Source organism: Cydia splendana, chromosome 6 (genome assembly GCF_910591565.1).
Source record: "Cydia splendana chromosome 6, ilCydSple1.2, whole genome shotgun sequence".
Taxonomy (NCBI): Eukaryota; Metazoa; Arthropoda; class Insecta; order Lepidoptera; family Tortricidae; genus Cydia; species Cydia splendana.
The window spans coordinates 21,810,766-21,882,854 of NC_085965.1; the positions used below are offsets into that span (position 1 = coordinate 21,810,766).

Genomic DNA, 72,089 nt, shown 5'->3' on the forward strand with positions numbered 1-72,089 from the left:
CGGGTCTCTATTGTTTCCCAAAAAGTTTAAGTCATAATGTATTGTTTGGCCGCATTTTCGTTAGTCATAATTTGTTTGGTTGAAATGGAGTCAATTTTCAGGATTGCCGTAAAACAAACCTAACAGAACCTATCTATAGGATAACCTTACGAAAATCCTAAAAAGTTAATGGTTTCAGTTTTATGACTAATGATAATATGACAAACAATACATTATGACTTAAAACTTTATGGGAAACAAAGGGACCCATTCACAGTCTATACATTCGTTCGACGGCGCGCACCAAAGGCGGTTTTATCGCAGTTTTATCACTTGCGATGTCATGCATCACTTTCACACTTACACCGAAAAAAATAATTTTCTACAATACTACCAGAACGTATAGTAATTAAAAATATAGTTATACCTACTAAAATCCGGTAGTAATAACAAAAAATGTTGTATCGTGTAAAACTTGTTTTTTAAACATCACTGTTTAATTCTAGTTAAATGCAATTTAGTACTGCTTACAATTTCGTTGTATACGAGTATGTAAAGATGCAAGTGTTGTAAATATTAAACGTTTGTCTCGTTTAATATATGCATCGTAACACTAACTATTGATATGTAAAAATAAAGATACGAGTGTACACGTTACAAGTTATTATGTTGTGGTTACTATAATGCATTGTAGTCTGAACGAATCAAACAGTTGGGCCAACACCACGGTGTATGCGCGGGTGGCGGGGGGCGGAGAAAGGAATTGCGCAAGTCACAGAACGGCAGCCATTACGCCAGCGTCTTACGTTCCGGCCGGTCGATGTTTTATTTACGTAGATCCTGTCCATAATTTTATTGTAAACTAGTACAAGTGTATAGTATAAGTGCGTGTTGTTTGCGTGTTGCTGACACAGTGAAATGTGCGGGCTCCGATTAAGGAAAAGTCCTCCCGCACCGATGTGGATAAGGAGGGATCCACACTGGTCGAAAGGAAACGCAAGGCGCGCAGGGCGCCTCGTAAAACTCTGTGTGGCACTGCGGAGCCGGTTAATTCTGGCCTACGAGTTGCGACACCGAGTAAGGCGCTCTACGTGTCTCGCCTGCATTACTCCGCCGGGGCCGACGAGGTGGTGGAGTACGTCCGCCAGAAGACTGGCTACACGCTGAGGGTGCACCAGCTACAGTCGCGTCACTATGTGCACTTCGGTTCATTTGTAGTGCGCGTGCCGCGGCCTCTGCAGGACACCATCGCAAGCGCGGACTTCTGGCCGAAGGGTGTGGTGTTTCGGCGGTTCCGGGGCAACCTGCCGAATCCTACGCCGAGTCAGACGACGCTACGGAGCCACGCTGTTACGTCGTCGCCCAAATCCAATGTTTAATTTGTATGTCATTTTTGTGTCTATTGTTTTCTTTGTGGAGACAAAATGTTTTTTTCTTTTGTAGTGTCACAGTGCCTTGGTTTTACTGTAATGCTGTGTTACTTATTTGATCAATAAAATAAAAAAAAATAAGTGTGCTTAAAAACTTGTCTGTATTTACTAGAAGAGCAGTGTACTGGTTATATATTGTTCACGTAACCAGAACCCACTGTGCTGAAGGAACTTCTAAACGGGCCATATGTTCAATGCAATATGTGGCCGGCAACTATTAGTGTCCCTCTCTAACATGTGAGTAAGAGGACACCAATAGTTGCCGGCCACATATTGCAGTGAACATATGGCTCGCTTAGAAGCCCCATTAGCACAGTGCGTTCTGGTAACGTGAACAATATAAAACCAGTACACCGCACAAATCGTTCAGTTACATATACTGAATACATTGTTATAACAACAGGACAGGAACGTATATGTTACTGTATTATTTAGTAACCATTAACAGACCGGCTAGTTGGGTTTACTAAAAGTCTTATACCCACTACTATACACTTCATAGAATTAACAAATTTAATTTAACAAGAATGGTCTGGTTATGTTTACAAAGTGTCCTGTCGTCACATATACAACAAGACAATATAGTACAGCTAACCAGATTCTGGTTACCAGTACCAGGTTTTTTTTTCAGTGTACATACTTGTTAGAACGTTACATACATGATGACAGATGATAAAAAATCGACCATTTAGCCTTACAGAGCTGCATACGTCGCTGTCATAGCATTGTTAGTAGCTCGGTTGAGCTCGGTACACGTACACTCTTTTTACACTGTGGTTACATCATGTCAACATAGAGTGACATAACTTATGTATGTAATCTGCAATATCTGCAAGATACGCTCTGTAATAAACCTAATAAAGTATCAAACACACGTTGAATAAAAACGAGAGGCGCGGGATGGGCCTTTAATATTTCAGCACAATCACTGACGGCTCAGTTATTCATGACTTGCCGAGGTCGAGCTGAGGTTGTGGAGTCGCTGTATGAGGTACTACCTCATAAGTTTATTTTTGTGTCAAACATTTTGATTCCCTTGAGAGTGTCGAAATACGTTTTTGCGTCATAAACGGCCGTTCCTTTTTTAGGGTTCCGTACCCAAAACGTAAAAACGGGACCCTATTACTAAGACTCCGCTGATCGTCTGTCTGTCACCAGGCTGTATCTCATGAACCGTGATAGCTAGGCGGTTGAAATTTTCACAGATGATTTATTTATTTATTTATTTTATTTTATTTATTTTATTTATTTGAAAACATAATATACAGCATTACAGTCGAGACCAAATCACTGTACACATGTACACGATGTATTTCTGTGGCTGCTATAACAACAGCTCCTAAAAACATAATATAATAAATATTTAAGTGGGGCTCCCATACAACAAACGTGTTTTTTTTGCCGTTTTTTGCGTAATGGTACGGAATCCTTCGTGCGCGAGTCCGATTCGCACTTGGTCGGTTTTTTTTACATTAACTTAGAAGTTTCATTTCACAGCTTCATGGTACTGTAGACCTGAGTTGGTTTAGATATGGTTTTATTTCAACTCGATACGCACGCGTTCCAGATAAAGGGTCTTGACGGACAGACGGGCGCATGGATGGACAGACAGACGAGCGACAAAGTGATCATATAAGGGTTCCGTTTTTTTCCTTTTGAGGTACGGAATCCTAAAAACCTTATGGAGTACCTCTTCATCATCATCATTTCAGCCTATATACGTGCCACTGCTGGGCACAGGCCTGCTCTCATGCGCGAGAGGGCTTGGGCTATAGTCCCCACGCCTCCCATCTTCATAAAGCGACTCAACACAGAACTCGCACAAAAGTGATTTTTTTCTAATTGACCCAAGCCACAGAATAAATAATAGTACTATGTACAGAAGGTTCATTCTCTAACAAAACGCGTCTATTACGACAGATATGACCGCCAGGTGGCGCAAGCGCGAGCAGGCATACGTTCGTGCGCGTCAACAACTACTGCTAGACACCAAAATTGGTGTGGGCTGCATGTACTTGTAGCGACGCGACGAATTTGCGGAGTGAGCCACGCCAGCCCAAACGCCACACCACCTCCATCATCACTCCCACGCTATAAAAATGTCCAAAACTCGTAGACCCCTACATACCCCTCTGTACCCCCCGCCCATGTCATTACCAAGAGGCCCCAGGAGGGGAAAGACAGGTCTTTTTATTCTGGTGGCTATATAGACTTCCAGGTCACTGGTATGAGGTTTTTAATAACTACGAGATGAATGGGTAACATTTTTTAAGAATAAGTTACATACAATGAATGAGCCGGTACGTGAAATTGAATTTTTCGGGTACGGTCAGACCAGTCATATAAAAGGGCAGGCCAAGCTATTTTTTACTACGACGAAATGTGGGCCAATTTGACTTTTAGTTAATAAATAAGATATTTATTTGCTAGAAATGTGGTAGATGGATTATGCGATCGATAACACAAACGCAATTCTTCCTATTGTATGGAATCCATATTGTACCTATGGGAATCGCGAATAGGAAGAATTGCGTTTGTGTTATCGATCGCATAATCCACAGAGATATGTAACAACATGCAATTCACGAGTTCAGCGCATTATGAGATGAATCATTTATGAGATTGTTATGAGATCTGATTCCGATACGATACATCTGTCAATGCGAAAAGTGACATTTTGGTTGAAGAAATGCCAGTTTTGACACTGACAAATCAGTATAGTATCGGAATCTGATCACATAACTAAAACTCGACTGACACGCACACGTATCAAATTTCAACTGATAGCTAGTCTCGGTTCATGAGATAGAGCCTGGTGACAGACATACAGACAGACAGACAGACGGACAGAGACTTTGTAATAGGGTCCCGTTTTTACCCTTTGGGTACGGAACCCTAAAAAGTAAATACACTGAGATACCTAATAGTAACTAAATTTAAAAATTACAAATGACACCCCAACTAGCCAAACGATATACCCTGACAGCCATTTTTTTCCTGCCTTTTTTAGAACACACGACAAAATACTCAAATTACATACCAGCCTACAGACTACCTCCCGTAGATCCCATGTCGTGAAGTAAAAACTCTAAACTGGCTGATACACACTCATCGAGAGACCCCGAGATAGGCCAACAACTGTAAAATTTTAATCATAACCCCAAGGTTAACCAACCAAATACAAAACCGCCTGGATCAGTCACTGAACGACTTTACTTTAACCTAAATCATGTAATGTTTTTATCTACCCTCAACAGGCTTAAGGAACCATTTGAGGGTAGATTTTATTTACTTTTATTTAAATACCTAAAGATACAGAGTATCTTAAAGTAAGTAAGTAAGTGAAAGAAAAAGTAGGGGTCGTGTCGTATCAAAAAGTCAAAGAGCTGGCGCAAGATAGGGAAAGCTGGAAGATACTCCACCGACAAGAGAATAACTCTTAAGTTAATGATGATGAGATACAGAGTATACTATGCTCCATCTAGTGACGTGTGTATCCGTTCTACGAACGCTCGATACTCCACATTTCACACCCCGTATCGCCGTTTGACGTTGCATTTGGTTTGCAGCTGAAATACGCGGCAATACTTCACCCCGCTATATTTCACCCCGTTACGTTTCACCCCTCGATTTATGAAATACCGCACAATATTGCGAATTTGCCTCGAGTTACGTTTGATACGTGAGCTCTTAACCCTTACCACGAGTTGCAATGAGTTTACCAAAGCTGCAAACGCTAGCGACTGAGTCAAATGACTCGCGGTGTGTCTTGCTCGCACCGATCCCTACTAGACCTAGTAGTATTATAAATGCGAAAGTAAATCTCACGCTTAAACCGCTGAACCGACATAAATTAAATTTGGTAAGGTAAGGATATAATAGTTTCTGACCCGGGAAAGGACATTAGATAGGCAGTTTTCCACGCAGACAAAGTCACGGGCTGAAACGAGTATTCTTATCAATTCGTGAGAGAATTGAAAGAAACTCTTGGTAAGTGTACTGATAGGAAATGTTTCGAATTTGCGTTAGGAGAATTGGAAATATTGAATTTTCAACGACGTTTGAAGATTTAGTCCTATTTTCAATTTTAGTAGGAAAATTCCCTTTTCTAGTTTTAAAAACAAATCGTAGTTTCAAATCCTGGCTAGTTTTTGCTAGAATTAGACCAAGATAAGTCTGCAACGAATTTGATAGCACACGCAGTGCAAGTGTTATTTTAAATGGCAAACTTCTATGAAATTATGACGGTACCTATAAATAACACATCTTGGTCTAACTCTAGTATATCAATGAGATTTCGAAACTTGTGTTGTTTGATAATTAGAGGGAACGGGAGGAGGGACATATTTTTATACTTTCAAAGCCAATATTTTCATATTGGAATTTGTAGAATTTGTACATTGTACTTGAGGTAATCTGTGGACACAATGTATGAAGGATATTTTGTAAAGGATCTTAAATCCAATATGGCTTTATTGTGGGAAGGCTAGTGTCAAGAGCATGTGAGCTCTGCGGGATTTAATATATAAGAATCCGAAGAAATAGGTACGTTATTGAGAGTAACAGCTTCTGTGGGTGCAAAGTAGCATTGTACTTTTGATTTAAGTATTTGTTTTACTTTATCTTACTAATAATAATATTTATTCATGCCAATTCAATATAATAAAACAGTTACACTTTTAATAAAGTGATGCTCTACTTCTGCGGTCCGCATGCGGCTCGCGAAACTGTCACTTGCGGCCCGAGAGGCGCCTTGGCTATTTTGTATGTAATAGTGACAAACAACAATGTCTCATAAAGTCATAAATATTAACAAAGTACGGCCCGCGTCACCTCCGTTAACTACTATGTGGCCCTTGGCTGCTAAAAGGTTGCCGACCGCTCTATGTAGGTATTGAAATAAAATAATATATGAAATAATGTAGTAGAGTCTACTTGAATAAAATATAATATAATAGGTGTAAATGATATTACACTTTTTATTTCAATACCAACAAAGATGTTTTTTACGTTATAGTTGACAATGTTTAAAATTAAATAGGACTCTTATTAAGTGGATGAGCGTCAAAATAAGTAAAAGTATAAGTAAGCGCTGTAAAACCTAATTACCATCAAGCCCCAAGTTTTGCAAATAATGGAATCTCAAAGGGACAGGTGGTCTCTAAATATCCAATTATTGTAATACGGTTATCCACTTCTTAGGCATCTCAGGAGTGCTATTCCAATAGCTTAAATATAGGCAAGTTGAAGACTCCAAGGGTGCTAGCCAAGATGGCAATCATTGATAAGAACGCCAATGAAAACTTAAATAACGCATGGAAATAGTCACTTGACTTTCAGCGCCACTTGCACCATTTCCCTAACCCCCGGTTAACCGGTTAAACCGGGCCCCTATTTCACCAACGTGACAGGTGCGACAATTCGACAAGTCTCATTGTTGCTGACGTCACAGGCATCCATGGGCTACGGTTATCGCTTACCATCGGGCGGGCCGTATTCCTGTTTGTCACCATCATTGTATTATTTAAAAAATCTTTATTATATCGGCAAAAACAGGTATTTCTCTTGCGATGTTTATGATGACAATGATGACAATTGTCACAAGATTTCAAAGAACTTTCAGTAATTCTTGTCAGCAAAATTTCGTGACAATTGTCGTATTTCTTGTGACAATTGTCATTAGCTTCGCAAAATAAGTACTTATTATCTGGCGATATAGTGGAGTTTTTTTTTAATTAACATGTTGGTGGCAAACAACCACACCGCCCGTCTGATGGTAAGGGGTTCCGTAGCCTATAGAGGCCTGTGACGTCAGTAACAGTGATGTCGACAATTGTCGGACCTGTCACGTTGGTGAAATAGGGGCCTGGAGTCACCATGGTTACCAGCACAATTTGACACTGGGTTAACGGTTTAACCGCTTAACCCCGGGTTAGATGGTGCAAGTGGCGCTTAGTAGCATTTGTCATCTCGATATATTTTCTTGTCGTTTGGTGTTTGTCGATGAACGATTGTAATCTTAGGGGTTAGCAGTGGCGGGACATTTTGAGGACTGCTGCAATACTGCTGCAGTCGACTGCATTATTGCAGGAAACGTCAAAATGTCAATGAATCCAGACAATTACATTAATTATCTACTGATGCTAATGTCAAAATCGATGTCGCTGCCCAGAATTTTTACATTTGCGGCAGCAATGCAGTCAGCAGTAATGTCGCACTGCAATACTGCAGCAGTAATGCTGGTGCAGTCTAAATCCGAACGTCACTTTTACTCAAACGTAATGCTGTTGCCGACGACTCATAGAGCGACTGGTCGTACAAGGAAGAGTGGAGGGAACCAGATCGCGCGGCAGATCACCTATGCGCTGGACTGACCAAATAAAGCAGTGGAAAACCGCGTATCTGACTGTGCCAGACAGTCTGCTAACAGGGAGAGATGGCTGGAGATCGTGCGAAGAGCCGTGTCCTCCTCTACGACCGATGCGGACGCCTCAACGTGACCACGACCGCTCTGAACCGTGTCCACCTTTAAAATTCACCTCCGTAAATTCATACTGGCTAAGCAAAAATGCAAAAGTTAGGCAACCGTGCACACTCACACACACCAATCGCATAGATACATACACACAAACTTCCAGAAGACTTATAGGCTAATTTTGTTTTCCATCCACTAGGCCTTACTGAAAATCAGCGTCACGGTATGTGACATGTGGCTCATACCGTGACACCTAGCTGATGAGTGAGGACCATTTAGCGCAAATTTTCATTTTTTGTAATTATTCTTAGTTTTAAGGTTATGTTATTGTGCTAATAAATGCTTTCTTCTTCTTCTTCTTCTTCTTCTGTCAAGAGCGATACGACAGAGCAGAAGAATGCTGCAGTCGCCATTCGAATGTCACCAGCCGTGTGACATTCTGTTGAACATTAGTTTTGAGGTTTTCGCCCCTCTCTTGACAGCTATGGGAATACGCGGGCAGGGAACCGTGAAGTCCGTAACGAATTTCGCTACCCAATTACGGGGTGTAAGAAATAAACTCGGAACCAAACTGAACGAAATACAGTTAGTTGTCTTTAAAACAATTTGGAACTTTTTTTGAAGAGAAAAACAAGTTGGAATTTAATTTTTAACCTTACATGAGTAGCACAAAAATAAGTTTACAGAAAAATGTATGGTATAATTTTCTTTTCTTTTTCTTTTCTTTCTCTTCTTTTCTTCTTTTTCTTTTTCTTCTGTCTTTCACAAAATGTTCTTAAAGATTCAAATTACAATCATTTAACTTGAAATTTTATTAAATATCAATAATCGTAAGAGTTGCTTGTCTAACAATGACCCTGACTATTCGGAAAATCCACAAAAGAATTACATATATTATCAATTTAAAACATATTATTACACCCAATTACATTAATTACTTATAAAAAACATCACATAATTACATACTACTACATTTCTACAAATTCATTTAACTGAAATAAAATATTAATCTCTAACGGCTTTGTCAGGTGACAGTCCATTTCCTACGACAGCAGCACTACCATTAATTTTACTATGGAAATTGACAGTTAAATAATACCGACGCGTTCGTACTAGTAGTGCAGCTGCGGTCAGAAATGGAATGTTACCCTAACAAACGCAACGCGTTGTCAAGATTATCAACAATAAGCACTTAAAAATCATGGTATTTTTGGGCAAACCATCACTTAGACAGAAATTGATAATTACCTTTCATCGGCTAACTCCCTAATCAGATCAACTTAGCGTCGTAGACCTTTGACTAACTAAGCTCAGCTACTGAGGTTTGAATCGTCTGCCATTCTGGGATTAATTTTAATAAGACCAGATTAACGAGGGTTCCGTAAAAGTGGCTTTAAGATGGGGACACACAGAAAAACGACTAAGTATTGAATTAAGGTGACGGTCAGATTACTGCCGGATAGCATTGAAAATTTTCTTAATAACGGTGACGGATTGAAATTCTAATCGCGGTAGTATTGTAATACGGCATTGAGCTTTACTTTTGAAGGAATTTGAGAGTGACAGGCTTCCGCGAATCCCCAAAAATGATGAAATTGTTCGAAATTAAACTTTCGTGAATCGTGAGACATATTTTAAACTGTTTAGACTACAACAGTTTCACTCACTTGAATTTTTAGTCGCTATTGGCGACATGTTTCGGGCCCTTCGGGGGTCCTGAAACCGTTGTCGTCTAAACAGATGGAATTGTTGGTGATTTTCTGAATAACCTTTTCTCACCTATGAAGTCATAGGGCCGCAAATGTCAAACTCAATTTTGATTATCGAATTTTTGACATTTGCGGCAGCAATATTGCGCAATAAAGGATGACTCACGTCACGCTAGACCGAGCCGTGCCCGGGCCGAGGCGTCCCTCATGTCATTTTCTATGTAGGCTGATCGGTGATCACGTGGTGCTTTCCATAGAAAACGAAGCACCGGAAGCTCCGGCCCGGCCCCGGCCCGGTCTAGCGTGAGTCATCCTTATAATGCTGATGTGTAGTCTGAATGTCTGAATCCGGACGGTAATTTTCACGTTTTTATTTTTGGCAGCAATGCCGCCGAGTTATTTAAACGGGTAAGTAATATAAGACATAAGAACTTATACTATAATATTCATATTATATACGCTCATATTGTATAAGTTTGTTTTGTATACCGTTCAAGGTGTATAACGAACGTTAGATATAACATCAAAATATCTATTTTTGTTAAGTATAACGTTATTTAAGTATAATATCATTGTATATAACGATCATTATGTATAACGTTCATAATATCTCAGATTTATAATGTCGCTCCTTGAGAAACATAACGTCATTATCCAAAAAATGGGGTTTTTGAGTTAGGAACGCCATCTAGCTCATATAATCGTAACGCACGCAATACGAAGACACCTATCGCCCTAGCTCTATTAGAACCGCCAGAGGGCGCTAATGTCGTTATGGCGAATAGAGGGAATAGGCGCCTGCCTCATGGGAACAATGTCATTAAAGGGAAGTAAGTTGTAATTTTTTGGTTAGTGACGGTTATCTATGATATTCAATGGTAAGTACGTCAATTTTCATAAGAAATAGAGTATCTATACGTACTATGTCACTTTGAACTTATAATATGGTATCAAAATCTAAACTCAATTTAAAGCAATATTGTACTTTTCCCTTTAAGGACACTTGTACTTTTGCATTTTTTAACGTTTTGAGATAAGTAAAGTGACATTATATCTATAATGACGGTTTTGCTTAAAACTCGAAACCATAATGCTGACTAAAAATAAAAACGTACTGTTCTTTTAATTTAAGTGACATTGTGATTTTAAGAAGCTGACAGGAGTTTTAGCAGGTCAATCGTCATTATCTGTGTAGTGTCAATTTGCTAGCTTAGTTTACCCTAGCGACACTTGGCGTACTTAAATGAAAAATGACATTTTAAGCTTAAAGCCACTACAACGGGTACTGAACGCTTATAACGGTGTGGTTAATGAATGTCACTCGTTGCTTAATGTCACTGTGTTGTATTTGTTCAATAAGGTTCATAATGGGCTTGTATTATGGATACCTACTAGACGACTATTTATAATTAGATAGATATAGCCACATTAGGAGCCCTATTGAACTAACTGTGGAAATAGGTTGGTATGTGTAAGATTCCCGTTACAGTAGAAAATTTCTCAATGCAATTCAAGACAACAAAGTTTAAAGCTATTTTAATAAATTAAATACTACTCTTTTAGTAGGTAGTAAAGTTAATACTGATGATGACGAAGAATTCGTACCTTGTTCGTACCCCCATCAGAAGAGCTAGTTCTATATACATTCAATAATGTAATGTGTCGCTTGTGAGTTTTTTATTGTTTTTCCGGGTTGGTTTAATTTTGCTACTGGCTGTTTCTAAACTATGTATTTATCATGTTGTTATTTTGAATTCGAATTTCTGAATGTGTATTTGTGGTGTCTTCTTTTTGCTTACGGTGGATTTAAGTCTTAAACTTTATTTCTGCTCTCACGGGTCTGTGATCGGAACTAAATTTAAACCGATTAATTGTACGTAATACCTACCTAAATAAATCCCTAATTAAACTTTTGTCAGACGAAAATATATAAGTAGTCAATTTCGTGTGTCATATTCCGCCAGGACTTCACGTCCAGGTCCAGCGACTTCGAGGTTTTTTGAGAAAGAAGGAATTAGTTACGCTCAAGTTTTGACCAAAGGCAAATGGAATAGGCCGAGAACTACGGTCGTTTCTGCTGCCAAGGCCATATGTGGTCCAACTATGTCGGCATTATCGAATCTGTGCTTGATCTGACTTTAGCATTGAAATCACCAAGAACAATGGTCCATGTTTCCTGCTTTTTGTCGTTAGATTTATTTAGGGGGTAATAATCTCGTAATATTCTTCAATCTTATCATCGCAATGTGATGATGTCGATGCCTAGGTTTTGATTGGGCTTAATGTACCTGGTCTATATGACTTTGACTTTGGGATATACTTAACGTCAACACAGCCACCTTGTCGGAGTAATTTGATAATCCGACAATCCTTCCACTTGTTTTTGACGACAAAGCCTACTCCATATTGTCCGCAGGCTGTTCCAAAATGGTAAACGATTCACGCCTTCTCGTCATAGGCGTACTCACGATGGGGCAAGGTGGGGCAGTTGCCCCACCCTGGTCTCTGACCATAAGCTAAGAATTTCCGTTTCAACCGTACCCTGTTACAACGTACCCAGCCTCCCATACTTCTGCCCCACCCCTTAAAAAATGCTGCGTACGCCCATTCTTCTCATCGAACTTCTGACAACCCCATTAATTTCTTTTACGCCGTGTTTCAGATCAGTGAGACGCTCTTCGTTAATCAAAGAGCGGCCTTTATAGGTGTTGGAGTTCTTTTTTCTTGCATGGGCCATTAAAATCTTTTTGTGGGTATCTTCCGCCCGGGGATTCTTAGCACCACTTTTACAGGGCACTTAGCGCCGTACCGAGGAGTCGTAGATGTCAAATGAGATTGGACCATAAGCCCACCATGCTGGTCCAGTGCGGGTTGTTGGATCGCCAGAGGCTCGTTTGATATTCAACAGGGTGACCACGAGCAGGAGAGGCTGGTTTGGGATCCGTAACATGGCATTTGGGCCCCTTAAACAGGGCCGTCTTAAACTATGCTGGGACCCCTGTGGGCGCAGCACGGTTCCATTTTTATCGTCTATCACTATGCGCGTCCCTTTCGCACTTACGTACTTGTTAGAACGTGACAGGCATGGTGACAAGGGATAAAAACGCGACCGTGCTAAGCCGCCTGGGCACATAAGAATTTGGGGCCCTTTAGGAAAGTAAAGAAAGCTAATTAAGTAAACTAACATTTTTCTGCTATGATCTTCTATTTATTATGGGTAATTAAATATACTGTTACTGTCTGTCCTTCGGGGCCCCCTGAGGATGGGGGCCCTGGGCACGGGCCTCGTGTGCCCTTATGGTAAAGACGGTACTGCGGCCTTACATCCCATCCCTCAATTATTATCCTCCCCTTTGTTTATTTACTTTGGTAATTTTAGATCGTAAAAATTTGGCCAAACAAAACAAGCTAAGAATATTCTAGTTTTAAAGGAAAAAATAGTCTAATTTGCTAATTTTTGAGACTGAAAGTCGCTTACTTTAATAAATATTAATTGACATCAATTCAAAATGGTGCTATTTGCGTTTTTCATTGAAATAAAGGTTAAGTTATTTCAAATAACTGGATATAGTGTCACTTTTCCAGAAATTGAATCCATATTGCGAAGACGTCAAAGTGACATTAAACAAAAATAAACGGAAAAGTGACATTACAATTTTCTTTTAATTGAATTATCTTAGAAATTAAACAAAACAAACACAATTTACTCTAATGGCTAACAAGCTTAGTTAAAAATCTAACAAAACATAGCAAAAAATCCTTACTTCTATCACTAATACGGCAGTTTTAGACGTTTGAAGATTTCGAAATTTTTAAAGCTCTGTACCCAAAAAACACGTTTTTCGCTTAATGACACTGTGTTTCTCAAGGAGCGATGTATATTACTCAATACATCTAACACCAAAATGCATAATGCTCGTATAGAATAACCTAACCTAACCTACTTTTCTGGCAGCAGTTTATTTTGTGTAGGGGTCGCAGTTCTAACCTAACCTAGCTTACTTTTCTGGCAGCAGTTTGTTTTCTGCAGGGGTCGCAGTTCTAACCTAACCTAACCTACTTTTCTGGCAGCAGTTTGTTTTCTTTAAGGGTCGCAGTTCTAACCTAACCTACTTTTCTGGCAGCAGTTTGTTTTCTGCAGGGGTCGCAGTTCTAACCTAACCTAACCTACTTTTCTGGCAGCAGTTTGTTTTCTGTAGGGGACGCAGTTCTAACCTAACCTAACCTACTTTTCTGGCAGGAGTTTGTTTTCTGCAGGGGTCGCAGTTGTAACCTATCCTAACCTACTTTTCTGGCAGCAGTTTGTTTTCTGTAGGGATCGCAGTTCTAACCTAACCTAACCTACTTTTCTAGCAGCAGTTTGTTTTCCGTAGGGGTCGCAGTTCTAACCTAACCTACTTTTCTAGCAGCAGTTTGTTTTCTGTAGGCGTCGCAGTTCTAACCTAACCTAACCTACTTTTCTGGCAGCAGTTTGTTTTCTGTAGGGGTCGCAGTTCTAACCTACCCTAACCTACTTTTCTGGCAGCAGTTTGTTTTCTGTAGAGGTCGCAGTTCTAACCTAACCTAAGCTACTTTTCTGGCAACAGCTTGTTTTGTATAGGGGCAGCAGTTATAACCTATTTAGTATATCATACGCTATTATATTTTATAATCATTATACTAAAAGATAGTATATACTATGATCGATATACGTTATGTATGTTATACAAACTGAATTTATAGTATTTGAGTGTTATATAAAAAATCATTATACAAAATGAGTATTATCCCATATAACCATTCCAGTCGCAGAATCACAAAGTGGTAACTAAATGTCAGATGTGTCGTAACAGAGTCCACACAATGTGTCTAGAATTGTTTCGAAACAAAGTGTCGTCGCCGTGTCTACACTTTTCCGTAACAAGGTGTCGACACATTTGTGTGCACTTTGCGTGCGGTTTGCGACTAAATCTGACAGCAAATTTGTGACAGCAAATGTCAATATAAAATACCTCTTGAAAACCAAGGTTTGTCAAACTACTATTAGTGTCTCGTGTGCTCGTAATTCTAGTAAGTCATCATGGGCAATGCAAATGATAATAATCGACCGAAACCATATAAACACCCAACACCCGTCAACCTTTTACAGAAAAGTTTTTAAAGAAATTCAATAAGCTACTTAGGTCAGGCAACGAATGCTCCAAAAGTTGTAGAGGGAAATGCTCGGAACACAATTTTTGACTCCGTAACTCGGTTTGACAAGTTAGGAGGTGAACATATCAAAAGTCCCCGGCCGTAGCCCTTGAGCGGGGGGGAGAGAGGGGGCTTTGAAGGTCCCTTTTTCCCGTTTTTCGATTATATCTCGGAAACTATGCATCTCAGCGACATGGCCACTTATACAAAATGAAAGTTAATTTAATTTGTTACAAGTTTATTCAATCAATTTTTTCGATACGTTGAATAGTTTTTGAGATATCCGCTCTTGAAAGTTTATTTAGGGCTCTCAATTTTATCTTGATATATCTATATCAGTGAAGGTGCTAGGCCGTGTTTGGTATCGTTTTCGTATAAATCTGAGGTGCTGAATCCATTTAAGATATCACATTGACACCATTCCACAAAATAAAAATAAATCTTTTTAGGGTTCCGTACCTCAAAAGGAAAAAACGGAACCCTTATAGGAACACTCGTGCGTCTGTATGTATGTCCGTCTGAATACACAAAATAGTTCTTTACCTATAGATGACAGGAAAACCTATTAGAAATGTGCAGTCAAACGCGAGTCGGACTTAATGTACGGAACCCTTAACGCGAGTCCGACTCGCACTTGGCCGGTTTTTTTTAAACTCTTCTTGACGCTTAACCGCTGAACCGATTTCGTTGAAATTTGGTATAGAAATAGTTTGCGTCCCGGAACAGGACATAGGATAGATCTTATAACCAAAATCATCTTTTGAAGGTGTGAAAAGTGGCGTAGAAATTTGTACGGGAAATCAATAACCGCTGAACCGATTTATATGAAATTTGGGATGGTCTACATCTTTGATTTAGTTAAAAATGATGAAAAAACATGACTTCAAACCTAAACTTAAACAGTATTAACTTCAAGAAGTCAATTCTGAATTCCCCCCTACACCTCATTTCACACCTTTAAAGGATGATTTTTGAGATAACTTATTATATCCTGTCTCGGGACTCAAAATATATGTGTACCAAATTTAAATTAAAACTGTTCAGCAGTTTAAGCGTGAAGAGGAGTTTAAAAGAAAGTATTTTAATAAGTTTATATGTTTTTACTTCGGAATGGTGTCAATGTGATACCTTAACTAAATTTGGTACTGCGAATTTATACGAAAACGATACCAAACATGGCCTCGTAGCTTTACTGTTGTAGAAGTAAAATTGAGAGCCCTAAATTCTTATTACTTGGCCAAACTTGTGTAGAAGGAAAAGGTAAAATAAAAGTCTTCGGCAGGAATATAAGACACAAATTTTTTTTTTTTTTGCGTTACTATTTCATTCATCAAATATAAACATACCTTGATTATACTATTCAAGTGAGATCCTCATAGATAAACAAAAACATTTACTTAAAAAATTACAAGGTCGAAATGTCACGGAACTTGTGAGAGTAATATGTGAAAAATAAAAACTTTTATGACAAAAAAAATCTGGACACAATTTAAGAATAACCCAATTGCGTCGAGGAATCATCTGTATTTTTGCTTGTTTCATTACCTCCTCGCTTCTTTTTTGTCCTTTGTATTCTGTAGCAATTTGTTAGATCTGAAAATAAAGATAACTTGCGTCGTCACGGATGTCGATTTATAGGTTTTAGGGAGTGCAGAATTCGAAAACGATGATCATTTTATAATCCAAGATGGCGGCTACGTATTTTGTCATAAAAGTGGAATCCAAAATAGTCATCATTTTCGAAATCTGCGCCCCCTAAAACCTATAAAACGATATCCATGACGACTTTTATGACATAGTGCATTGCCGCCATTTTGAAATTGAAAATGTTATCATTTTCGAAATCTGCGCCCCCTAAAACCTATAAAACGACATCCATGACGACTTTTATGACATAGTGCATGGCCGCCATCTTGGAATCCAAAATGGTCATCATTTTCGAAATCTGCGCCCCCTAAAACCTATAAAACGATATCCATGACGACTTTTATGACATAGTGCATTGCCGCCATTTTTAAATTGAAAATGTTATCATTTTCGAAATCTGCGCCCCCCAAAACCTATAAAACGACACCCATGACGACTTTTATGACATAGTGCATGGCCGCCATTTTGGATTCCAAAATGGTCATCATTTTCGAAAGCGCGGCCCCCTAAAACCTATAAAACGACATACATGACGACTTTTATGACATAGTGCATGGCCGCCATCTTGGAATCCAAAATGGTCATCATTTTCGAAATCTGCGCCCCCTAAAACCTATAAAACGACACCCATGACGACTTTTATGACATAGTGCATGGCCGCCATTTTGGAATCCAAAATGGTTATCATTTTCTAAATCTGCGCCCCCCAAAACCTATAAAACGACACCCATGACGACTTTTATGACATAGTGCATGGCCGCCATTTTGGATTTCAAAATGGTCATCATTTTCTAAATCGGGGCCCCCTAAAACCTATAAAACGACATCCATGACGACTTTTATGACATAGTGCATGGCCGCCATCTTGGAATCCAAAATGGTCATCATTTTCGAAATCTGCGCCCCCTAAAACCTATAAAACGACACCCATGACGACTTTTATGGCATAGTGCATGGCCGCCATTTTGGATTCCAAAATGGTCATCATTTTCAAAATTGGGGCCCCCTAAAACGTATAAAACGACATCCATGACGACTTTTATGACACAGTGCATGGCCGCCATTTCGGATTCCAAAATGGTCATTATTTTCGAAATCGGCACTCCCTAAAACCTATATATCGACACCCATCTCGACTTTTATGACAAAGTGTTTTGCTACCATCTGCATGCAAGACATTTCTATTATTTTTACGTACAAAAATGGCCCCCTGTCAACTTTCAATCGAGATTTAATCGATAATTTATTCGATTAATATTCAGATTAATTCAATTTCAATCTATGTTAGGTCGACTAAACTAATCGCGATTAAAATTTGAGAATTAACTTTTTTTATTCCATTAATTAGTCGAATAAACAGTTAATCGATTAATGCCCATCTCTGACCACGGCATTTTTACGCTTTGAGAATATCTGAAAACAAATCAACACAAGGAGCCATTTTGCAAATGCAGTAACATACCAGTAACTTTGTTATTACTTTTGACAGCGCGTGTCATGTGTCAACACAGAGTCGACACAAAGTCGAAACATTGCAACTACTTTGTGACTGCAATATTTCTCAGCCTTAAACCATATTTATACATCATAATTAACAAGTTTCGTAGTATGTAAAGCGTTATTTCTGTTATTTAAGTATAGTATACGCATCGAAGTACTAAAAATGCTTCAAATAATATAGTTATGAACACAGGCACTGAGAAGTAAACAATTTCATTTCCGGCTAAACTAAAACAATGTGGTGGCGCGTTGATTATATTACACTTAGTTTATCAAATCACTCGAGCAGTTTAATTCCCCATAATAATTTAAGTCCTATTGTAATATAAATGCAAACAATATATAATTACGTCTTGTAATCCGTTTTAGAGATGGCGTATTAATGTCACTTATTTTTATTTAAGTATTTTTCCATCTGACAGTTTCCATTTGACAGGAACAAAATGAACGAATGAACGAATGATTTTGGCATAAAGTAGTCGCAAACCCGAAACAATGTGTGCACACGGCGACTACACTTTATGTCACTTTGTGTCATGTGTCGACCCTTCCCCATTTCTGGTAACTGTGTCGACACGGCGACGACTCTGCGACTGGAATTGTGACCGAAACAGACGGTGTCGACACAAGATGTGTCAACACCGCGTCGTAACGGCGACTGGAAATGGTTGTATGGGATGTTAAATGACCGTTATTCCTAATAAAAATATTGATTTTGATGTTATAGCAAACGTTCATTATATCTTGTGAACGTTATTAATATGAAATTATATATTAAGTAGTTATATCTCGTGGGACGCACCCTATTTAAACGGCCACAAAATTTGCTCCCAGTGTGCCACAAGCAGGAGTCCAATTAAAAAAGTTCCCGAACGTCCTAATTAGCGGGATACGCAGGCGGCTAATTGCTTCTGAATTAGACGGAAGAAAACTCATTATTAGAATAGCTGAACGTGGCGGCCGTCAAATGCAGACCTATTTTAAAAATAATAATTATACCGATAGATTTACCGTTACCGTACCGTACCGTTTGACCTGTCTGGCCTAGTGAACCCTGCCTGTGAAGACGACACAATATTTGAAATAATGTGAATATTCAGAGAGGAAAAAGTGGACTACGTTTACTGTATGGAAAGGCGATTTAGCGCGGCCGTTCTTGACATATTGAAACAATATTATTACTTATTATAACTTACTTTTAAGAATTATAGTCTTATATTCACTAAGTAAACATCCAAATGCTTGATACGCTAATTCTAATCATCGCTAGCCGATCTAAAGCTTCCCTTGTTACGATTAAAAGCTGCTATGTTATTATTATTATAATAAAAGGCGGCTGGTGTTAAGCACTGGGACATTTACTTTACCCTAATTCCCGAATGTTAGCTTATATAATTGGTTAAAAATATTGTTTTCTTTATTATTACTATATTGTCAGAAAAAATCTTAATTACAACTGTAATCGGGATAAACCTAGCATAATTAACTACCGTTTGATACGTTTTTAAGCTCCGTAACAGTAAACTATGCTGAAAACAGTTAACATGTGTACCGTGGTTAGTAAAGAATACACCCCGAATTTAGAGTAAAAAAGTCTGAGTATTCACTTACGACCCCCTATTAAACAAGATTCACAAAATTATCCAAAATGTCATAGTCGTAAAGGACATTCATAGTGTTTTTGACCAATATTAAAGGACATTAACTTCTTTCGTATTTAATTTATAGATATGATCGCTAATTTAGGTTAAAGAGACTAACATTTTGAGTACTTTTCTAATACACATCAAAAATATAGCTCGATAAACAAAAAATATATATCAACATTAAATAAAAAACAGCAGTTTTTCGCGTCTCCTGAAAAGTGGCATTTTGTCCTTTACGCCAATTGAACCCAAAGGTATTGATATCAAAGAACAGCCACAACACGAACAGTTCCATTGGTTTTGTGGTGTTGGTAAGCAAATGGACCGCGTTGCCTCAAAAAGTACCAGATCAAAGAACAACCACAACAGAACTCGATCAGTTCCATTTGTTTTGTGGTGTTGGTAGCAAATGGACCGCATTGCCTCAGAAAGGATCCTTAAAAGAATTTTCCCGTGTCGAGTTTAAAACGGAATAATGGAAAACAGAGTGCTTCGGTCTAGTTTCAAGACCGTGGCTGTGGAATGGGCGAAATGTTTAGACAATCATACTAAGTATTAACCTAAAAATCTGCCTTGCTATGAACGAAATGTTTCTTCAAACAAAAACGTCAGTTTTGACACTGACACTTCTAATCCATAATTATAGTTTCTAGATCTATTAATTGACGTATCTTAAAGTTCGAATCGGGCAGTTAGAGTGCTGTTAAGAGTGAAGTCGGAACTTCCGATTGGTATTGCACATCCGCTTGGGTTCCGGTTCCGTTACTTTTGATTCGGATGTTAATAATGCTTAGCGTGGTGGCGGGACATGAGTGGAGCATATCAAACAGGTTTACACTTGTCATTCGGTCATCTGAGTCATCTCCCCGCTTGCCACGTGCTGCACTAATTAGTTGTTTTGTTTTATTCTTGTTATTTAATTAAATATACCTACCTATTCGAGTGTTGCGATGTGTAATATGTACCTAATGACAGTACTGACACAGGCTGCGATTTTGGTTGCGGTTCCGTTTTCGGTTCCGATTCCGTTTCTGGTTCCGATAAACTAAATTTAAAACAACTGGTTCCACTTTCGGGTCCGATAAAACCACAACCGTTACATCCCTGCCGCATAGCACCTAAATACAAACCTTACAGTAAGTATTACCCTGATATACAACAAGCTCCTTTATATGCTACTCACGCAAGATAAGATAAGATAGAGATTCGCAGCCCGGAACATAATTGCCCATTGGCGGGCCTATGAAATCGCGCCTAAAAGCAAACTGTAATAAAACGGGAAAAATACCGTTTATGCTGAGGGGTATGCGGGGAGGGTGGAGCGCCTGTTGCAGCGGAGGCGGAAGCGGAAGCGGCTCAAAAATGTAGTGCCTTAACCTCCTAAGTCCCTGCGTACATTTTTTTATAATACATATTCTAAAATCTATTTTGAACTTTTATTGTTGTCTTTTGTTGTTCGACGGCCTCAGCGTCGAACATCTAAAGTATGCAGGTCCCCACCTACCCAGAGTACTTGCTTTGTTTTTTAATTTGTGCATTCATTCATTCATTGTGTAACTAAGGGTTCCAATTTCAAAAACAAAACAATTGCTTCTGGGTCTCAGGAGGTTAAGTGTCCGCAGTGAGTTCGGTTCTCCATACAAACGTAGTTACGCTCTCATTTTAGCTAGCTACATATCCATAAGTTGTTTTCACGTTGTTTCACGATTTGGTATTAAGCTTAAGCTGTTAAGGATGACTCACGATAGGACGGCCCGGGTCCGGGCCGAGGCATCCGCCACTTAATTTTCTATAGAAAGCGTCACGTGATCACCGGTCACATGTCATAGAAAATGACATGGCGGTTGCCTCGGCCCGGACCAGGGCCGTTCTAGCGTGATTCATCCTTATTTGCATTTATCTCGTTTATATAGATGCTTCAAAATAGATTACAAAGTAATAATTAGAGATGCCACGAATATTCGGCAACTATTCGGTATTCGGCCTATTCGGCCATTTCGCCGAATATTCGGTATTCGGCCGAATGTTGCCTACTATTCGGCCGAATACCGAATATCTGTTGCACCTACCTAAAAAGAAAAATTACACAAAAAAAAACGAAAAACTAGGTATATTTAAAATGTATTCTTGAAAAGTAGTTGAATGCGAAGGAACGTTTTTGAGCATTTGTAGATTATAAAATATTTTATTTTTATCATGGGTCTGATTTGATTGTCTCTAATTTTTTAATTACATTCATTAATTCTGTTCATCATAAAAATATATCTTAGCAAACGTTGTGCTTTGATGGCGAACAGTTTTCATAATAATTGTGACTCAAAATGTTCGCATGTCATGCCGAATATTCGGTATTCGGCCGAGAGAGGAGCCGAATATTCGGTATTCGGCCAAATTCACTATTCGGGGCATCTCTAGTAATAATAATTATAACTACCTATTATAAGACTAGAGATATTTTTTTATCACAGAAAAACTCGCGATAAAAATTAGTAAAAATAAAAATGTCCGCTTGAACTAGCGCCACACAAAACCGCTGTAAAGAAAACAGAGGATTACAAACTCAGTAATGTACTCACGGTAAATTAATTTCTTTCACTTCGAGCCGGCTCTGCGTAATGAAATCTGGAATAAATGTTGTTACGTCAAACGCGGCTAAATACTGTAAAACAATGGGAGAAAAAAGACTCATTTGTGGGGACCGGAGTAACTGTTTAGGTACCGTAAAAGTATAAAATACTTAAAGTATATAATACTTTGCCCTTTAACATAACTTTGCCCATCGCGTCACGGTTCAGTAAAAGCAAAATGGCTTAAAAATTACAGGTACTTTCTGAAGAAAGTGTTATCGCATTTTAGCTGCTGTTCTTTGACGCGTCTCTTGCAGTGGCCCGTATACGAGACAATGATATCCCGGGTATTTGGGAGGCGTGTACGCAGCTGAAGCTCATAGCGAATTTACCATGAATTGTGTCCAACATATTAAATTTCCCAATATATTCCCATTCGTGGAAAAATTACTGCGCAAATGAATAAAACCGGCATTAATTAATTTCAGGTTTAAATACAGTTCACTGCATTTCCTGGGTTCAATTTGCGACTGAACAGAAAAGCCTACAATATGTCACCGTCGACAGCTCATTCTCAATAGTCACGAAATAATAGCCGTACCAACTTACAACTACCCTCAAACCGCAGAAAAATCAACTTTATTTTCACTGCGGAACGGTCAAGTCTTCCGCAGACAAAAAATAGCTAACACGCCTGACATGTCCAGTATTCGGTGACCCGTAATAACCCTTACAAGTTCCCCTGGACTGAGTTAAATTGTGAAGCTTCAAGAGGAGGCAGAGGTCAGGTAAGGTTGGTGGGAAAGAGAAACACATCACGCGTCAGCAAAATCGGGACGTTGGGCTCGAACAAAGTGCATCTAGTTAAAACGGGGGGGTACAATAGCGCCATCAATATTGGCCGGTCCCCCCCCCCCCCCTCCGAAATGGCGACGAAGAGCTGTCGAAGCCCGTTCGACACATTGTGACAATGAGAATGACAGCACAGAGTACACTAGGTGAGAGGCTGCAAATAATATATTTTTATGTGAGTTTTTTTGTGTATGGTTTCATGGTGAGATATCAAAACGTCTGTTTTACACCACATGGGTACCTACGACACAGGCGGGTCAAACACATTTCAGAAAAAGGACAATACAATAAAAGTTAACGACCCGGCGGCGGCGAGTACACAATGTGTACTACACATATCAAGTTTTCATTATTCAATATTAAAATAGTAGTGAAAAAAATATTTCCATCTTTAAGAGTGCAGCGTAAAAATTAGATTTTGATTCTTTTATATTTACGATATCTACAGGAAAGACGCGAACGATGTAGCTTAGGTACAATAAAATGTGTATGATCCAAGTATGTTTTCAGTTACTCTGTAATAGCACGATCGTAGCGTGAGTTAATTTTTTTGCGTGTTTTACAACATTGGTCCAAATTCAAGTTGCAGTAAAATATGTATAAATATTTTTCAAATTATATTGTTGAGTATCTAATATAGAAAAAGCTCCGAAATAAATGTAATCAACTCGTAAATAATCAACGTCAAAAACTGGACCATAATAGTAAAGTTGTTCTTGTGGTGTAATAAATAATATCTCTGTACCAAAGTACTCTACATCAGCGCAGCACCGGTCTGTTGAAATGAAGCTGCACACAGACAGTAGTACTAACGGAACGTGGACTGATTGTTGTTATTTATGTGTTTTGAATGCATTCTGCCGATATGTTTTCGTGGAAATACTATTACACCCGAAAACATATATTTTATTAATAAAATTTATACGAAAAAATAAATAAGAAAAATTTTTTCGTCCCTCTTTTCTTGATTAAGTTAGTTTATAGTTTATTTTATAATGTGTGTCTTAAATAATTAAATGATACTCGTAATGTGAATTAGTACTTAAAGGGGCTCACTGATTAACAGTCCGCCGGACGGTATCGGCCTGTCAGTTAGAACAAAATTTTGACAGTTCCGAACAACTGACAGACTGATACCGTCCGGCGGACTGTTAATCAGTGGGCCCCTTAACACAAATCTTCCTAGCTTTCCTAAATTAGTAATATAAACCTTCAAGAAAAGAGCGTACTCCCATCTTCAAAGCCGGCAACGCACTTACAACTCCTCTGGTTGCGGGTATCCATGGGCGACGGTAATCTCTTACCATAAGGCGATTCGTCTGCTCGTTTGCCTCCTATAAAAAAAAACATTCGTTACATTACAAGGATTCATCCCCCCTAATATTTTTATTCAAAAGTAATTAAATATGGAGACCCTCGGGCCTTGGGGACCCGGAGCACATTACATATTTAGGGAGCTGGCGAAGCGTCTTACTGATGCTACGGGTGACCAGAGGGCTGGGTACTTCCTTGCCCAGCGAATTGGCATTGCCATTCAACGCGGCAATGCCACCAGCCTTCTGGGCACCCTACCATCCGGCGCAGAGCTAGCTCCCATTTTTTGTTTGTGAATATGTGTATATAGTTGTTAGTTTTAGTTTTAATTTTAATGTTTAGTTTAATTATTTTATGAATACTTTTATTTATGTTAATAAAAGTTTTACTTAGTATTAAATATAAATAAAACGCTCTTTTCAACTTTAATTCGACACTTATACCTAATCTATTTGTAAAAGTGACTTTTCTTAAGTACAAATTAAGTTTGTTTTGTACACGTGTCTCAGCTTTAAGATGAAACAAGATATTTATTAATGTACGCTTTCCTTATAATTAATTAATTAATTCAAAACGCCTTTATTATATTATCCCTTAAAAGCTTTACACGTGCTCTGAATAATCCTGAACCTATTTGTATGATAAACTCAAATTAAAAAAAATTACAATCTCACACCAACCTAGTTCCACAGTAAGCTCAATTGTTATGGATACTAGACGACGATATGATAAAATATATAGATTTATATCATCATCATCATATCAGCCAGAGGACATCCACTGCTGGACATAGGCCTCCCCCAAAGAGTGCTAAAATGACCGGTCTTGCGCCACCCGCATCCAGCGGATTCCCGCGACCTTTTTTAGATTTATATAAATTATTATATTACCTATATATCTATAAAACATCGATAACTCGGGAACAAATTCAACAGAACAAAGGTACCTTGGTAAATAGATTTATATCCCGGTATTTCCGTAAGGGTGCCTACATCCAAACCATCAATTTAGTTTTTGAGATTTGATACAACATTGCTCGCAGTGAAATCGGATATTCCGGTAAAGTTGGCACTATAACAGATTACGTACTGGTACAAGAGATACGCCACACTCGAATAAACTTGTTCTCGAATAAAGCTTAGGTATCATCAGCCGCAAAGGTGCATGGCGACTTTATCTATGAATTCATTTATAATTTTTGCATGCATTTTCGCAGCTCACTGTAGATATCTACGGTCTAAATTCAGACTGCATTAATCATTATTCAATCAATCAATTTATTTGTATCAGATATAATTAGTCCATAGAAATGTTAGTATACAATACAAACATAACTTATTAACTACGTTAGCAACTTACAGACTACATAAAATATATTATATACAGTACCTATTGACTCCATGTGAATGGAATTCCAGTACCTCCAGACTGCACTAGCCGAGTACTGTGACACCAGGTTCAGGAGACTGTTGGTACTCTCCCGCACGCGGCGCATCAGGGAAGCGGTTCTATTATTGCAGGAAACGACAAATTTAATTTAAAAAATCTCAACATCCTGCAGCAAAGCAGTTCGGCAGCGTTATTGCAATAGTATTGTAGCGCGACATTACGACCGACTGCATTACTGCCGAAAATCGATGTTACTGTCCGGATTTTTGACATTTGCGGCAGCAATGCAGTCGGTAGCAATCTGGTGCCGCAGGACTGCAACAGTAGGTAGTGCTGGTGTGGTCTGAATCCCAATGGTACCACCTACATTCGGTTTGGATAAAGACTGCAGCAGCATGCGTTGCTGATGGTGCAGCGTTGCAACGGGGGAATGGGCGATATCACTGTCAATATCCTTGGTAAATATGATAAATGTAGCCGGGCAAACAAATTTGTCAGTAGCAAAAGGCGCGAAATTATTATTTTTTCTATGGGACGATTACCCTTTGCGCCTACATTTTTTAATTTGCCGCTTTTTTCTACTGACGGGAATGGCTTGACAGACAAGCTTTAGGTAGGTACTGTTACCGATTAGCTGTCACGATCAGAAAATTAAATTTATAATTTAATTACTTAATCACAATAATAGGTTTGTGTTTGAGGATTAGTTCAGTAAACTATCCGATGCATATTCTATTTCTACATAGCTGCTTAAATAACGTTAACTTTGTTAAAAATTAAAACACTAGCATGTGTTTTACACTAGATTATGGATATTTACGTAAATTAAGAGATTAAGAATAAAGCAGACACCGCAACGAATATTTTTTGTTTTTACAGTGGCGTATCTGTTCATAATTATGTAATCTGTTATCGAAACTCAAACCTACAACCTTCCAAATGCTCTGTTGTTGCCGTGTGCCTATAGAATAGAATTACCTATCAACATTGTACATGATCGAATTATATCTCTGTTCGTTAATACGAAAATTATAGCTCAACAAATGAGAATACAATCTAGGAGTACATTGATTCTCTTTAATAAAGTTTCTACGTCATCATCATCATCATCCTGTCCTGGCCGATTTTGGCACTAAGACACATTTTTTTAAAGGAAGTTTACCTCTTCAGGGAAGACTCGAACTTGCGACGTTTTGGAACACTGGTCTAATAAAATTGCTCTTAACCAACTGAGCCAAAGCTTACCAAAAGCATGCGAATCTTTCCATTCCTTCCTTTAAAAATAATATGGGTTAGCACATTGATTTTTTATTAAATAATTCTCAATATACATTAAGAATATTTTTGTTTTTAAAACCAATAGGTAGCAAATAACAGTTTTCCATCGATTATTTACTTATACATTAATACATCCATTATAACCGCACTCTTAATATTAATTTGCAGCATCTTTCACACCGCTATCTCTCATCCACTCAACATCCGATCTTGAAACTTCCATATCCTTTCAACATCAGTCATTCAAAACTAGTTCTTATTCCAACAGTAACACGGTCCAGGTATCCACAACCGCAGGCACCTATAATGAAATGCGATACTCATTAAAACTTCTGGGCATCCTTCAAACTGTCATAGCGAAGGTGCTCGAAATAGTTTAAGAGCTAGCTTCAGTAATATTCCACTTTTTGAAAATAACTAGTGTAATTTATATGGATGTTGACGATGCATGAAAATTAATCAGTTTAATTATAAAATGATTTAACTAGGAACTATTAGGTAATCGCACTTTATGCGCATATTTTAATTTTAGTTTATTAATTTTATGGCAATGTATTTTTTGTTTTCTATACATTTTCTTTTATTTTGTTGACTTCTTTCCATTTGATTGCACTAATTCTTTATTGTAGTTGTGCTATTTTATAATTGAGAATAATTTAAATTAATTACACCATTTACACCCGAAATAATCGGTTTACATAGTTTTTTATTTCATCGATAGTAAGTTTAGCGCAGCCCTATCGTAGTGATGCGCTGTCACGTCGAGGATCTCGAACTATCCTAACAAGTCTTGAGCCCTTGTTATTAAGACGTCTACCAACTTGATATTGTTACTTGTTACACTCGTAACGATTGGCAAGTTCGACGGTGAGTGGAAATATCTGTTTTGTTGCCAGAGAATTTGATATTGTGAACTTTTAATTATGACAGTATCTATTCTATCTATACATATAATAAAGCTGAAGACGGTCGAAAGTCTGTACATGGAAGATATTTGAAAAAAAGTTGGCTGGGGATACGTAGAATCGATAACAGAACAAGTTCCAAAAGTTTTTAGAATTTTTGTCTGTTTGTCTGTTTATCTGTTTATCTGTTTGTCTGTTTATTTGAACGCGCATCACGTGAAAACGGCTGAACGGATTTTGATGAAAACTTTACTAATCTGTCGAGAAAATTCCCGGCCAGGTTATAGGCTATAAAAATTCAACCCCTAAAAGGGGGGGTAGCCACAACACTCGATTGACTTAAGTTTGCCCCTGAATCTTATGGCGCTACTTAGGAAGGAGGGGCAAACTTTTTTCAAATATTTGCTACCACTATTGAGTACCCTGGTAAACTAACAGATGGCGCTGAATTTAATACTTTGTGACATGAATAAGCCACCGAGGACAGATTTTGCCAAATTAACTCTAAGTTTCAGAGGGGATACGGATATCAACAAAAATAATTGAATAATTATGTAGATTTAATAAACTAATAATACAACAAAACAACGTAAATTAATTGCCCCTCATTGCACAGTGCCTTCTTTTGGGGAACTGAGTAAAAATGAAGTAATCAAGAAAATTTAAAATTAGTTTACATAGTTACGTAGTGGTAAAATAAACACACAAACATATCAACACGCGTATAATTGCATAATTATTTAAAATTATAAATTTTCTCTATTATGAATTATACCTAATCGTAATTATATCGCACCCATATCAAATCCATATTCATACGTAGGTATCGCCTCATTTAAGCACTTAATAATGGCCACGAAGGTGGGTACTTTGAGAAAAAAACATTGACCTCTGTCATTCGCAGTGCCGGATTAACCCTTTTAAGCAAAGTACCGGGGCACCAAAACCGTAGGCAAAAAAAAAACGCGCAGGCTGCATCAGCATTGCAGTCGTCGTGGAGTAGGTACAGTCAACGGTAAAAATAAGGGTGTACAAATCATCTCAAAAATATGTCCCATAACTCTTATGTCAGTGAATTAAAAACTATGCGACATATTTTTGAGTAAGTTGTCTACACCCATATTTTTACCGTTGACTGTACTTACATGAAAGTTTTATACGTGTACATGTACCCATCTAATAACGAAGGGTCGTAGGGATCAAGTAAGAGAGTGAGGGTACGTAAGAACATCTCCAACGTAGGCTTTCGATTTGACCTTACGCGGAGGCCCTTAAAGTCATGGAAAAAAATCTTGCTTTCGGGCTTGCGGCCAGCCGATTTTTTCGACATACTGATTTTATAGCGAATTTTGCTCTCTTGCACGCCAGATTTGTCGGCCAAGCCGAGTTGCTCCTTAGCCGCGATCCTGAGACCTAACTGTCAAAGTGTTATAAGGGGCCCCGTGAAAGCCGAAAACTAAAAGCATCCTATCAAGTATCGCTTTCGAGTGAAGCCAAAGAGCGAGCAGTAGAAGAATCGTGATTACATGCATAGATTCTATTTCAAGCCACTCTTTTGCAGTTCGGCGTAAGGTCTTATGCGAGGTCTTCTGCCTTATGGAAAAGTTGATCTTCTGCCTTAATTACACTTGGGCGTGGATCCAAATCCAAGCTTTCCTCTTTCGCAGCTGGGCGTTCTGCCTTGCTCACACTTCATATTCTCTTGGTCAATTCCAAGCTCTGCTTTCTTGCATCTTTTCTGTATGAAAACAACCTCGCTGAGACCCTTAAATATCGAGCCCTATGCGAAGCTAGGCTGATAGAAAACTGTCCCATCCCTTCTCTGTATGAAATCCTGGATTCGCACCTGGTTGGGACTAAAAGCAAAATGTACAACTGTCTATCAAATTGCGTTTTTATATCGAAAAATTTTCGCGCTCACTTCGCTCGCGTTTTCATTCACTTTCTAAGATATGGCGACTACAGCAGCATTACTCTGTTGCAATGGTACTGCTGCAGCACTGTCAATTTTCGTGATAAAATGATGTGACTGATTTCCATTCTCAGCTGTAATGCGGCAATGAACGTCACTCAACTTACCAAAAAAAATCAATGTAATCTCGATGACCCTAGGGAGAGGGGGCGCCATGGTCTAGAAATGCTTAGGGCATCAAAATATCTTAATCCGGCACTGGTCGTTTGCGGAGTCAAACGATTTGGGACTCGCATTTTATACGCGTTACCATGTCTTCCCGAAAAAAATCGAATCATTCGCGAAAGTCTCGCAACGCATTGGCTTACAAGGGGCACGTGGTCTTCCTCAGGAGTCTGAAGAAGACCACGGTGAGTGGGTGGCGCTCTAGCCAGGCAGGCCGCTTCGCTTTCGCTCGCGCGCGTATACCTTACTGTATCGTCCGATATACAACTACTTACTACTCTGTCGTTTAAATCACGTGTAAAATTTGAATAAGGGCGAAAACATATAGATTTTGGAGTGTAGTTTTATTTAGTGGTACCTAATTGTAATAGTACATTTCGATGCTAGTGCGGAAGGTATGTCATTACTTCACGAGTACCGAGATATCTTGGCACGAGCCGCAGGCGAGTGGCAAGACTCGGGACGAGTGAAGAATGACATTTCCGCACGTGTATCGAACGACATTTTTTAATACAGTTGCGAAAAAATAAGTAATAGTACATTTCGATGCTAGTGCGGAAGGTATGTCATTACTTCACGAGTACCGAGATATCTTGCCACGAGCCGCAGGCGAGTGGGAAGACTCGGGACGAGTGAAGAATGACATTTCCGCACGTGTATCGAACGACGTTTTTTAATACAGTTGCGAAAAAATAAGTAAAACATTGTTAATCGTACACTAAACAAAAGTGGTAACAGTGACAGCTCGCTTAGACGTCGTCTTTAAGTATATTATATCTATGGGCGTTTGGCAGCTATTCCGTTCCATTCAGACACCTTATTAAGAACGGAATTTTCAATATTCAATATTAAAAAATAAACGTGTTATAATGATGAAGAGGTAAGTATTAAAATATGAAATATGTATATTTTTCATATTCTTACATTAACAGTAGGTTTTTATGCTGATTACGACGTTTAAAGGAAACTAATATTAACACTCATCAATAAGTAGTCGTGAATTGGAACAAGTATAAATTTAAAAAAATTGGAAATGTAAAAAGCACTAGTTCGACATAACCAACTTTCCGCACGCTAAACAGCTACGTAAAGTAGCACTTTGTGAGCAACTGTATTAAAAAATATTCTTAATCGTACACTAAACCAAAGTGGTAACAGTGACAGCTCGCTTAGACGTCTTCTTTAAGTATATTATATCTATGGGCGTTTGGCAGCTACTCCGTTCCATTCAGACAACTTATTAAGAACGGAATTTTCAATATTCAATATTAAAAAATAAACGTGTTATAATGATGAAGAGGTAAGTATTAAAATATGAAATATGTATATTTTTCACATTCTTACATTAACAGTAGGTTTTTCTGCTGATTACGACGTTTAAAGGAAACTAATATTAACACTCATCAATAAGTAGTCGTGAATTGGAACAAGTATAAATTTAAAAAAATTGGAAAAGTAAAAAGCACTAGTTCGAGATAACCAACTTTCCGCACGCTAAACAGCTACGTAAAGTAGCACTTTTTGAGCAACTGTATTAAAAAATATTTTATCTGGACTACAGTCCTCTAGCATATCCATCTGTCAACTTTACTTCAAGTTCCGCCTCCAGGGGAGAGGGAGAGAAATTAGGATTAGAAATTAGCCGCTTACTGACACAGACCGAATTCCACGCGGGCGGAGCCGCGGGCACAGCTAGTTATCAATATGTGCGTTAAACTTATTGCTTTAAATAGAATACAATGGAATAATGATCTATTTGTTACATTTCAAATAATCTTAAACTACCTGTCTTAATTATGATGAAATTATCCCACTAATTATTTTAAATGAGAAAACTAATAAATCTTTTGTAAAATGAAATCGGTAAGTACCGTAAAATGGGGTGAGTAGGGTTCGCGGGGAGAGTTGGGTTATGAATGGGGAGAGAAGGAATGAAGGGTGAGATGGGATTTTAAGGCTACTGCTACAAAAATAATGTATTCCAATTTAAAATGGAGCTATAGTAATACTCATAATAAAAAAAAATCGTACCAACAATCTTTCAAAATCACCTTTGTATGAAAACCCAACTCACCCCAAATACGGGGGACTACGGGGTGAGGTGGGGTTTCCTGTTTATCGTCAAAGTTATGAAATGGAACTACCCAAAATAAAATAAAAACTAAAATACAAACGTCCGGAACACTTATTATATATGTCGCAGTCAAAAGTGTGAACTGGTCAAAAGAACTTTTAACCGACAAAAACAGGCAAAACTGCTTTTGACTGAGCATGTTAGTCAAAAGTAGTTTTACCTGAAAATCATTGCTTAATAGTAATTGTGACTGTTACTATCAGTCAAAAGTACTCGCAGAGATAGGTAGGTTAGGGTTTTTTTTTTGCTACGCCCAAAAAACGAAACTGTTCCCAGAGATAGGTAGGTTAGGGTTATTTTTTTTGCTACGCCCTAAAAACGAAACTGCTGCCATAAATAGGTATGATTTTCAGGTAAAACTACTTTTGACCAACATGTTCAGTCAAAAGCAGTTTTGCCTGTTTTTGTCGGTTAAAAGTTCTTTTGACCAGTTCACACTTTTGACTGCAACATATACACCATTCAGTTTGCATATGTAAAAATAAAATGTTATCGAGGTTTGAATGTCAGTTTTGCACCTACTCACCCCATTTTACGGTAACTATTAGAACTTGTGACAACTCTGCGGGCTCAGCACGGTTCCATTTTTATCGACTATCACTATGCGCGTCCCTTTCGCACTTACATACTTGTTAGAACGTGACAGGCATGGTGACAAGGGATAAAAACGCGACCGTGCTAAGCCGCCGGAGTTAAAATAAAAGCGACTATTGTACCACGGTCGACATACTTTATGGACCATTCGGAGACCTTATTGCAATGAGATAAGGACTACAATAGGTCAATTAAGTGTGTTGCCGTTAGTTAAGGCAGGCGTGCCTCACTCCGCGATTTCGTTGCTTTGCTACAGGTAGCTAAAAGTAGGTACATCCGTTCCACACCAATTTTGGTGGCTAGCCATAAGCCGCGCGTGGCGCTGTCGCCACCTAGCGGCCATACCTGTCCTGATCGTAACAGACGCGTTTTGTTAGAGAGTGAGTCTTCTGTACCTAGTACTATTCTTTATTCTGTAGTTAAGGCCAACAAGCAGGAGCAGGACGCCAATTCGAGCTATCATTCCAATATCAAAATAATGACATTTTGTTGTAATATATGCCGTGTTGTTTTAGCTAGTACTTGGTTGTACACGTATTGGCGTAGGTAAGCGAGACCGATAGCAAAATTATATCGTTTCGACATCAAAATGTACGTTCGAATTGGCCTCCAGGTAACATGTGATATCTAATAAGGTATAATTAGATAACAAGGTTATTTAGAGCATCGTCCAAAGAGACGTATAATCTATATATATTCATTTAACTTAAGCTGATTTAGTTTCAATGGTGCGTTTTCATTGGATGATTGTCTTTAACCGGAGTCATCTCACGGAAAGGTATTGTGACTAGTGTGAGTCATTGTAGTGATGATGGATTGTATGTAGTGTACGTTAGACATTTACGCAGCGCATGCGCATAACAAGAGATAATACTCGTAAGATAACAAAAGACACGACAAAGACAAACAATAATCGAGAGAGATGAAGAAAATTGTGGAAAGAATCTTACAGTTATTTGAGGAGTGTCTTAATTTTCACAAGGGCTTATTTTTGTAAGGTTTTCATAGAGAAATAAACCCTTTTGAAAGACACTCCTCAGTCCTCATTTGCTTATATACTTTTTTCTGTTTATTTATGGTATAAAAGTTAATACCATCAACAAATAAATAACCAAGGATAGGTAATTGTACAAACTGTGCTGTTTTTAGTTTTACAATCTAAAAAATCAAATGTTGTTATGTACGTACTTCCCCTAGCATTCGTTATCTTTAAGAGGTGTGTCCGTATACTATCTTACCTCTGAGTCCTCTCGTTGATCTTATTGTACTTCAGTTGCAAGTAGATCACCGGCAGATAACGTTGTAAAATCATGAACGTATTCATCTTGTGTGTCTTGTTCGTATACTATATTAGTGATACAAGTGCGTTAGGCAGAGGCGATTTGGAAAAATATGGACTTTTACATCAAGCGCTGTACTCGAAATATATCAAATGTAAGTATCTATAGGTATTATTACTAATCGAATTTAAACTCTTGGAGACATACTAACATTGAATAATTTTACGCGAGTGACTAAAAACAACTGAGTTTAAACCGTAAAATTATTCAATATCTATTAGGTACTGTTTATTTCAAATAATAAATAATAATAGCATTACAATTTCTTAAACCTAGTTTTGTAACTCTGTAGTTTAGTAATCTATAAACTAGAATGATTACTAAAGATTGTTCTTTAATAATTATTCTAGTTTTTAGATTTTAAATTTCAATTTTTTCCAAAAAATACAATAATTTAATGCCTTAGAAACCTTACAATATTACTGTTTTGGTTCTATCCTAGATTTGAATGCTAACAATACACACGTGTTCTTTGTTTACTATCATGTAAGTATGTTTGTCTTGCTTGTCATGGCATCAAGGCCTTTCAATTTAGTGTGTAACTAATTTGAAAACAAGTCTATAAAGTGTCATTCTATAGACCGCCTTATTGAAACTGTCACTGAATGATGACTTCAGTATGGCGGTTTGTTTACAATACATAGTTAGCGAGTTCCATAGAATGACACTTTAGAACGAATACGAGACCTTTAATGTACCTACTTTTTATCACATCTGTGACATTTTTATATTAACATAAATAACAATTTTATTTCCTTTATTCAATTTATTTATCTCTGAATCCAGGATTCTTCTTTTTCGTACTTATATTTTTATTGCCGAATTTCCTCTCTATGCAATTATTTTCATAATTTTTCCTGAATCTAATCTAATTCATTATCCACAAAATCCATAGTAAAAATAGCCACCAATTGATTGATCAAAATTGCCTAAACTAAAGATTCTTCGCAACAAATTAATTTGTCTTCATCTGTCCGCAGGCGACCACGATAAACACACCAATCTAGACGTCAACTTAGTCAACGTCTATTTCTACGACTTCAGCAGAAACGACGTCAAAACATTCTCAATTGCCGAAGCAGCCGACGGTATCCTCAACTATTCAGGCCTCGACATCATGAGACGTTTCATCATCTTTGTGGCCGGATATAAGTCCAACATTAACAAAAACACTGAACAACGCGTGAGAGACACCTTCAGAGACTTTCCTAACAGCTACCTAATCATTCTTGACCATTCTCCTTACACCAATGAGAAGCCAGGAAACTTAAAAGGCTACGAAAGAGCAGTGCAGTATGTATACTATATAGGAAAGGCGTTAGGCGAAATGCTAGCTGATTTAAGTAGAGGAGGCATATCACCCCAAAGCATGCACTGTATAGGACATAGCTTAGGTGGACAAATGCTTGGTTATACAGGACAGACCTTCATTGATATAACTGGAGAAAAATTATGGAGAATTACTGCTCTAGATCCCGCTGGACCTTGCTTTTCCAACAGCGTAATTGAAGACCAAGTAAGATCCGGAGTAGCTGAGTACGTAGAGGTATACCATTGTAATGCTGGTGGCTTAGGATCTTCAAGCGTTTTGGCTGATATAGACTTCTTTGTAAACAAAAAAGGCGAGTCCCAACCAGAATGCGGAACACCATTAATACCAGGTATCTTCGACTCTTCAAAAGCAGCCAAATGCAGTCATAAAACTTGCGTTACAGTATGGACGGCCACGGTGAAGCATCCTGACTGGTTCTTGGCGTGGAAATGCGATTCGTATAAGGAGTTTAAGAAGGGTGAATGTCAACCGGGTGATGTCACTCTGGCTGGTTTCTGGAACCCTGGTAATGCGACTGGCGTTTATTATTTCTCTACGGAAGGGTACGATTTGGATATATGAACTTAGATCTGAACCATACTTTATAAGTAATAAAATAAATAAAAACTATCAGTATTAGATGCCAAGCGATACAATTAGTGTATACCAAGGAAGTTAAGACTAGCCTTATAGTAAATTATGAGCAAATATCTGAAGAAGAATTTTGTAGGTGAAAGTTCCAGAAGAAAAACGATTAACAAGATGATAATTCAAATAAAATAGTAACTAAGTGTAGTGAAAGATAAGATGGACAACTAAGAAAAGATTAACCACATCTGCTGTAAAAGTATACACTGATATAGCCTATATAAGTATAGTGTACATTGTTTATCATAATGTTTAAATTTTAGAGATACCTAAATAGGTACACCAATGTTTAAATTTTAGAGATACTTACCTACCTAAATAGGTACCATAATGTTTAAATTTTAGAGATACCTAAATATTTTTTCCGAATATCTATTCGGAGAAAGAATTTAAACAATACTTAGTATTTTCTGAAAATGAAGTACTGTAATGTAACCAATGATTGTAACATGTTTGGGAAAGTAGTTGTAGTTTCTAATATAAATTTGATTCAATCAAGAAGTGTGATTACCGTAGGCAAATATTTAATAACGTATTAATACAAGTTTGACATTAATATTAATTCTGTAGGTATGGTTTCAATATACCGTTTTCTCAGTATTGTAGCCGTGATTTTCGAGTAAATACATGATTTGTATTCAGCCACGGTGTTGGTAAAACTAGATTAATCACGCTTCGTGGGGATTCCCTGAGGCAAACATGTTGCTACGCTATATTGAGCTTTATCTATAGGGGATGAAGGTTAATACATTCAAGTGACAAGCTTAAAATAAGGGCAAATTTGACAAGTTCAAGAGCAATTATGAGGTCACACGCATGACCTTGCTTTGCTTAGATTCTGTATAGAATTGTTGATTACGCGCCTTCAGAGTGTAGATAGACTAGTATTGAATATTGTATATTTCTGTTTCATCGACAAGAAAATAAAGACCGATATCACCAAACAACTAAAATGTTTTACGTTTTACAAGTGCCTAACCAAAGTACCAATCAATCAATCAATCAATATTTTATTTGTCAAACTAGTAGGTATCATGTTAAAAAGCTTTATTTTAACTTTTTATATAAGGGGTAGTTACTTGTTTGATTAGACAGTTGAGCCGTTCTCGAGAACGTTCTCCGTTTTGTATGGGGAAAGTTCTCGTGGGAGAACTTTTTCCATAGTAAATTAAGAACGTTCTTGAGAACAGCACAACTCACATATCGCTATTAACAATTTATCAAGAGGTCGATTGAAATTTAACAATTTGAACTGGTTTTGACACGACCTTGACGATCGTCTATCGTATTCGTCTATTATATTGATGGTCATATCAAAATAAGATCAAAACTCAACAACTTGCTAAATCTAAATCAGGCTCCCGTTCAGTAGCGTAGCTAGGCGTGGTGGGCCGTGACCCACGGCCTCGTGCCCCAAGGAGGGGGCCTCACGCGACGCCGCTACGGGCACAGTGAAAGAAAAGGGCCTCGCAGATGTGACTTCAACCACGGCTAGTTCACGCTACGCCACTGCTCCCGTTCCCAATGTCCGATTATTTTCGGCCAGGGCTCGGAACCTCCTCCTACAGAGTACCTAAGTAGGAGTGCTATTATGGCTGTGGTCTAAGCCAACTGACGTCCAGTTTTTTGCGGGTACGGTTTTCTGCAGGATCCCGTTTTAGTAGTATACGTGCTACTATAGTAAGGTTCACACATTCTTTCTTTTCCGGGACAGCATTTTTTTGCGGGATACTGCACGCATACTATACAGAAAACTGGATCCTGCAGTAAGCCGTACCCGCAAAAAACTGGACGTCAGTGGGAAGGAGCTCTAAGTATATATCTATTGTTTTCTCTTAATTTCCTTACTTCACGTACGCTCTTAAAGTTGTTTTTCGTGACGTTAATGGCGTAGTTTTAGAGCGTTAATTACCCTTTCACGCCATTTTAAAGCTATATTTTATAGAACTACAACATAAAACGGTTTCCTTGAAGCTGAAAGCATTAAAACTGTTTACATCGGCCCCTTGGGCGTATTTTTAATTAAAAGCAAACAAACCTACGTGACGTTTCATTTCTTCCTTGAGATAAACCGGGAAATACTTGGCTTAAGTTGGACTTCATAGAGTAAATGGCCGGTGTAAATGTTTGATGCTAGGTATTGCTTACTAGGGTTAGCAAATCGCTATCGATGAAGATCCATGATGCCTTAGAAGTCGCAAGGACTTTTGACTGAGCATGTTAGTCAAAAGTAGTTTTACCTGAAAATCATACCTATTTCTGGCAGCAGTTTCGTTTTTAGGGCGTAGCAAAAAAAAATAACCCTAACCTACCTATCTCTGGGAACAGTTTCGTTTTTTGGGCGTAGCAAAAAAAAAACCCTAACCTACCTATCTCTGCGAGTACTTTTGACTGATAGTAACAGTCACAATTACTATTAACCAATGATTTTCAGGTAAAACTACTTTTGACTAACATGCTCAGTCAAAAGTCCTCCTTCACTTCTCACTTTGGTAAAGTAAACAGAGTAAACAGTGTGTTTGGTAACTTTTTAAACGTTAATCACGTATGTAGTTTTATTTATTTATGTTGTCTGTTTGTATCTTAATATTTGTAATGTTTTCACAGTTATTCCATGTGTTTTATGCTTGAAATGTTCTAGTATTCTCAATTGTTATTGTTAGCACCCTGTCTGTACGGCATTGCCTTTTAGGTTATCTGTCATTTGTCACACCCGTAGGCCAGATGGCGCTGGCAGCCGCAAGTGGTTGCGTTCAGTTCTACGAGGCCGTGCCGTACAGCTGCGTTCGTGGCCCACCAAAATGGACTCGCCGGAAGACCAGCGCCGACTCTCGGGTCAGCATTATGCTGAGGCGAGCCCATTTCGTGGTAAACAATTTGTAATTATGTTTGTATTAAGCATTTAATTTTACTTTTGTATGTACACTAAGTTTATCACGAAAAATAAATGATTTATGATTTATGATTTAAAAGCAGTTTTGCCTGTTTTTGTCGGTTAAAAGTTCTTTTGACCAGTTCACACCCCATACAACCATTTCCAGTCGCCGTTACGACGCGGTGTCGACACCGTCTGTTTCGGTCACAATTCCAGTCGCAGAGTCGTCGCCGTGTCGACACAGTTACCAGAAATGGGGAAGGGTCGACACATGACACAAAGTGACATAAAGTGTGGTCGCCGTGTGCACACATTGTTTCGGGTTTGCGACTACTTTATGCCAAAATCATTCGTTCATTCGTTCATTTTGTTCCTGTCAAATGGAAACTGTCAGATGGAAAAATACTTAAATAAAAATAAGTGACATTAATACGCCATCTCTAAAACGGATTACAAGACGTAATTATATATTGTTTGCATTTATATTACAATATGACTTAAATTATTATGGGGAATTAAACTGCTCGAGTGATTTGATAAACTAAGTGTAATATAATCAACGCGCCACCACATTGTTTTAGTTTAGCCGGAAATGAAATTGTCTACTTCTCAGTGCCTGTACTGCCTGTGTTCATAACTATATTATTTGAAGCATTTTTAGTACTTCGATGCGTATACTATACTTAAATAACAGAAATAACGCTTTACATACTACGAAACTTGTTAATTATGATGTATAAATATGGTTTAAGGCTGAGAAATATTGCAGTCACAAAGTAGTTGCAATGTTTCGACTTTGTGTCGACTCTGTGTTGACACATGACACGCGCTGTCAAAAGTAATAACAAAGTTACTGGATTTGCAAAATGGCTCCTTGTGTTGATTTGTTTTCAGATATTCTCAAAGTGTAAAAATGCCGTGGTCAGAGATGGGCATTAATCGATTAACTGTTTATTCGACTAATTAATGGAATAAAAAAAGTTAATTCTCAAATTTTAATCGCGATTAGTTTAGTCGACCTAACATAGATTGAAATTGAATTAATCTGAATATTAATCGAATAAATTATCGATTAAATCTCGATTGAAAGTTGACAGGGGGCCATTTTTGTACGTAAAAATAATAGAAATGTCTTGCATGCAGATGGTAGCAAAACACTTTGTCATAAAAGTCGAGATGGGTGTCGATATATAGGTTTTAGGGAGTGCCGATTTCGAAAATAATGACCATTTTGGAATCCGAAATGGCGGCCATGCACTGTGTCATAAAAGTCGTCATGGATGTCGTTTTATACGTTTTAGGGGGCCCCAATTTTGAAAATGATGACCATTTTGGAATCCAAAATGGCGGTCATGCACTATGCCATAAAAGTCGTCATGGGTGTCGTTTTATAGGTTTTAGGGGGCGCAGATTTCGAAAATGATAACCATTTTGGATTCCAAGATGGCGGCCATGCACTATGTCATAAAAGTCGTCATGGATGTCGTTTTATAGGTTTAAGGGGGCCCCGATTTAGAAAATGATGACCATTTTGAAATCCAAAATGGCGGCCATGCACTATGTCATAAAAGTCGTCATGGGTGTCGTTTTATAGGTTTTGGGGGGCGCAGATTTAGAAAATGATAACCATTTTGGATTCCAAAATGGCGGCCATGCACTATGTCATAAAAGTCGTCATGGGTGTCGTTTTATAGGTTTTAGGGGGCGCAGATTTCGAAAATGATGACCATTTTGGATTCCAAGATGGCGGCCATGCACTATGTCATAAAAGTCGTCATGTATGTCGTTTTATAGGTTTTAGGGGGCCCCGCTTTCGAAAATGATGACCATTTTGGAATCCAAAATGGCGGCCATGCACTATGTCATAAAAGTCGTCATGGGTGTCGTTTTATAGGTTTTGGGGGGCGCAGATTTCGAAAATGATAACATTTTCAATTTAAAAATGGCGGCAATGCACTATGTCATAAAAGTCGTCATGGATATCGTTTTATAGGTTTTAGGGGGCGCAGATTTCGAAAATGATGACTATTTTGGATTCCAAGATGGCGGCCATGCACTATGTCATAAAAGTCGTCATGGATGTCGTTTTATAGGTTTTAGGGGGCGCAGATTTCGAAAATGATGACTATTTTGGATTCCACTTTTATGACAAAATACGTAGCCGCCATCTTGGATTATAAAATGATCATCGTTTTCGAATTCTGCACTCCCTAAAACCTATAAATCGACATCGGTGACGACGCAAGTTATCTTTATTTTCAGATCTAACAAATTGCTACAGAATACAAAGGACAAAAAAGAAGCGAGGAGGTAATGAAACAAGCAAAAATACAGATGATTCCTCGACGCAATTGGGTGATTCTTAAATTGTGTCCAGATTTTTTTTGTCATAAAAGTTTATATTTTTCACATATTACTCTCACAAGTTCCGTGACATTTCGACCTTGTAATTTTTTAAGTAAATGTTTTTGTTTATCTATGAGGATCTCACTAGAATAGTATAATCAAGGTATGTTTATATTTGATGAATGAAATAGTAACGCAAAAAAAAAATATATTTGTGTCTTATATTCCTGCCGAAGACTTTTATTTTACCTTTTCCTTCTACACAAGTTTGGCCAAGTAATAAGAATTTAGGGCTCTCAATTTTATTTTGACTTCTACAACAGTAAAGCTACGAGGCCATGTTTTGGTATCGTTTTCGTATAAATTCGCAGTACCAAATTTAGTTAAGGTATCACATTGACACCATTCCGAAGTAAAAACACTAAAAACATATAAACTTATTAAAATACTTTCTTTTAAACTCCTCTTCACGCTTAAACTGCTGAACAGTTTTAATTTAAATTTGGTACACATATATTTTGAGTCCCGAGACAGGATATAATAAGTTATCTCAAAAATCATCCTTTAAAGGTGTGAAATGAGGTGTAGGGGGGAATTCAGAATTGACTTCTTGAAGTTAATACTGTTTAAGTTTAGGTTTGAAGTCATGTTTTTTCATCATTTTTAACTAAATCAAAGATGTAGACCATCCCAAATTTCATATAAATCGGTTCAGCGGCTATTGATTTCCCGTACAAATTTCCACGCCACTTTTCACACCTTCAAAAGATGATTTTGGTTATAAGATCTATCCTATGTCCTGTTCCGGGACGCAAACTATTCCTATACCAAATTTCAACGAAATCGGTTCAGCGGTTAAGCGTCAAGAAGAGTTTCAAAAAAACCGGCCAAGTGCGAGTCGGACTCGCGTATTAAGGGTTCCGTACATTAAGTCCGACTCGCGCTTGACTGCACATTTCTAATAGGTTTTCCTGTCATCTATAGGTAAAGAACTATTTTGTGTATTCAGACGGACATACATACAGACGCACGAGTGATCCTATAAGGGTTCCGTTTTTTCCTTTTGAGGTACGGAACCCTAAAAAGATTTATTTTTATTTTGTGGAATGGTGTCAATGTGATATCATAAATGGATTCAGCACCCCAGATTTATACGAAAACGATACCAAACACGGCCTAGCACCTTCACTGATATAGATATATCAAGATAAAATTTAGAGCCCAAATAAACTTTCAAGAGCGGATATCTCAAAAACTATTCAACATATCGAAAAAATTGACTGAATAAACTTGTAACAAATTAAATTAACTTTCATTTTGTATAAGTGGCCATGTCGCTGAGATGCATAGTTTCCGAGATATAATCGAAAAACGGGAAAATGGGACCTTCAAAGCCCCCTCTCTCCCCCCCGCTCAAGGGCTACGGCCGTGGACTTTTGATATGTTCACCTCCTAACTTGTCAAACCGAGTTACGGAGTCAAAAATTGTGTTCCGAGCATTTCCCTCTACAACTTTTGGAGCATTCGTTGCCTGACCTAAGTAGCTTATTGAATTTCTTTAAAAACTTTTCTGTAAAAGGTTGACGGGTGTTGGGTGTTTATATGGTTTCGGTCGATTATTATCATTTGCATTGCCCATGATGACTTACTAGAATTACGAGCACACGAGACACTAATAGTAGTTTGACAAACCTTGGTTTTCAAGAGGTATTTTATATTGACATTTGCTGTCACAAATTTGCTGTCAGATTTAGTCGCAAACCGCACGCAAAGTGCACACAAATGTGTCGACACCTTGTTACGGAAAAGTGTAGACACGGCGACGACACTTTGTTTCGAAACAATTCTAGACACATTGTGTGGACTCTGTTACGACACATCTGACATTTAGTTACCACTTTGTGATTCTGCGACTGGAATGGTTATATGGGAAGGGATCGGATAGGCTGGAAATCTGCGATCCGGAATCATGTGCTCCACTGGTCACGACCCTCAGCACTGAGGAGAACGAAGCAAGGAGGAGAGGAGGATTGCTTACTAAAACCGACCAAGTACGAGTCGGACTCGCACACGAAGGGTTCCGTACCATTAAGGATGACTCACGCTAGACCGGGCTGAGCCCAGGTCGGGGCGTCCGACATGTCAATTTCTATGACGGCTGATCGGTGATCACGTGGCGCTTTCCATAGAAAACGAAGCTCCGGCCCGGCCCCGGCCCGGTCTAGCGTGAGTCATCCTTTAAGCAAAACACGCGAAAAAAAACAGGTTTGTTGTATGGGAGCCCTACTTAAATATTTCTTTTATTTTGTTTTTAGTATTTGTTGTTATAGCGGCAACAGAAATACGTCATCTGTGAAAATTTCAACTGTCTAGCTACCACGGTTCATGAGTTACAGCCTGGTGACAAACAGACAGACGGACGGACAGCGGAGTCTTAGTAATAGGGTCCCATATTTACCCTTTGGGTACGCAACCCTAAAAACTGAAAGTAAGTACTTTATTCTGTTTACATTGTTTTTTTTTTTGACGTCCAGTATGGCCTAGTGGGTACCTAGTGACCTGGTAGTGACCCTGAAGAATGAAAAGGCTATGAAGCTGAAGGTGCTTCTAGCGTGAGTCATCCTTAATACAGAAGTAAGTACAGATAATTTTGAACCCCTGGCCAACTTAGCTACATCTACTGCTGATAGTAAAATCAATGAGTCATCAACACTAATGTAAGTAGTATCTTATCGGAAAAAATGGAGGCATTTCCTTTTGCGTCACAAATCTATCATTAAATATTATCCTGTCGGAGATAAGCTTCACAACATTACCTACCGTAGCTGTGACGAGGAATATTTGGTAAAAATATACTTATATACTATTGATAAAAATAAACTATGAATAAACTTAAAATAATATCTTATAAATAATCAAAAACTTCCTCCAAATCGCTGCCGATCGATGGGAAGTGTGCTTAGAAGGCTGGCCGCATTGTCACGTTGAATGGCAGTACATACCTATTTACTTACCTGACTATACTCTGAGCGAAATACAGGCCGGTCTAAAATATGTCAACGTACGAGTATTTCTAGATACCTACACGATACAAGTTGGTCATTTTGGTTTAATTGATTGAAAAATTATAACGTACCTACGTATTTCCCTTTTAAATATCATTAAAGTATGACCGCTCTTTAATAGATTTTATGAAACGATAATAATAAGTTTTTTACCCCATAGCTCAGTACTTAGTCCATCGCTTTCACCCAATAACCTAGTTCATTTTAGATTCCATCAACTCTCAATAGCCCTTACACCCTGGCGGGTGCTGCCTCTGCGTGCGTCCCATGACACGGGCAAGGGCAGCATCCGCTCGGTGTACCCCTTACATTTCATTAAAGTGTCAAAAGGCCCTCTACGTGTTGGCTTCGGCTCCGCGCACGTCTCCCAAAGGTCCGGAACACCATCGTTCCGTGATGGGAAAGACATACAAAAAGTATTTTAGTAATATCTTTAAATAATATCTTTAATAATCTTATTAAAGATATTACTAAAATATACTACATATTACTTAAAGATATAATTTTACTTGAAATTGCTATTGATTCAATTGATTGTGTTTCTCTTCTCTATCCACAATATTTATTATTTGAGACGTTCAATGGAAACAAAAAAAAATTAAAAGCAAATGAAAAATCTAGTCATAAAAAGCAAATACATAAAGTATCTAATAAAAATTCTAGTTTTCACTAAGACTTAAGGCGCACTCAAAACTTTCCTGTAATATCTCAAACTGAAATAAAAATTCCCAAGCCGATATGATATTCCCCCAACCGACTCACTTCGCTGAATTGTTATTATATTATTAAGTTTTATGTAGCGGACTGTACTAAAGGAACGAGGAACGTTTTAGGTTACGTGACGTACAGTCAGATGGGGTTTCGAATGAAATGGAATAGAACTTTGGCGTCTGAACATCTCGATATTTCACAGGTAAGGTCTTAGACGATATAACCAAACGGAGACGCCTTGTCTGTAATTTTCGGTACAAAACAGTCTGCCGATTTTTGCGGGGGAGGGGCACGTCAAATGTATACGTAACGTAAAAATAGCCATGTCAGATAAACGTCAGTCCATACAATGTGTACGTCCATTGGTCGCCTATTTTCAACAGAGGGGAACGCCTGTTAATGGCTACTCTTTTTGGTTATATCCTCTAAGGGTAAGGTAGACAGACTAAACTGCCCTCCTAAGCTAAAAAGCCGTATTTGCAGTCAATTTGTATGAAAACTGAATGCAAATACGGCTTTTTAGCTTAAGAGGGCAGTAAAGAGAATATTTGGCAGTTATTTTAGCTTTAGTTAATACATTTCTTTAATATTATTATTAGTAAAACCATAAAACAAGATTACATTTAAAAGATTTCTGGGATAGCGTTTATACACACACACATACATCGCATCATCATACATACTAAGCACCAGGTATTTTTCATATACCTAGATATTTTCTATTCAATATTTTATACATGTTTGGGTTTTTAATATAACTTCTCCTCCTCACTATAAGCGACATGTTACAAGAAAATTACTGTCTTGTCACTGTTTGAAGAAAACACATAAAATAAGTACGTAAAGTCGGGTTACTTTGACCCAATGGAGGGTAACTTTGACCCAATGGAGGGTAAATTTGACCCACAAAAACCTCATTTAAAAAGGTCTAATAAAAAACATAAAAACGTTACAGGTTAGCTAAAACCAACCTCATGGCATATTTCCATAATTATAGTGCAATAATATAACCTGGACCGAGTAAATCTTAATGGCCAAAGTTACCCTCCAGGGCTAAAGTAACTTTACGTACTTATTTTATGTGTTTTCTTCAAATAGTGATAAGACAGTAATTTTCTTGAAACATGACGCTTATAGTGACTTCTTTACATTTTTTTCCAATTACTCAAAAATGCTTTAAAGCACTCACCAGTATTTTCCTAAACGCAGCACTAAAACACTCCTTTGTTCACAGAAGACGCCATATTTTCTAAAAACTGAAGAAATATGCATCGCCGGGGAATGCACCAAGCACTTAGTGCGACAGAGTAACGCGACATCTACGTATATGCTGTATAGATAGAACCACTTTATCATAAACGCGAGCTGTGGAATTTTGAATATTTCTTTATAAAATTCTATTTTTCTAAGCCTTTGAAGAACGGGCGATTCGAGCATATATTGTGTGAATTGCCAGGAGGCACTATTAAGTATAAGTTTGTCATTTTCCTTTCGGGATTCTATGGGTTTCGAAATTATCCCGTTTATTAAAAAAAAACTAAATTTTTTGATGATGTTTTTTTAAATATATTATTATTTGTTTTGGTCCTTAAGGCGATAGAAAATACCAGTGATGCCAGTTTTATGGAAAAAATCATTACTATTACTTTTATAAGAATGTAAAAAGTTCTTATTTTTAATACGCGTAACGAACTCTCAACACACATATAATGTACTAGCTGTGCCCGCGGCTCCGCCCGCGTGGAATTTGGTCTGTGTCAGTAAGCGGCTAATTTCTAATCCTAATTTCTCTCCCTCTCCCCTGGAGGCGGAACTTGAAGTAAAGTTGACAGATGGATATGCTAGAGGACTGCAGTCCAGATAAAATATTTTACAATTAGGTACCACTAAATAAAACTACACTCCAAAATCAATAGTTTTGATCGCCCTTATTCAAATTTTACACGTGATTTAAACGACAGAGTAGTAGATGTATATCGGACGATACAGTAAGGTATACGCGCGCGAGCGAAAGCGAAGTGGCCTGCCTGGCTAGAGCGCCACTCAACGTGATCTTCTTCACACTCCTGAGGAAGACCACGTGCCCCTTGTAACCTCAATGCGTTGCGTGACTTTCGCGAATGATTGGATTTTTTTCTGGAAGGCATAGTAATGCATATTAAATGCTAGTCCCAAATCGTTTGACTCCGCAAACGACCAGTGCCGGATTAAGATATTTTGATGCCCTAAGCATTTCTAGACTATGGTGCCCACTCTCCCTAGGGTCATCGAGATTACATTGAATTTTTTTGGTAAGTTGAGTGACGTTCATTGTCGCATTACAGCTGAGAATGGAAATTAGTTTATTACGAAAATTGACAGTGCTGCAGCAGTAACGTTGCAACAGAGTAATGCTGCTGCAGTCGCCTTATCTTAGAAAGTAATTGAAAACGCGAGCGAAGCGAGCGCGAAATTTTTTCGATATAAAAACGCAATTTGATAGACAGTTGTACATTTTTACTTTTAGTATGGAAATCAGTCGCATCATTTTATCACGAAAATTGACACTGCTACAGCAGTAACGTTGTAACAGAGTAATGCTGCTGCAGTCGCCATACCTTAGAAAGGTATTGAAAACGCGAGCGAAGCGAGCGCGAAATTTTTTCGATATAAAAACGCAATTTGATAGACAGTTGTACATTTTTACTTTTAGTATGGAAATCAGTCACATCATTTTATCACGAAAATTTACAGTGCTGCAGCAGTAACGTTGCAACATGCTGCTGCAGTCCCCACCGGAATGTCACTTTTATCATATCTTAGAAAGTCATTGATACAATGTTTCGATATAATTTTCGATAATTTTTGGTGCCCCCTAGACATGGTGCTCTAAGCAAGTGCTTATTTTGCTTAAAAGGGTTAATCCGGCACTGCAAATGACAGAGGTCAATGTTTTTTTTTCAAAGTACCCACCTTCGTGGCCATTATTAAGTGCTTAAGGAGGCGATACGTATTTGATATGGATGCGATATAATTACGATTAGGTATAATTCACCACGGAGAAAATAAATAATTTTATGCAATTATACGCGTGTTGATATGTGTGTTTATTTTACCACTTCGTAACTGTGTAAACCCATTTTTAGTTTTCTTGGTTACTTAATGTTTAATCAGCTCCCCAAAAGATGGCACTGTGCATTTGTGCAATGAGGGGTAATTAATTTACTGTCGTTTAATTTTGTTGTATTATTACATCAACACAATTATTCAATTAAATTTGTTGATATCCGTACGATTGATTGAAATTTTAGAAAAGGGGTCTTCTAAACTTAGAGTTAATTTGGCAAAATCCTTCCTCGGTGACTTATTTATGTGACATCGTATTAAATTCAGCGCCATCTGTTAGTTTACCAGGGTACTCTATAGTGTTTTCACACATTTGAAAAAAGTTTGCCTCTCCTTCCTAAGTAGCGCCATACGATTCAGGGGCAAACTTAAGTCAATTCAGTGTTGTGGCTACCCCCCCTTTTAGGGGTTGAATTTTTATAGCCTATAACCTGGCCGGGGACTTTCTCGACAGATTAGTAAAGTTTTCATCAAAATCCGTTCAGCCGTTTTCACGTGATGCGCGTTCAAATAAACAGACAAACAGATAAACAGATAAACAGACAAACAGACAAAAATTCTAAAAACTTTTGGAACGTGTTCTGTTATCAATTCTAAGTATCCCCAGCCAACTTTTTTTCAAATATCTTCCATGTACAGACTTTCGACCGTCTTCAGCTTTATTATATGTATAGATTGTTATAGGCCCAATAAACTGAAAACTCTTTACACGAAATACATATTTTATTATCCCTGATATATTAAATTATCCCTGAACGTTTAAAAAAATATCTAGGATCAGACATACCGACGTTTATGTCAGATCAGCTCAGGCATGAAGATTTTTCATCTCGCTAAAAATCAGCCTCCGTCAACTCTTTAATGACGACGTTGAAGCGCTGACTGCAAGCTCTCTAACGAGTGTGAAAAGAAACGAATTCTATGCCATTTCTCATCAAACCGTTCTTAAAAAACTTCCTCTATAATTCAAGTTAACTGCGTTAATTACTCTTTATACCTTAACAACATTGCCGTGCTGGAGCGGCTTTACCAAAAGGCATTTCAGCGAATTCTTAATGACCTTTACTTACGACATTTTGTTTAAAAGGGGCAAAACAGTGAACATTTTTACACCAACCATTATTCTTTATTAGCCAGTGTCCTGTTTTACGTTTTGTTAACATTACTTTGGAGTTTAACTGCTATTGTAATGGTTAAAGTTCCTTAATTTCTTAGTTTAAAGAGATTTTGTTAAATGGGTCATATTGACGCACCCGCGGTCGTAAGATAGAATTATTTTTCGTTTATTTTAACTCGTACTGTAATGTTTATTTTCAATTAAATAAATAAAGGAAAAGAGACTAAAATAATACACTTCATCCAAGAAATGTTTAGTTTTACTTTCTTCTCAATAATGATTTTAGTAACTTTGTAAAAGAATAGAATAGAGGGATCTTACCAACGTAAGAGAAACATTGTGCAAAACTTAAATAACACTGGTGAGTTTTCTTTCTCATGACGATCTCACTATCAATACTTATAGGCCACTAAGACTCATTCAGACCAGTGTACGTAAGAACTCAAATTGCACATATTTTTTACAAAACCCAAGGTCTAGTTATATTAGGAACGGATAATAAGACGAGTAGATGTGAGTTAGTGAATGGAACAACCGCAGCTCAAGTAGTTAAGTTGTTGGGTAAGTGGCTCGTTGAAGTTGCTGGTTTGTTTTATGGAGCTCTAACGTTTTATTTTAACGACTACAATGACTATTATGGTGAAAGATACGGAGTGTGGAATCGTTTGCAGCTTAGTTTTCGATATTGGCAGGTTTTATCTTGCAGTTTTCAAGTTAGACAATGTATTGTAAAAATAATAACAGATAAAGAATGAAAGAAGGTATACTTTGTATTGAGTTATTATGACTATAGAGAAGCCATACCAAACAATGAAATTGTCGCAATTACAACCTGTACCGCTGTACCAAAACGTCGTAAGTGCCATAAAAGTCATGGCGCTTACGCCTTTCGGTTGCAAGATTCACGCTCCGCTTCTATGGTTTGATGTCAAAACAACATCAACTCATGGCGTAAAATACTAGTTCTCTGTGCCGTTTCTATATATATATATATATATTTTTTTTTTTTTTTTTTTTTTTTTTTTTTTTCAATACATATTTCAATGATACTTTGTGCAGAATTTTTGTACACAATACAATTTTTAAACATTTTTAGCGCTTGATGTAAACGTTACAGACGCTAAGCCGAGTACGTACGCAAAATTATAATGACTGAAAACATTATATGGTGGATCGCAATCAGTTTGTTCAATTGTACATTAGTTTATAAATTAGTTTAATTTTAAACGTACACAACGATGCTCTAAACATAATTTCACCAGGCTTTATTAATTCCAGCCGCAACATAACAGACGCGCTAATCCTCTCTAATACAAATATTGCCATAATTTGGGCATAGCTTGAATACTTGCTCCCCGCAGGCACTTCGGAAGCGCCGATTATCTATCTATACATATAATAAAGCTGAAGACGGTCGAAAGTCTGTACATGGAAGATATTTGAAAAAAAGTTGGCTGGGGATACTTAGAATCGATAACAGAACACGTTCCAAAAGTTTTTAGAATTTTTGTCTGTTTGTCTGTTTATCTGTTTATCTGTTTGTCTGTTTATTTGAACGCGCATCACGTGAAAACGGCTGAACGGATTTTGATGAAAACTTTACTAATCTGTCGAAAAAATCACCGGCCAGGTTATAGGCTATAAAAATTCAACCCCTAAAAGGGGGGGTAACCACAACACTCGATTGACTTAAGTTTGCCTCTGAATCTTATGGCGCTACTTAGGAAGGAGGGGCAAACTTTTTTCAAATATATGCTACCACTATTGAGTACCCTGGTAAACTAACAGATGGAGCTGAATTTAATACGTTGTGACATGAATAAGCCACCGAGGAAAGATTTTGCCAAATTAACTCTAAGTTTAGAAGACACGGATATCAACAAAAATAATTGAATAATTATGTTGATTTAATAAATTAATAATATATCGAAAAGTGTTCCCGCTCGCTTCGCTCGCGTTTTCAATAACTTTCTAAGATATGGCGACTGCAGCAGCATTACTCTGTTGCAACGTTGCTGCTGCAGCACTGTCAATTTTCGTGATAAAATGATGTGACTGACTTCCATACTAAAAGTAAAAAAGTACAACTGTCTAACTGTCTATCAAATTGGGTTTTTATATCGAAAAATTTTCGCGCTCGCTTCGCTCGCGTTTTCTATTGCTTTCTAAGATATGGCGACTGCAGCAGCATTACTCTGTTGCAACGTTACTGCTGTAGCACTGTTAATTTTCGTGATAAAATGATGTGACTGATTTCCATCCTAAAAGTAAAAATGTACAACTGTCTATCAAATTGCGTTATTATATCGAAAAATTTTCGCGCTCGCTTCGCACGCGTTTTTAATCACTTTCTAATATATAGCGACTGCAGCAGCATTACTCTGTTGCAACGTTACTGCTGCAGCACTGTCAATTTCCGGATAAAATGATGTGACTGATTTCCATACTAAAAGTAAAAATGTACAACTGTCTATCAAATTGCGTTTTTATATCGAAAAATTTTCGCGCTCGCTTCGCTCGCGTTTCAATAACTTTCTAAGATATGGCGACTGCAGCAGCATTACTCTGTTGCAACGTTGCTGCTGCAGCACTGTAAATTTTCGTGATAAAATGATGTGACAGATTTCCTTACTAAAAGTAAAAATGTACAACTGTCTATCAAATTGCCTATTTATATCGAAAAAATTTCGCGCTCGCTTCGCTCGCGTTTTCAATCACTTTCTAAGCTATGGCGACTGCAGCAGTATTACTCTGTTGCAACGTTATTGCTGCAGCACTGTCAATTTTCGTGATAAAATGATGTGACTGATTTCCATACCAATCCATACTAAAAGTAAAAATGTAAAACTGTCTATAAAATTGCGTTTATATCGAAAAATTTTCGCGCTCGCATCGCTCGCGTTTTCAATTACATTCTAAGATGTGATAAAGGTGACATTCGGGTGGCGACTGCAGCAGCATTAGGTACTCTGTTGCAACGTTACTGCTGCGGCACTGTCAATTGTCGTGATAAAATGATGTGATTAATTTCCATTCTCAGCTGTAATGCGGCAATGAACGTCACTCAATTTACCAAAAAAATTCAATGTAATCTTGATGACCCTAGGGAGACGGGGCACCATGGTCTAGAAATGCTTAGGGCATCAAGATATCTTAATCCGGCACTGGTCGTTTGCGGAGTCAAATGATTTGGGACTCGCATTTTATACCCATTACCATGCATTCCCGAAAACAATCGAATCATTCCCGAAAGTCTCGCAACGCATTGAGGTTACAAGAGGCACGTGTCTTCATCAGGAGTCTGAAGAAGACCACGGTGAGTGGCGGTCTAGCCACAGGCAGGCCGCTACGCTTTCGCTCGCTCGCGTATACCTTACGGCTTACTGTATCGTCCGATATACACCTACTACCTACTCTGTCGTTTAAATCACGCGTAAAAATTGAATAAGGGCGAAGAAACTATTGACTTTGGAGTGTAGTTTTTATTAAGTGGTACCTAATTGTAAAATATTTTATCTGGACTACAGTCCTCTAGCATATCCATCTGTCAACTTTACCTACTTCAAGTTCCGCCTCCAGGGGAGAGGGAGAGAAATTAGGATTAGAAATTAGCCACTTACTGACACAGACCGAATTCCACGCGGGCGGAGCCGCGGGCACAGCTAGTTTGCTATAACACAGACTATACATTGAACTAGACACAGCAAATCATTTTATTTGATGTTATTTCACAAAAAGCAACAAGTTTATTTACTTAAACTAAAACAAGGAAAAAAATACATATATGAAGAGAGTTGGTTAATGGTAGTAGTTGGTTAGGGCTAGGGCTGCGGTAGGGCTGCCCCGTCGTCAAAGCCTAGGAATTATTTTGTGGATTTAAATCTATGTCGTGTCCCGCGGATGCACATGCTCGTGGCTCTGATTATCGAAATTGTGATTTTTGATCTAAGCCAGCCCATTACGACACTTAGGGATCTGTTCCAGCGGTCAGCAATAGCTTCACCGAGGTGTTTAATTAAAGCGGACATTTGAGGAGCGAAGACTCCGTCGACAGATGTGACGAGAGGGGTGAATTTTGCGTGACGTTTCTCACAGGCGCTGCTATATTTTCGTTTTTTCTCCTCGTCTGCGGATTTTAAAACGGAAGTTATTTCACACTTTGTAACGTAGTACATTTTTCTAAATTTATATTAAGTATTATTGAGATGATTCATAATCAAAAGAAAAATACTTTTTCTTATTTCAACGTTTTTAACAGTGTCCGAAACAAACTATATTAATTGCACTTATTTGCATAATCTGTTGCATTCGGGTTACTAATGGATTACCGAATTCTTTTTGCCAGTTTTTCATATCCCAAATAATTTATCCCAAAAATATAAAAGCCAACTAATCATTTCCCAACTAAACAAGTCGCATATAAATATTTTCCAAGAGAACGATATGCAAAAAAATATTTTGACATTTCCTTACTTTGGCAACATTTACTTTACCAAAATTTTATTAATCGAAATTATTAGTTGCCAAAGAATACAAAAACCATAACAAAACATGACAAATGTAACAGTTATCAAAAAAAGAAATTGCCAATTTTTTTTGAACAAATATTAATTACTCCAAATGAGTACTTACCAAAGAATACAAAAACCAAAACAAAACGTGCTTTCTATTTTTTCAAACTTTCTATTTTCTGCTCTGAGGAATACAAGGTAACTAACGAACCTATCTAGGTAAAAATTTAGGTAGTCCTGTAGTGTTTTTTTTTTCAATGCGGGGGGCTCCGATAGCAATCCCTTTTTTTAAAGCAAGTGAGACTGAGGAACACAAGGTAACTAATGAACCTATTTACGTAAAAATATAGGTAGGTACTTAATACTGTACTGTTTTTTCAATGCGGGGGCTTCGCCAACCGAGCCCCCCTTTCGGGGGGCTTCGCCAACCGAGCCCCCCTTTCGGGGGGCTTCGCCCCCCCCCGTCCCCCCTCTTGGTAGCTTTCGTGTGGTTTAGACAGTCCTATAGTGTTTTTTTCTTAATGCGGGGGGCTCCGATAACATTCTCTTTTTTTTAAGCAAGTGAGACCCGGCAGCCGGTTGACGAAGCCCCGCTTCGCGGGGCTTCTATTTTCTGCTCTGAGGAACACAAGGTAACTAACAAACCTATCTCGGTAAAAATATAGGTAATACTGTAGTGTTTTTTTTTGGTAGATTTCGGGCTGTTTAGTTTACCAAACCAAACTAAGCCCTCACTTTACCTAACCTAGCCGTAACACATTTTTAATAACATAATGTTTCGGATAGACATAATTTGTCAAGTAGTGGTTTTGCAATACATTTATTTGAACAAACATTTTTTAAGTAAACATATTTTTGGACAAAATAATTTTGTCCAGTGATTTATTTGACAAAAATAAATTTGAGCGAACATTTATAGTCTAAGTAAAACATTTGGGAAAAAAACAGTTGGTCTTATAAAAGTTGTAAAGTAACAGTTTGGGAAATTATCATTTGTCGGATTTTAAGTGTGTCAAATGTTTATATGGGAAAGATTGAGTTGACAAACGTGCAGTTGGTAAAATTTGGTTGGGAAACGAAATTTGGCTAAAAAAGTTTCGGTAAATTAAAAGGATCCCGTTGCATTCAGATGCACCTCTAGATGCTTATCTGTTGCCGAGGTTGTCATACGAGTAAAAATAATTAAAACTTGAGATATTTATATTGTCACTCCAGGAAAACTTTGTATGATTTAGGTATGTTTTTCAGGTAAAAAATAATTTTGATATAAAATAAAACATAGAAATTACAGACTTACAAAGTGGCTCTGGAATGAAACAATATTAGATTTAATGATAAAAATATATTTCTTAGGCTCAGGAGTGAAATTGTCCAAACAATTCAGACAGAATTTTCGAAGGATTTGTGTCTTCAAGGGACTGCCACCCTACTTTTGTTAGGCCCTCAGGGACCTCCATATGGGAGGAGGTCATTCGAGAATGATTTGCACATTTGCTTTGGGAACCCCTCTGGGGACACTCGCTCGCAAGAGCACAATTTATGGGAAGACCACACTTTCGACATGGTGGTCTGAAAGATGGAAACGCCTTGAGTCCTTCGGAAGCTCCACTGAGTGAGTACAAATTAATTTCGTGGTGATCAACTCCACAATGGCGCGAAACGTTGTGGGTTTGTTCTTAACCAGGGTTTGGTTCTTTGCAGAGTGACTCCTGCTCGAGGGAAGGGAGCGCTCCGCCAGAAGTCTTAGCAGCTTCCAGTGCGGTGAGCTAAATTTACAATTGTTTCGTTTCTTCTCTAGCGGCCATAAAGGGCATCGGCTAATATAACCTTTTCTCGGTTTACAGGAGCCGGGAATTTAAATTAAATTTAAATTAAATTTATTTCATCATTTCAAAAGCTTGGAAGTCAATTTATGAATATTGTTTGGGAGACCTCCTGGATCGAGGTATTAAGCATCCCATCTGCCTCTGCCACGTCGTCTTGGTACCACGTGCGCGGCCCCTGAGCTATACATCTCCGCTCAGCTTCTAGCCTTCTCGGGGAAACCAGCCTGACACCCCGCAGCGTCTGAGGAAGGTTTTCATCCTGAGGTCGGTCCTTTCCATGTTTTAATTTTGTAGGGCATCAGCACCAGCTGTAAAGTGTAGAGTGAATTTAAAACTATGAGCAACCATTAAAGTAGCATAAAGACTTTTGAAAATCCTGGTACATCGAATTTAGTGTTACAATAATTTAGTTCTTAAATAAGTAGAATTCTGTGTGAAGCTTTATTCTGGACCTATTAAGCGGCCCCGCCGTCCACTGAGCTAAGTTCTACCATTAGGTGTCGTCAAATCAAGTTAGAGGTTCACACAGAGGTCATAAGTTTAGATTAAGCCACTAACATTGCATAGCTTAATACCTCGATCCAGGAGGTCTCCCAAACAATATTCATAAATTGACTTCCAAGCTTTTGAAATGATGAAATAAATTTAATTTAAATTTAATTTAAATTCCCGGCTCCTGTAAACCGAGAAAAGGTTATATTAGCCGATGCCCTTTATGGCCGCTAGAGAAGAAACGAAACAATTGTAAATTTAGCTCACCGCACTGGAAGCTGCTAAGACTTCTGGCGGAGCGCTCCCTTCCCTCGAGCAGGAGTCACTCTGCAAAGAACCAAACCCTGGTTAAGAACAAACCCACAACGTTTCGCGCCATTGTGGAGTTGATCACCACGAAATTAATTTGTACTCACTCAGTGGAGCTTCCGAAGGACTCAAGGCGTTTCCATCTTTCAGACCACCATGTCGAAAGTGTGGTCTTCCCATAAATTGTGCTCTTGCGAGCGAGTGTCCCCAGAGGGGTTCCCAAAGCAAATGTGCAAATCATTCTCGAATGACCTCCTCCCATATGGAGGTCCCTGAGGGCCTAACAAAAGTAGGGTGGCAGTCCCTTGAAGACACAAATCCTTCGAAAATTCTGTCTGAATTGTTTGGACAATTTCACTCCTGAGCCTAAGAAATATATTTTTATCATTAAATCTAATATTGTTTCATTCCAGAGCCACTTTGTAAGTCTGTAATTTCTATGTTTTATTTTATATCAAAATTATTTTTTACCTGAAAAACATACCTAAATCATACAAAGTTTTCCTGGAGTGACAATATAAATATCTCAAGTTTTAATTATTTTTACTCGTATGACAACCCCGGCAACAGATAAGCATCTAGAGGTGCATCTGAATGCAACAGATTATGCAAATAAGTGCAATTAATATAGTTTGTTTCGGACACTGTTAAAAACGTTGAAATAAGAAAAAGTATTTTTCTTTTGATTATGAATCATCTCAATAATACTTAATATAAATTTAGAAAAATGTACTACGTTACAATCTGTTCGTTAATAATCTATTATATTTATGTATTTTATTTACTTTTGGACGTTTTGGTTAGTTTACTTTTAAAATGTTACTGTGCATTCCGTAAGTTTGTCTATCTAATTTGAACTCTCCCCTCATCTACTCGAAGGTTAGCTGGAAGAGATCCCTTACAGGGATAAGTTCGCCTTTGTACCTTTATTTCTGTAAATATTATGTAAACCTGTGTTGTGTACAATAAAGTGATTACTACTACTACTACTACTATGTAGACAATTTAAATAATATTAGGATTAATCATTTAACCTACAAATATACCTATTTATTATTTCAATTTCGTCTTTATCTATCTAGTCTTAAACCACGCAAAGTTTTCACAGACTTGGCTATGGCAATGTAAAGGCCATTGAAGTAAGTATAGTACTAGGCGTGAAAACTTAGCGTGAATAGCGTGATCTTGATCTTGACAATTATGACAATTCATATTATGACAATTAATGTTAGACGTATTAAAGGGCACCCGCCGAAATGCCTAAGATTTTTCCAGGCATATCACGATGTGTCTTATAATTTATAATGTACTTGAGTTTCGGCGGTACCGCGGCTGCCTTAATTTTAATTATAGATAATACCTGTTTTGTTAAAGTATTCTAGTTTTAATGCGAATTTTTAAAGGTGCTAAGTTGTCTTATAACAGATTTTTCGAAGGTTAATCGAAGGTTAGCTGGAAGAGATCCCTTATAGGGATAAGTTCGCCTTTGTACTTCCATTACTGTAATTTATTTTTGTAAACCTGTGTTGTGTACAATAAAGTGATTACTACTACTACTACTACTACTATTTTTTAAACAGATATCAGGCAACGAACACCACTCGAATGTATTAATAAATGTCACGATTGATTTTATACATGTGAGGTTGCCTGTGGCATCTAGTTCAATGTTATGGTCTCTGTGCGTTACACATAACTGGTACAACCAATATGTAATGTCTTGAGTAGTTGCTCATACATTGTAATGTTGTGTAAATACTGCGACAAAGGCTGGAGGTATTTAGGTATAAAGCTTGATTGGAGGCACACTTAACTGAATATGTGATAAATAGGTATGTATGTCATTGCCATACATGCCGCATACGCCTCGCTTAAGGTTCGATTTCAATGTTTTTGGTGGAAAAATCCCACTAAAACACTTCATGTAAAATTGGCCACCAACGCTACTAGCTATACTGCAACGCAACTAGCTTTTAGTGTGAAAAAGTTATCAGATCTCAGCAAGCCAAGCCCTTAAGTCCTGACTTTACTAACATATACCTTGGTTTAAAAACTATGGCTTGGTACGCAATATCAATAAGGAACAAATATATAATTATGTACCTACATGATAAGCCTGGATTTTTTTTTACATATTTAATGTTTACAATCAGGCCGTCATCGTAAAAATTGGCATGCATGGAGCATTAATAAGCTCAAAATAATTAACATACGCTGTCGAGTGTTTTTTAGGGTTCCGTACCCAAAGGGAAAAAACGGGACCCTATTACTAAGCCTCCACTGTCCGTCTGTCCGTCTGTCAGACTGTTCGTCACCAGACTGTCTCATGAACCGTGATAGCTAAACAGTTGAAATTTTCACAGATGATGTATTTCTATTGCCGCTATAACAACAAATACTAAAAAGGAACCCTCGGTGGGCGAGTCCGACTCGCACTTGTCCGGTTTTTATTCAGTTGCAGTTTCGCACATTTTTCTAACAACGGTTAGAGCTACACATAACTCTCTCTCTCTCTCTCTCTTCTGGCAAATAAAGAAATTCTATTCTATTCTATTCTAAACTGTCTAACATTATTAAACAAGGCACCATATTTAAGAGCCAACAGGAGTGGTCATTTCTCCATACAAACGTACTCCTCGTTTTCCTCCGTGGTTTTTGAAGCTAGAGCAATGATTTTTTCAACACAGATTAATATTGTCGATATCTGTGTCGGACCGTTTTGCTTTTTTTGATATTTTTGTTTTTTAAGGCGCTAGAGCCCTTCAAAAATGGCAAAATGGCCTAATTGACTATGCCGCAATGAGAGGCTTGGCATTCAAAACTGATATCAATTAGCCAAAAAAGCAAAACGGTCCGACACAGATAATTTCATAATCATTTAGATTTCCAAATTTGGTTACGATTGGTTAAGTTTTGGAGGAGGAAACTGAGGAGTAGGAAACCTCGATTTTAGAGATTTTTACGCAGGATTTTTCGCCTTGTCCTTATCGCACTACTTTTAGGTGCCGCTTCCGTTAGCGAGACGGGTATATTTACCTAAAATATTTAAAACTCAGCTCCTGTTTCGTCTTAAAGCTTCCATCCCTATTTCATTATTTATAACAAAACATAAAACCGTCGCAAAAACAGCCTACATTATTAAACCATCATAAGCCACACACTTAAGGGGCGTCCACACAGCTTCATTAAAATGTCGCGGCACGCTCGTGTGAAGAGGCCTTAGAGCACTTGTCTCGCTACGTTCAAAATAAGGCGAGTTCTGGTCCTGTGCTGTCGTTATTAACACGTTCAGAGCTGGGTGTTATTTAGTAAACTAATTCTAACGTACCCATTTATTATATATTATTCAGATATAAAAGAAAAGGAAGAAATAAGTCGTTAATACATAGTGATCAGCAATGCAAGCTTCGTCAAGTGGACACAATACTATAATTTCGAAGTGCGTGAGTGACCGTTCATAATATATTTAATATGTTTGTGTCTCACAGAAGTTTTATTATTAAAATTGTTTTAGGGTTCCGTATCCAAAAGGTAAAACGGGACCCTATTACTAAGACTCCGCTGTCCGTCCGTCCGTCTGTCACCAGGCTGTATCTCACGAACCGTGATAGCTAGACAGTTGAAATTTTCACAGATGATGTATTTCTGTTGCCGCTATAACAACAAATACTAAAAAGAGAATAAAATAAAGATTTAAGTGGGGCTCCCATCCCATACAACAAACGTGATTTTTGACCGAAGTTAAGCAACGTCGGGCGGGGTCAGTACGTGGATGGGTGACCGTTTTTTTTTTGCCGTTTTTTGCATTATGGTACGGAACTCTTCGTGCGCGAGTCCGACTCGTACTTGCCGGGTTTTTTTACCTACAGTCTGAATCCGAACGGTGCCTTTAGGAGTCTAAGTACTTCTAAATTAACTAAATATTTTAGTACCATGGGGCCGATTTTTGAAATTCGATCGCTCAATTTCGTCACTCGAAAATCGGCGGAAAACGGTGAAATGCAAATTTTTGAAATAAGAGCGATAGAAATTTGGAATCGAGTGGTATTGACCACTCGTTTTCAATTCTGTTAGTAGAATTTAAATGCATAGTAGTGGAGATATTATTTAATGAAATACACGAAACCGAGCAATCGAATTTCAAAAATCGGCCCCCATGTCATAGTAACCCAATAAAGCGGGAGAGGTTCCAATTTGTCATATTAGTAGCTGCGACAGGGTACTAAAACGTTCCACTGCTACGTTCGATCGTGCCGTCATCGCACGGTAACGTGAACGCAAAGACAAGTAAATCAGTAAGACTTGAAGTTAAAAATATAATAAAAAACTTAAAAACAAACGAAGCTATGGATACGATGAAATGCCACCTTATTTAATTAGACAATGTGCAGATATACTGTCAGGACCCTTAGCGCTTCTAATAAACCAATCATTCGTGGAAGGTGTTGTTCCGGACGCTTTAAAAATTACAGTAATAAAACCCATCCACAAAAAGGGTAATAAAACCGATTGTAATAATTATCGACCAATAGCGCTCCTATCGACCTTTTCAAAAATATTTGAAACCGCGATGTCTAGGCGACTTTACTCCTTTTGCGAAAAATTTGACATCTTTAATGACGCCCAATACGGCTTCCGAGAGAAGCGATCTACAACCCTAGCAGTGTACAAGTTTGTTCGAGAAGTACTAAATATAATTAATGAAAGAAAATACGCTATAGGCGTTTTACTAGATATGAGCAAGGCTTACGACCGAGTTAAGTATAACATATTATTAAAAAAACTAAAAGATATAGGCATAAGAGGAAATGCTCATGACTGGTTCTCTTCATACCTCTTAAACCGCGTACAGTACGTCGAAATAGAGCATCACAATTACAACACAGATACAATAGACTATGTCCAATCTCAAATAACAAAAGTAAACCAATCGATACCTCAGGGAAGTGTTCTAGGGTGTATTTTATTTCTGATATACATAAATGATTTACCCAAAATAATAAATAGCCCATGTACCTTGTTTGCTGACGACATTTCATTTGTTATATCGTGCGAAAACGAACAAAACTTGAACAGTGACTTAAACTCTACCCTAGAAGAAGTTGTAACCTGGCTTGGTGACCACAACTTACAAGTAAACTTCGAAAAAACGAAAATTATACAATTTAAACCTTTTCAAAAGCGAACATTAAACATTAATTACTCTTACAACAATAATAAAATAGAATCAATTAATTCAACAGTATTTTTAGGTATTAACATTGACTCGGCCCTTAACTGGAAAGATCACATAAATAAAATAAGTAGCAAATTAAGTAGCTTCAGTTATGCACTATATCACCTAAAAAAATGTACTGACATAAAAATAGCCACCAATGCATACTACGCCTATGCTCACTCTTGGTTACAATATGGAATCATACTGTGGGGAAACAGTCCAAGCGTGAACAATCTTTTCTTATTACAAAAACACTGTGTTAGGATCCTTGTAAATATTCATCAACTGGAAAGCTGCAAACCTCACTTCATAAAGTTAGGAATCCTGACCTTAATCTCCATGTACATATTGGAAGTGTGTCTATTCGTAAAGAATAATGGAAACCTCTTTCCTCAATACTCGCGAGCGGCCCATCTACGACCAAAGACTAGACTAGCCACACAAAACTCTACTTTACAGATGATCCATAAAGGCCCTTTTGGCATGGCCATAAAAATATATAATAAAATCCCAAACGAAATCAAAGAAATAAATAATTATAGTAACTTTAAAAATGCATTAAAAACTTACCTAGTAAAAAAAGCGTACTATACATTAAATGATTTTTTTAACGAAAATATGGATGAATAACTGGCACAGAGAAGAGATAAATTTGTAAAAAAGGTTACAAGAGAGACCATTGTAAATCATACATTATGGAATTGGCTTAAGCCTATGATGCATGTTATTTCATAAGTTAGTGTTAAGTATATTGCTATACCCTTACAGGGTTCATGTGGAACTGTACTAGTAGTTTTTAAGAACTGTATACTAATATGAGTGCAATAAACAATTCTGATTCTGATTCTGATTCTGATTCTGACTACCTATTGTATAGGTACTGTATAGAGGGCGGCCTATCTGGAGGACGTCGTGGGCATAGAAAACACGCAGTAGACTTTCTTTTAATATATTTGAGACAAATTTACATCAAGATTAACATCTATACTAGGTAGCTGCCTCTGATCGAATGCCGAATGCGCACCGCGTTCTATTTGACAGCGGGCTGATATTCCAAATTTAAATATCATAACTAACCAGTCACAGATTAAAAAGGCTGTAAAGGTTGCAAACCTTTACATATCTCGCCTCCTCGGGTGAAAGAGGCAGCTATCTCTCACAAAACTACGCCCTATCCTATTCTATCCTAACTACCGATTGGCCCTACCTAGATCCAACCCCTACAATTTTTTTTCCTAACATCCCTTCGCTAATGGTCGGCCTTATGCAAGGTAGTCAACATCTACGACCTTCTACGTAGGTTATGCCTATGGCTGAAATCCTCGCAAATAGGTCAGATGTGGGCTTGGTTTGGAAAAAGGAAAAAAAAACCAGACCCTCGACCCGAGTTAAACCCTCTTTTTTCATTCGAACTTCCTCACAGCTAATTGTCATTGGCCATTACTAGATGACACTTGTATTTCTGACAGCTGTTAGCAAATTCACCTAACGTCAAAATAAGAAAACAAGCCGCATTTTTATTTTACAATAATAAACAAATATAAAAAAATATTTATCAGCAGCTGATGTTCTTCATCGGTGGTGGAGCCGAAGTGGGGGCTGCCTATGGCCACCAGACTTCTTGCTGCACCTTCCTTCTTCTTCCTCGCGTTATTCCGGCATTTTGCCACGGCTCATGGGAGCCTGGGGTCCGCTTGACAAGTAATCCCATGATTTGACGTAGGCACTAATAGTTTTTACGAAAGCGACTGCCATCTGACCTTCCAACCCAGAGGGGAAACTAGGCCTTATTGGGATTAGTCCGGTTTCCTCACGATGTTTTCCTTCACCGAAAAGCGACTGGCAAATATCAAATGACATTTCGTACATAAGTTCCGAAAAACTCATTGGTACGAGCCGGGGTTCGAACCCGCGACCTCCGGATTGAAAGTCGCACGCTCTTACCGCTAGGCCACCAGCGCTTCCACCATTCCATTCCATTCTATTCCATTCCATTCCATTCCATCCATTCATTCCATTTTAGACTTCTTGCTGCACCATTAGCGATGAAGTGGAGCCAGGAGGTGGCTCGTAGCAGTTCCCGGTCGTTGGCAGTGGCGATGAAGTGGGGGCTACATATGGCCGCCGATCCTCTAAAGATGTGAATGTGTTGAAATTAGCCTTATAAAATTGCAGCGCTGGTCCGCTCAGATAGGCTGCTACGGCATATTTATTTTGTTCCTCTTTGAATTTTTTTACTTGGGAGACGATTTTATATTGAATTATGAAATCTTCAACGTCAGTCGTCCCGTTGAATTTTTCAGACTCCATTTTATGTATATTTTGCACAGCTATTTTATAATTTAACTACAGAATGGGTGATAATGAGAATTAAATAACAAGAAAAGTATCACCCGAAATGACTCCTTGAGGTGGCGATTAATCCTTATGCTTTTGTAGATTCGCTTGGCGTGCGAATTGAGGTCGGGGTTCTTCCTAACGCTCTTCTTTGCGCGATATCTAAAACGCGAAAAACTGGGGGAAACATTACACTAATATAGCATCCTCCACCATGTAAAGAGGGCGGCCTATCTGGAGGACGTCGTGGGCATAGAAAACACGCAGTAGACTTTCTTTTAATATATTTGAGACAAATTTACATCAAGATTAACATCTATACTAGGTAGCTGCCTCTGATCGAATGCCGAATGCGCACCGCGTTCTATATGACAGCGGGCTGATATTCCAACTTTAAATATCATAACTAACCAGTCACAGATTAAAAAGGCTGTAAAGGTTGCAAACCTTTACAGTACTACGTATACACCGTGTTTTTTTTTATTTCCGTTAATTTCAAGGTTGCATTCCTGTTCCTGAGCTTAAATCAAGTAACTTTCTCAAAGACACCGATAGTCTAATTAACTCCATTTCGGAGATAATCAATAATGTATTTTTTCCTATAAGGCCTCTACAAGCGTGTACACTTGCCTTAGGGCCGGTTTACATATTGATTAGTGTTTAGAATGAGTTCATACATTTGCTACTAAACTTAAGTACAATCTCGGTCGATCGATGTTCGAAATGACATTGATATGTCACAGATTTCAATTGTTTGGTTGAGTTAAATGTAATGCCGGTGTTACAACAACGCTATATATGCTTCATTTAATTACTTTTAATTTTTGTTTAAAATTTTTTTTTATTTATTAACTATGCCATGTAGTTCTCTTAAACGTACTTAACCATACCCCGAAGTTAACGGAATTCAATAAAAACACGGTGTATATATTTTTTCTTTTTAGCACTGTAGTTCGTGAAGGACAATATATTTCTAAAGGATAAAATGACGTAGTTTGTAAGGCGATTAATTAAAAAATCAGAAATTATTAAGCTGTAATAATCGTCCTACAGTTCCTTATTGAGCTGTCGGTGGCACTACTTTTCGAAATTTCAGGGTCATGTATTTTATTTTATGTTGTTCTGATGCCTGTATAAACACTAAGGGCCACTTGCACCATTCACTAACCCCGGGGTTAACCGGATAAACCTGGAGTTACCATGGTTACCAGTACAATTTGACACTGGGTTAACGGTTTAACCGGTTAACCCCGGGTTAGTGGGATGGTGCAAGTGGCCCTAATAGGTAGAAGGTGGGGCAGATTTGTCAATTTTTTATTGTTTTAGGTCCCAAAATGAACTCAAAATGGTTTGTTTACCTAGTTAACATCATATTTATTGAGGTACACAAATTATATCTTTTTGCGCCTGTGAACGGGTTCCAGCAGGCGTGCTACATGACATTAAAGCTCTCCAAGGGACCTCTACGCGTTGGATCTATGTCCCCACGCAAGCCTATCAAAAGACCGGGATTTATAGGCCCGTGAAATCCAAAATTGTTTGTATGTTTATATTAACCTCAGAAAACATGACATTCTTTACCAATACCTGTTTATTATATTCATTACAAAATTCATAAAGACATAAAGAGTAAGACAAGCAACGGAAACCTTTTTGTCGGTTTCATAAATTCCTTTTTAAGGTCCCGTTCGAAATTAATTAAAACTTCCCTGAATGTAAATGGATTAGGCGTGGGCTTTTAAAGATATGCAAAAATACACTAATTTCTTGCAAAACAAAGCAAAAGCTGTTATAATTTTAATAACAAAATACAATTTGAATACCAAACGAGGCGCGGTTACAAAAGAATATTTAAATACATAAACGATATTGGAATATAACAATGTGGTGGTTTAAAGGATGACTCACGATAGACCGGGCCGACCGGGCCGTGTCCGGGCCGGAGTTTCCGGCGCTTGCTTTTCTATTACAGATGACAGGTGATCACGGAAAGCATCATTCCATAGAAACCGAAGCCCCGGAAGCTCCGGGCCAGACACGGCCCGGTCTAACGTGAGTCATCCTTAAGCAGCTTTTAATACTACCTAGATATTTTCTGTCCTAAACGAAGCTGGGTGCTAAAAACTTTACACAAATGAGATTAAAGTAAATAAAATAAATATTAGGGGACATCTTACACATATCAACAACAGCTATTGATATCAGACGGTACACCACATTGTTTTTGGGTGCCCCATCACCAAGTGTAGCGGGAAACTTAGACCTTAAAACCCATCGTCCCATCCATATCCAATACCGTCGCATACCTTAAAGGATGACTCACGTTAGACCGGGCCGGGGTCGGGCCGGGCCGGAGCTTCCGGCGGGCATCGTTTTCTATGGAAAGCACCAAGTGATCACCGATCAGCCGTCATATAAAATGACATGTCGGACGCCTCGAGTCATCCTTAAGTCTGATATTGTTAAAAATGTAAGTAGAGAACTTAAAGCCATACGATAAATAAGGTAAACGTACTGGTGCTCGACGCGGTCCCAGTACATGTCATCTTGAAACTTAAGTCATTGTCAATAGAGGTGACAGCAGCAAGGTGCCATCTATTGGGCATTAGCATGTCGAGAACTAGTACGTTTACTTTAATAAGTTATTCTCAATTAAAAAGCACCGTTAAATAAAACATAGCATGTCCGTGTAGGTATTCCGTGCATCGCGTCCCTGAATTAGAGGTGAGCTTGTTTCCGTTACCGTTTCGAAAAACAGTTTCTTTTTATGAAAACCGTTTTTAAACAATCACATAGATTACAATATTATAAATTCTGTGAACAGTCAATGCCTTGTGAGTAGGTACAATACATACACATTTTAACCACCGTTCGCGTTCATACTCTGCGTAGTGACTTTATAAATCATACTGAACAACTTGTATTTGGGGCCAATGCCGAAATCGCGAATCGCTCTCTCTTTTTATTCTTTTCAATTTGGTGTAATGTTAGCTTAGGCTGACTCTAATCGTGGATAACTTTTACCACAGAATAAGTAATAGTACTACCGTACAGAAAAGAAACTTCCTACAAAACCGAAGTTTGACAGCGATTCAGGGACGAATCATGATGTCCCTTTCTTATGTATGGTACTACCCCTTTCGGCTATTTAGGGTTGTCAAAATCCAGGGTATTATCTGTGGTCGTACACGCAAAGGGACGTCAAGTTGTGCCAATCCTAATAATTGCTCGGAGCAATGCTGAGCCGAACGGAGCCGAAAATGCCCGAACGCTCAAATTTCTTAACCCTGCTTTTACCACGGTTTCGTTTCACTAACCACCGGTATATCAATATCTCCCAACCCTACCGGTAACTGCAAAATTTGATACTGCATTTGTACCCAATGCAGGTACTGAATACAGATAATAGAAAATTTAAGGCTTTCGTTTGAATTCATGCTCGTGTTTCGGAGCCGAATATAATTTAGCAACTAGGGTTGCCACTTTACATAATATAATGGGGATAGCACTTAAATATGGAAAGCTGTAGTAAGCGGGTTATTTTTGTGGTATGGATCACATCGAAAACAATTTTTGATAAGTAATAATGACTCCTCTCTAGACATAGACGGCCAATAAAGCAGCCTAGAGCTGAGAGTCCTGCGGTTCCTCTAAGGGTTTCACTGCGACCGAAAAAGACACGCCGGAGACGGACACCCTGTCCGACTCTCGGGAGCACTCGGGTCCGTGGGGTCATTACAACAGCTCGCCTTCTCATAAAGTGATGTATATCGAAAGTGACGTTCTCAGAAAGTGACCTACACCGAAAGTGACGTCTTTTAGAAAGTGGAGTCCTCAGAAAGTGACCTGCTTACATCGATAGTGACATCCTCAGAAAATGACGTCCTCAGAACGTGATCTAGCTCGAAAGTGACCGACTCACTCGCCCAATGGTTATACAATGCAGTGTCGTTTTAAAATATTTCCAACAAAGTTTTGCGACACACGTTGTTTGGTCGCTTTTTTGGTCACAACTTTGTTTCGCTCGACCCAGTTTCAGTAACTGCATTATAAAATGTGTTTCACCAATTTTGTCGACCTTAGTTACCTAGAGTTTACGTTTACGGTATATATTGTCAAAAGCAGGTAGGTACCTTACCTAGGAACTACTTCCAAATAATAATAAAAAATAATATAAAGCTAACTCACGCTTCTACGGTCCGGACCCGAGCCGGAGCGCTCGACACTTCTTTTTCTATGTCAGGTGACCGGTGATCACGTGATGCTTTCTACCTATAGAAAACTGAAATGTCGGGCGCCCCGGCCCGGCCCCGGCCCGGCCCCGGCCCGGCCCCGGACAGTGGTAGCGTGAGTCACCTCAGTTTCAGCTTTGACAAAATGATTTCGTATTGACAGACAGATTACTTACCAAGAATATTTATGTAGTTGCGATTAAGTACAGGTGTATAAAACATATTCAATGATCTCACTAAAAATCTATACATCGCATAATATTAATAGTTAAATTCAAGCTTAGAATTATCTTTGTGCTGGGTAGATCCAAGTAAGATTTTCCAAAAATGTTTTTCATATCAATCCTTAATTAAACCGTAAAGAGATACATTGCATGACCGTAAGTAACATTATTTGGGAAGATACATTAATCCGGCGATTACATCTCTGTTCCGCGGAGAGTAATTTATTATTATTTGGCTCCGAAATTAATTTCAACGAAACCGACCATTATTTGCATAATCTTTTTGATTCCCAAAATAATAGCAAGCTTTTCATACAGCCCGTTCAAAACCAAATGGTCGTATAAAAGCATTCATAACAGCGTTTATACGACTTCAGGCATTTATAAATGTTAGAATTCAGAGTAAATATCGAGGTTTAGGATTTTGTATTTATTTAGCTTGTGCGATTTGGTAATTATTCGCTATTTGAACATTTGTGCAAATAGGATTCTGATTACTACGTTAAATGTTGACCATCATTCAAATTAAGCGGTTCAATAATATTTTTCATACCTAATACATATTTTAAGAGGAAATAGTGAAGCCCGGTTATTTTATGTACTCGTAAAGGGTGACTCACGTTAGACCGGGCTGTGTCCGGGCCGCGAATTTACAAAAGCTATACTATTTCAGTCACGACTCAGATTCTAATACGTGAGCTTTTGTTTATGCATATTACTTGACAATATCTATACCGTTTCGGTAAAAAGTAGTCACTGAAATGGATTAGCTTTTTGCATACATATTTTCAAATATTATTCACGCCAAAACCTAGTCGAGTTTAGTAAGTTCAGTCACGTATGAATGTGATATCAAAATTTTAATAATACTCATTTACTCAAATGGTTTAGATTTTGTCGTGATATATTTAAACATTAAGAGCCCTTATTCCTTAGAGCGTTCACCGATTTTGCGAAATAACACTCGATAGATGGCGTTAGCGCTCGGTACGCGAGCGCCGGCAAAGCTAAGCGCGTTTCAACGCAGACAAGAATAATTTTGATACTTTTCAATTTAATTTGCAAGTAAATTTATTTTAACGTTATATTGGCACTCTGTATTTTATTTTATAAGCATGGTAGTAGTCAATAGAGTATATGTGATGAGATAATATATAACCAACGACGAGTAAATAATAATGATTGTTTACCTCTGTATGTCATGGAATTATTGTGACAAGTTCATCCACGAAGTCAAGTAACTTATTCAAGTCAGTTCACCAAGGAAGTTGAATAATTAAATGTTTTAAAGATAAGGTTATATTAAATAATAATATATACAGGGTGGCCAAAAATAAGTGCATTCCCGTTGCCAGGGAGGTTTAGGGATTATACTGAACTGAGCAACCGCGAACCGCGATGGGACCAACCCCGAAATCGCGAAAAAAAAATTTGGCTGTTTCATACATTTTGTCTAGTCCATTTTCTATGGGAGGGTAATTTTTTTTCCAGCAACCATTTTCTTGCCAGCAGCGGAAAAGCACTTATTTTATGGCCACCCTGTATAATGACAATAAATTCGAGAGTACCTGCAAGTAACAACTACTGAACTCTCTGAAGTTCGATTTTATGTCTAAAACAGAAGTATCTCCGTTTTTAGGGTTCCGTACCCAAAGGGTAAAACGGGACCCTATTACTAAGACTCCGCTGTCCGTCCGTCCGTCCGTCCGTCAATCACCAGGCTGTATCTCACGAATCGAGATAGCTAGATAGATAGACAGTTGAAATTTTCACAGATGATGTATTTCTGTTGCCGCTATAACAACAAATACTAAAACAGAATAAAATAAAGATATAAGTGGGGCTCCCATACTGTTGTAAACGTGATTTTTGACAGAAGTTAAGCAACGTCGGGCTCGGGCGGGGTCAGTACTTGGATGGGTGACCGTTTTTATAGATAATGGTACGGAACCCTTCGTGTGCGAGTCCGACTCGCACTTGGCCGGTTTTTATTTAGAACGAAGTTGATTTATAAGGTTTACTTGATCCTTGTGGGAAGCAAATGAAGCTTTATTTGTAAGTATGTATGTAAAATAAAATAATATTAATAATCTATCAACCGCATCTAGATCGATAGTGCTCGTCAAGGAAAATCTATTGAGCCCAAACACGATGGAGTTATGATGAGTAGATTAGGAGTTCTGGTGACCAACTCCTGACTCCATCATGAAAACCTGGACTTCATCTAGATTCTAGATGGATGGTGCTTGTCGGGGCAAATCTATTGATCCCAAACACGATGGAGTTATGATGAATAGATTAGGACTTCTGGGGACCAACTCCTGACCCCATCTCGTAATGGAGTCAGGAGTTGGTCACCAGAAGAGTCTCATGACTCTGGACCTCATCTAGATAGATGGTGCTCGTCAGGGCAAATCTAATGAGCCCAATCACGATAGAGTGATAATGAGTAGATTAGGATTTCTGGTGACCAACTCCTGACTCCATCATGAGAACCTGGACTTCATCTAGATCGATGGTGCTCGTCGGGGCAAATCTATTGAGCCCAAACACGATGGAGTTATGATGAGTAGATTAGAACATCTGGTGACCATCTCATGATGGAGTCAGGAGCTGGTCACCAGAAGGGTCTCATGACCCTGGACCTCATCTAGATAGATGGTGCTCGTCGAGGCAAATCGATTGAGCCCAAACACGATGGAGTGATAATGAGTAGATTAGGAGTTCTGGTGACCAACTCCTGACTCCATCATGAGAACCTGGACCTCATCTAGATCGATGGTGTTCGTCAAGGAAAATCTATTGAGCCCAAACAGGATGGAGTTATGATGAGTAGATTAGGAGTTCGGTGACCATTACTGACTCCATCATGAGAACCTGGACTTCATCTAGATCGATGGTGCTCGTCGGGGCAAATCTATTGAGCCCAAACACGATGGAGTTATTATGAGTAGATTAGAACATCTGGTGACCATCTCATGATGGAGTCAGGAGTTGGTCACCAGAAGGGTCTCATGACCCTGGACCTCATCTAGATAGATGGTGCTCGTCGAGGCAAATCGATTGAGCCCAAACACGATGGACTTATGATGAGTAAATTAGGACTTCTGGTGACCATCTCATGATGGAGTCAGAAGTTGGTCACCAGAAGGGTCTCATGACCCTGGACCTTATCTAGATAGATGGTGCTCGTCAGGGCAAATCATTTGAACCCAAACACGATGGAGTGTTAATGAGTAGATTAGGAGTTCTAGTGACCAACTCCTGACTCCATCATGAGAACCTGGACCTCATCTAGATCGATGGTGTTCGTCAAGGAAAATCTATTGAGCCCAAACACGATGGAGTTATGATGAGTAGATTAGGAGTTCGGTGACCATTCCTGACTCCATCATGAGAACCTGGACATCATCCAGGTCGTCCGGGTATAATAAAAATGCAAACCCTAACCAGAATTCAAGTAACACTGAAAATCTATCACATAAGCGAGAGTCGGTTGTTAAAATTAAATATGGTGTAAAAAATGTACACCCTTGGATCAAGATTTTCTAATCATAGTATACAGCACTTCTCGGAACTCTCTCGATGGTTACGAAAGCAACGAACGCCTGACGGTCGAGCACAGGTCCGTCCCCTAAGCGCACTCGGCGGAGACTGAGCGCGCGGTGTCGGTGCAGCGTGATTTATACGTCT

The 72,089-nt window shown here is 38.2% G+C and overlaps 1 protein-coding gene and 1 long non-coding RNA gene across 2 annotated transcripts in view; one reads left to right on the top strand and one right to left on the bottom strand.

Annotated features, from left to right (window-relative positions):
* The first annotated feature begins 33,987 nt into the window (after window positions 1-33,987).
* LOC134791523 (pancreatic lipase-related protein 2-like) lies at window positions 33,988-35,970 on the top strand. The gene is made up of 2 exons (XM_063762570.1): window positions 33,988-34,162; window positions 35,049-35,970. The coding sequence occupies exons 1-2, from the start codon at window positions 34,039-34,041 to the stop codon at window positions 35,960-35,962; spliced, it is 1,038 nt and encodes a 345-aa protein (XP_063618640.1). The 5' UTR covers window positions 33,988-34,038; the 3' UTR covers window positions 35,963-35,970.
* Window positions 35,971-70,818: 34,848 nt separating this feature from the next.
* Window positions 70,819-72,089, bottom strand: part of LOC134791792 (uncharacterized) — a 1,396-nt gene continuing 125 nt past the window's right edge. The window contains exons 1-2 of the long non-coding RNA XR_010144315.1: window positions 71,423-72,089; window positions 70,819-71,161 (exon numbers count right to left, since the gene is read on the bottom strand). The exon at window positions 71,423-72,089 is cut by the window's right edge and continues 125 nt beyond it. This is a non-coding gene — a long non-coding RNA (uncharacterized LOC134791792). The remainder of the gene's footprint in view (window positions 71,162-71,422) is intronic.

Excerpts from the sequence above, each read along its gene's own strand:
- LOC134791523 (XM_063762570.1), top strand. The coding sequence starts at position 34,039 with ATGAACGTATTCATCTTGTGTGTCTTGTTCGTATACTATATTAGTGAT. Across the intron at positions 34,163-35,048 it reads GTACTCGAAATATATCAAAT|GCGACCACGATAAACACACC; the intron begins GTAAGTATCTAT and ends ATCTGTCCGCAG.